Source organism: Spermophilus citellus (assembly GCF_964194105.1).
Source record: "Spermophilus citellus genome assembly, chromosome: 14".
Lineage (NCBI taxonomy): Eukaryota > Metazoa > Chordata > Mammalia > Rodentia > Sciuridae > Spermophilus > Spermophilus citellus.
In genome coordinates, this window is record NC_138194.1 from 28,053,800 (window position 1) to 28,125,888 (window position 72,089).

General features: G+C 37.2%; 1 pseudogene across 1 annotated transcript; it reads left to right on the forward strand.

Annotated features, from left to right (window-relative positions):
• Positions 1-24,037: 24,037 nt before the first annotated feature.
• Positions 24,038-24,861, forward strand: LOC308633241 (NADH dehydrogenase [ubiquinone] 1 beta subcomplex subunit 9-like; annotated as a pseudogene). Its single transcript has 2 exons — positions 24,038-24,132; positions 24,372-24,861. The product of its transcript is annotated as an NADH dehydrogenase [ubiquinone] 1 beta subcomplex subunit 9-like (transcript).
• Positions 24,862-72,089: the final 47,228 nt, after the last annotated feature.

Consider the following 72,089-nt stretch of genomic DNA (forward strand, 5'->3'; position numbering starts at 1 on the left):
AGATTAGAGTCAGGCTCTTCCTGTAATACAACACATTAGAATTAGATACTGAGTCTCGCTAACTTCTATAAACCAGCAACTCTCAAAGTAGGCTGCACACTGGAATCAACGGAAACTTAAAAAAAAAAAAAAAAAAAAGACCAAGGCTTGCTTTGGCTCTTGGAGATTCTGATTTAATTGGTTTGGTGCATTTCAATTTTAAAATTTCTTGAAGTGCTTCTAACTGTGACTATTAGATAGATGAAAATATTGATATTACAGAGCCACCTGAGAAGTCAGTTTTTATTTAGGTCCATACTTGATTTCATGAAACGTTTATTGAACATCTAATTATAAGCTATACACTATGCATTGTCTCCAAAGCTATACAAGGTACATTCCTTTTTCCTAGAGGATTTTATGATCTTATAGGATGGAAAAACATGTAGTCAAATAACTGTAATGGTCTGTTTACTGCGCAATAACATAAAATATAAAAAAGTATGATTCTTGCTGAAGGCAAAGCGATAGATTTCATGTGAAGGGGCAGGAGGTAAAAATAACAATGGCTGACATTTACTGAGCACTTACTCACTTACTATGGAAGAAGAAGGACCCAGGAAAGTGCTGATGCTGGTGGGAGGCCTTGAAGCAGCAGAGAATCCCATAGTAAATGTGGGTAGGAAATGGTGTAGGAGATGTATTTCTGGGTTACCTTTGGGGGAGATGGGTGGTAAGAGGTAAGAAAGCTGAGGGAGGTTTCATCTGTTTTCTCTGCAAAATAAGAGTGGAGCTATGACCTGACAGGGGCAGGGGTACTGGAAGAGGCAGGGAGTAGGCAGGGGTGGGCTCTAGAAGGGCAGTGAGTCCTGTTGCCCACTCTGGCATGCTGCTCATCACCTCCCCTGGGGAGAGCCATAAGACTAGGATTCATTCACAGCTGTGCACTCAGGAGCAGTAGTGGAGGCAGACAAGGAGCCCTGGGAGTGCTCAGGAGATTGTGGGTCCGGTACAGTGAAGCTGAGTATGGAGGAAAGAAGACCTGGAGAGACCTGGAAGAGGCTGTTAGGTTTGGAATCCAGGGAAGGAAAAACTGGGAAATAAGAAGGGATTTCGGAGATGGAATAGGCCAGGATGACTGCAAAATGCAAGGTGTGGCTAGGGTTGCTGTGGAAGGGGAGGAGGATAAAGATCACGCAGTAATGGAGCTCAGGGGTGGGGGGTGAATACTTCCTGGTGGAAGGAGAGGGGGGAGGACTGTGATCCTCTCTGTACAGTTCATAAGATGTTGTCCAGGGGTCCACTTAGGGTAAAGGCTTTCTGTCTGGTGGGAATGGATTTGAACCCATTATTCAGGATATAAAAGAATGGGAAGAAGAAAAGAACACAGAGCACATGCCATTGACCTACAAAACAGCAATGGTGAAACAGGAAAATCACTCACATTGCAAAGGATTCAGGGGTTAAAAAGTTCCTAGTGATTTCAGGAAAACTTGCAAATCCCTCTGGAGGCCCAAAGATGAATTCCTTCTCTTTTCTTTTAGGGTAAAAGATCTAGAATTAAGAAACTGCTGGAGACAACAACAAAATTGGCAAAAACAAACAAACCCAACAAGATAAAACAAAACAAAACAAAAAAACTGCTCAAGGTCAAGCAAGAGCAGTGGTCCCTTATCAACTGTGCAATTGATGGTAAGATTTGCAGATAAGTGTAATTAGCAATGCATTGATTCTAAAAACTTCCTGTTGGAACTAACTTTACTTGATCTCTAAGTGCTGAATTTTTAAAACCATCATTTTTACATCTTAGCAAAACATTTTCCTGTCAACTCAATATTGATACCTTGAGGCAAAGCCCCATTGACCTGGCATTAATTAAGGTTATGCTCAGCCTGGAAGGGTGACTCCCTAGGTTTCCCTCCCCTCCCCCAGATCCTGGAGCCTCCCTTTATCCTATTTTTGAGCAATATTACCAGGCTTTTAAAAAATTTCTTACATATATGATAATAGTGGAATGCATTATGTTCATAATTATCCATTCACAGCACAATTTTTCATAAAGTATGTTCATACCAAATTATGCCATTATACATGAGCTGTCTTATTGATTTTTTTTGGCATTACAATTCTTAATACACTTCTACACCACAATTTATCATATCTCTGTTTGTATATAAGGTATGTTGACACCAAATTCACATCTTCATACATGTATTTTGTATAATGATGACTGTCTCCTTCTACCATCCATGCTATTCCCCTTCTCTCTCCCTGTCCCTCCCACCCCTATTCCCTATCTAGAGGTAATCTTCCTCCCCTGCTCTCCCTCCCTACCCCACTTTGAATGACCAGGCTTTTTATCTGACAAACACAAGGATGACACCTTATGTCAAAAGGGTCAGTATCAACATACCTTATATACAAACAAACAGAGATATGAAAAATTGGGGTATATATGTGTATTAAGGATTGTAATGCAAAAAAACCCCCACAAAGTACATGTATAATGGCATAAATTGGTGTGAACATACTTTATATACAGAGATACGAAAAATTGTGCTCTAGATGTGTAATAAGGATTGTAATGCATTCCACTGTTGTCGTGTATCTAAAAAAAATAATAAAAATCAATTTAAAAGGGAGGGTCAGTATTTCACCCCGATGTTCTAGAGTTCCAGTATATAGTTCCTTTCTAGCTGATATACTGGAACTCTAGCTGGTATACTGGAACTCCAGAACATCACTGGCTTTCCCAGAATCTCCTTGGGGGCATGGGGAGAGCTGCCCATGGGCAGGAAAATGTGCATGCAGGAGTCTTTCCAGAATCTAACTCCTCCAGAGAAGTCCAAAGATTTCTAAAATACAGCATACAGGCCCTGCAAAACGTATCCCCACCGTAGAGACAGAACTGTGCATAGACCTTCAGGGACAGAAACTGGGTCTTCAAATCGCTGGATGCCAGCAGCAGGCTCAGAGCCTGAGCAGCCCTCGCCCACGGGCCAATGGGCTCTCAGGCTGGAGCTGGACTCTGGGCTTGCAGCGGAAGGCAGGCCTTCCTCTTCCCAAGTGGGCTCTGCCCGCATCCTGTCCCACTGACCCCACTGGCGGGCATAGGAAAAGGGGAAGTTTGGGCTCTCTTTTCTGGGCTGTCACTGGGGCCATTGCCAAAAGGTAGACCCCAAGACTGTTGAAGGGCACAGGATTCTACCCTGGCGGGAGGGAGTCTCCAGGTGCAGCTATTTATAGAGTGGCCCAACCGCCCCGTTCCTTACTCATATTGTTTGGCCCCGGTTGAAAGCATGAACAATCTCTTCCAGGCACTCCCTGTTTTCACTTCCCTCTGACCACAGGGCCCCTCCTCTGGCTGACCTGTGGGGTCAACATCCTTTCTAGCTGATCCACCCCACTTCCTCCCTTAGGCTGGGCTGGAAGCTGTTTTTTTAGCTTCAGGGGTGCCTGGAGAAATGTTCCTCCTGCCCCTCCATTATCCCATCAGGGTCTTGGGGTACTGGGGATTGGGAAGCAGAGAAATCGGTGAAAGTCTGAAACCATGGAAAGAAAGTGTCTGGGAAAGGTGGGCTTTGAAAAATGCCTTGGTGAGGGTGGAGAAAGAGCCACCAAAAATAGAGAAAGAGGGTGGATCTCTTTGTGTTCTGTGTTCTGGACAGAGCAACCCCAGAGGTTTCTGAGAGGGTGGTAGAAAGGCTCAGAGGAGAGTTGAGTCAAGTAACACAATTTGGGAAGGGCATGGGCCACACAGGGAAATAACTGGCTCTGTGGACTGGGGCAGTGCCCTCAACCACTCAGAACGTCTGTTTCTTTATCTGTAAAATGTGGGTAATAACTACTGGCAGCGTCCAGGTGATGGTATTAGGAGGAGATCTGGGTATTCCATTGCTTGCACTTGGTAATTCCACAGGGAGGGGTTGGCGGTAGGGGAGAGCAGGGCGGGGCTGTGTTCTACCAGCACAGCTCTACCTAATGCAGCCTGAACCTGTCCAGTAACCAGTTTAGTGAGCCCTCTTAATTCACCGGGACTTAAACGTGAACTGTTTTTGTTTTCCTCCAAGTATGCTTTAACTATGCTGTCTTAAACCTTCCTGTTTGGTGTCTCTTGACTTCTTTGGAAGATTGTATTACTTTCTAGCTACTTTTACTTGTTAAAATCGAATCCTGCCTTGAAACCAAAGGATGCAGTTCTGAAAAAGGCCCCCTCTTAGTTAAAGTCTTTAACCTTCTGTTCCTCTCCCTGGGGGCTTAATTGAGGACACTGTCGTGGAAGAGGATGGACATGCCTGCCTTGCTCTTGTCCCCTCTTTCCTTCTTCTTTCAGGTAGGCTCCTGAGGCTGTGTTGGGTGTGAATGTGTAGGGGAAGAAGATGGAAAGGGGATGTAGTTCTCTCTCATGCTTCTCTGCAGATCCTTCACTAGATTAAAAACACCTATGTGACAGGGACCTGCTCTCTGGTGGGCCCAGAAGAAACTTCAGAGGGGGGCCCATCACACTGCCTCCTTCCCTGATGTAGGAGATGGGCTATTGCTCTTTCTTCTGCCTCCACTGGTCCTCTGACTCCTGCACTGGGCAGAGCTCCATCTTTATGCTGAGGTACCCTCACCTAGAAGGCAGTTTTCTTCTTGGTGCACCAGCAAGAAGGCCAGGGCCTGGCCACCTTCCCTGGTATCCACTTGACCCCAGGGAAATTCATGCACCCTTGGAGGCAGTGTGAATGCCCCTTGATGCCCTCCATCTCTGCCTTGCCATTCCTTCTTGAATTCTCTTCCCCTCTGTTTAGGTAAGATGGTCAAGTCTGCTTCTTAGTCAGACACCAAAGGCAGGCATCAGGATTGAACTCTCCTTCACTGCATTCTCTGCAACCTCCGGCTTCCTTTAAAAAAGGTTTTTGATTTAAAATTATTTATCATGTAAGGTATAAGACATACAAAACTACACATCTGAAACACATACATCAGATACTAGACACCTTTCACCCAGCACTGAACCGTGAGAAACATAACATCTTCAACAATTGGATCCCTTAGATGTGTTCAGTGAATACTGCATCTGGATCCCGTGTTTATCATGACACTTTGTTTGACCATGAAAGAAACCCAACTCTTAACTGGTCTAATGAAAAGAGGGGGAAATACTGGCTGGTGGACTTTTGCTCCTCTGAGTTTCTCTTGGCATGTTGACTTCACCTCCCAGGTTGTGGATCTGCAGAGCAATGAATGAGTGGTCCCAGCTCCACACCAGACAGGATATGTGGCCCAGCTTTAGCCAGAAAAATTCCAGGAAAGTCCTCTGACTATCCTTGAACTAGTTATTGTGGCTCTGGGGATTGAGTATTACTACATTAGGCTGAACTTGGATTGTCAAGCGTAAGTATTTTATTTCTTTTTTTTTTGGGGGGGGGTTTGGCTTATTATTTAACAAATTCTCCTATTCCCTCCAAGTATTTTATTTCTTTACCTTCTTTTTATTTTTTTGGTATCAGGGATTGAACCCAGGAGTGCCTAACCACTGAGCCACTTCCCCAGCCCTTTTTATTTTTTTTTTAAATTATTATTTTGCAACAGGATCTCAATAAGTTGCTTAGGGCCTCAACTTGCAATCCTCCTGCCTCAACCTCCTGAGTCACTGGGATTACAGAAGCCAACATGTTCGGCCATAGGTATTTTATATGTAATAAAATAAAATCTATTTTATTAGAGTATGAGAGGAGGCTCAGTACTAATGAATAGTCATTGTATAGATCTACTCCATTCTTTAAAATGCTTCATTGTATTCCGTTTTAGGGTTGTATCATTGCTTATTTGGTCAATCGATTGATGGCTATTAAAGTTGTTGCTGTTAGTTGAGGAACAGGCTGAACAAATGTTAGCTGCAGGGTGGGCTGAACACTCAACCCTCACCCATCTGGTTCCTTATCGCTTGTTTGCCTCAAAGCTGAACACTCAACCCCACTCAAGGCTGAACACTCAACCCCCACCTGTCTGGTGCAAGGGAAACCCACATCTGGCCCCTGCCCAGTCTGCCTGAAGGCAGAAGATGTCACCCTTAGCAACCATTATATGATCCAATCAAGGTAGCTTGCAGACCCAGAGACCCCATTAGATTTGAGCTATAAAACTCTCTCCTGCCAGATCTCACTCTCTCTCTCTTTCTTCTCTCACTTTCGCTCTCTTGCGCTTTGCTCTCCCCTGCCACTTTGCCCTCTCTCTTTTTTTTTTCTCTCTCTCTTTTTTCTCTTCCTTTCCTGTTAATCAGACATCACCGCAATAAAGATCTCTTGGTCCTCCGAGTGTTGTGGTCACTTTCCTTTCAGTTGCCATTTTTTGCATTATGAACAATGCTTCCAAGAACATTCTTTCATTTTTGTGAGCATGTGTAGATATTCTTTATAAGATAAATTCCTAGAGATGAAATTGCTGCCAAATGGTACATATGTTTTAAAATTTGATATATATGATTAAACTGTCTTTGATTCCATTTCTATATGACACTGCTTGTTTTCCCGCACCCCACAACATCAGTGTATGGCTTGACTTGTGACTCATAGCAAGCTATCCTAAAACTTAGTGGTTTTAAACAATGATTTATTTGCATACCACTCCAAAGTTCAGCAATTTAGGCAGAGCTCAGCTGGGATGGTTCATCTGTGCTGAATACAGTGTTCCTGTTGATTGGAGGTCAATGGCTTTATTTCCATGTCTGGCAGCTGGTTGGTTGATGGAGACAACTGGGCCATTCATAAATATCAGCTAGTTTACTACTGGTGGCCAAAGGATTCCTAAGAACAGCAGGACAGCAGTCTTATTGCGTGAAGACTTTTCAAGCCTGTGTCTGGGTAACATTTGCTAATGCCCCTTTAGCAGAAGCAAGTCACATGGCCAAGCCCAGAATGTAGGGTGGAAAGGTAAACCACACCTTTTAATATCAAAGAAGCTGCGAAATATTGTGGTCATTTTTGCAATAGATCATAGCCATATTATAATTTCCTATTAATTTTGACCAATATTATTGGCAAAGATTTTTATTTTTATGATATATTCCTATCAATATCTCTAAGCTAATCTAGAGTTTCAATTCAGTCCCTATCAGAATTCCACCTATCTTTTTGGAGAAATGGACAACTTGATCCTGAAATTTGTATAAAAATGCAAAGTCCCCAAATAGCCAATATAATCTTTAAAAAAAATTACTACTCAGTTATTGTCTGCCACTTAAAACACAATATTAAAAAGAAAAACCAATTTGAAAGCACACACACACACACACACACACACACACACACACTCTCGTGCACAATGTTTAGGTGCTAGGGACTTGAACCTAGGACTTCACACCTGCTAGGCAAGTTCTCTACTGAGGAGCTATACCTTCAGTCCCTATATAGACATATTTTTGGTATTGTATTTGTTGGTTTTGGGATCAGAGTAATACTAATTTTATAAAATGAATTGGGAAGTCTTCTTCTTATGCTTTCTGAAAGAGATTGTGTAGAGATGATGTTAATTCCTTTTTTACTATTTGGGAGAATTTCCCTATGAAACTATGTACTTGGGTAGCTCTTTTGGGGAAGGTTTTAAAGTTATTAATTCAGTTTTTTTCAATAGTTATAGGGTTATTCAAATAATTTACTTCCTATTGGAAGATAGTTTGCTTCATATTGGATGATAGTTGGTGTTTGTCAAGGAAATGGTCTATTTCATCTAAATTGGCAAATTTTGTAGAATTGTCCATGGTTTTCACTCAATTTTTTTTTATATGTCTGCAAGATCTATAGTGATATCTCATTTCACTCCTGGTATTTTTTTTTAAAGTTTTGTGATGCTAGGGATGGAACTCAGGGTCTCACCTGTGTTAGTCAAGTGCTCTACCACTGAGCTACACTCCTGTTGCCTTGCTGTGGTAATTCATATCTTCTCTTTGTCAGTCTTGCTAGGAATTTGTAATTTTTATTGATTTTTTTTCAAAGAACCAACTTTTTGCTTCATTTATTTTCGTTATTGTTTTTCTCGTTTCAGTTTTTCATTTTGATTTCTTGAATCTCCTTTGTAGATAAGGTCCCATTTTTCTGACTGCTTTTAATAAATTTCCTTTTAATTATAATATGTCTTGGCCTGAATTTCCTTGAGTCTATCTCATTTTGGGTTTTCTCAGCTTCTTGAGCCTGTAGATTTATTTTCTCTTGACAAATTTGGAACATTTTCAATTCTTAACTCTTTGAGTAATTTTTTAGTCTTATGTTCTTTCTCCTCTTCTTCTGGGACTCTGATCACATAAACATTGGCTCATCTGTCAGGTCCTTGCATCTGTTTTATTTTATGAAGCCTATTTTCTTTTTATGGTTTTGATTGGGTAGTTTCTATTGCTCTATTTTTTGGTTCACTGATTCTTTCCTCTGTCCTCTCCATCTGTTGTTCTATCTACTAGACTGCGTTATTGTATTTATGAATTCAGAATTCCCTTTGGCAGGAGATTATAGCACACCTCTGCAGTTCCAGCACTCAGGAGATCAAGGCTGGAGGATTAATTGAGCCAAGGAATTCCACTCCAACAGAGCAAAAACCTGTCTCAAAAAACAGAAACAAAGCAAAACTCCTTGTTGGTGTTTCTTTATTTCCTCTATTTCTTTGTTGCAACTTCTGATTTATTTACTGAGGCTATATATATTTTCATTTGTTTCAGGATTTGTAATTATTCACTGAAATGTATTTATTATGATTCTTTAAAATCTTTGTGAGATAACTCTAACATCTCTGCCCTTACCATGTTCATATCCATTTATTACCTCTATGTGTTCAGTTTGAGATCTCCCTAGTTCTCAGTATCCTAAGCGATTTTTTCTTTTTAATTTGGAACCTGAACATTTTCATATTATATTAGGTGAGTCTGGATTTTATTTAAGCCTTCAATTTCAACTTACTTTCTCTGATGTGGCTTTCGAAGGATATAAGGTTCCCCCTTATTAGTGCCAGGTGGAAGTGTAAGCCCAGGTTCCCCATTTAGCCTCTGCTGACACTGAGCAGGGACACCTTATCACTTCCTGGTGGGGTTAGAGTTCTGGCTTCCAATGTGGTCTCCACTGACACCCCAGGGGTTGGGAAGATGACCTCATTATTGTTGGATATAGTGGTTTGCATATGAGATGTCCCCCCAAAAAATCTCATGTGTAGGTGATAAAGAAATGTTTAGAGGTGAAACAATTAGCTTAGGAGAGCTGTAATCTAATTAGTGGATTAATCCACTTGATGAATTAATAATTTTAATTAACTAGATGAGGCAGAGCTGGAAGAAGCAGGTCACTGGGGGGATGTGCCCTTAGGGATTGGACTTTCCCCCTCCCTCTCTCCCTCTCTGCTTCTGGCTGCCATGAGTTGAGCAGCTTCCCCCAACATGCCCTTTCCCTATGATGTTTCTTCTGTGGAGCCAGCTGAACATGGACTGAACTTCTAAAACAGTGAGACCAAAATAAACTTTTCCTCCTCTAAGCTGTTCTTGTCAGGTGTTTTGATCACGGTGACGTAAAGCTGACTAACACATTGGGGAATTGTGAAAGTCCTGGCTCTCCACTAGACCTCCTTAGACACACCCCTGTGGGAGAGGGACGCCTTGTTACTGCTGGGTGGGGCTTGTTATCTGACGGTAGAGTGGAAAGACTTGCCTTCTACTTTGGCCTTTCTGACCCCACTAGAGAGTTGGCATACCTCATTGTAGCCCTGAGAGAGTAGGAGTAGATTTCCCAGATGGGCTTTGCTTAGAGGTGTGGGGTTGGGCCAGTTGGTTTCTCTGTGGTGTTTGGCCAGAGTAGAGTTATTGTGGTCTGAAAGTATTGTCTTGCTAAGCTGCTCCTTCTTTGGTCCTTTGGTTAGAGAGAACAGACTTTTGTTGTTAGTCATTGTCATTATTTTCCTGTCTTGTTGACATTTCCATGTTGTTCTCTTTGACTAGAAGAAGTCTGTGATGTATTAGATAAAAAAGAAGACCCATGGAGGTTTCTGCCACATCATTTTCTGGGCTTCCATCTTCTCTCCACCCCTTAGAGTCTTACTTGCTTTAGGTAGAATGTCCGGGTTTTTGTCCTCAGGGGAAGATGGCTTATTTCACATGATATAATGTCACCCAGGTTCACTCATGTTGCCGTATGTGACAGGACTTCCACTCTTACTTCTTCAGGTTTTCCCTTCCAACATTTCTGAAACCTGTTCCTCTTTCCTGCAAGCTACCCTGTGGCAGGTGTCTCACATTCCTCCTGTGTATGGAGTCTGAGGAAAGAGGAGAGAGCTCAGCTGGAACTGCACATGGTCTTTGCCTTGTATTAAGGTTTCTCTAATCCTAGGGATGTACTTTGGGCTTCACATAATTTTCTAGTCCAGCGAGAAGCTTCAAAACATAAAAGTTGCTCTTTATTTCTTCAGATTTACTCAAGTCTTCGTAGTAGTAGCGATTTCTGCGACTTCCTACTACTCAAATATAATGGCTTTCAATATAACACTTAGGCATAACATTTTATGGAGTTAATCTAAATTTCTTTCCTGAGCTGCCAACTTTCATATCAAGCTGTGTATCTGATATTACACGTGCATATTCAGTTTTCGGTATATTAACTACTTGTTCTATTTGTATTTGTTTGGATAGTCTATTATGGTTTGATATTAAAGGTCTCCCAAAGGCTCATGCGTTAAAGAATTGGTCACTTGCCTGTCATGCTATTGGGAGGGGATGTAACCTTTAGGAGGTGGGGCTTAGTGGGAGGAAGTTAGGTCACTGGAAGGGTACATGTTCCTGAAGGGGATGATGGGATACTGGCCTCTTCTTCTCCTTCACTTCCTGGCAGCCATGATGCTCTGTGCCATCATAGGCCTAAAGCAACAAGGCTCAATGACCAAGGACTGAAACCATGAACCAGAACAATTGTCCTCCTTCTGGTTGTTTATCTCAGGTATTTTGTCACAACCATGGAAATATGACTAACACAAGTTCATTCTTTTTCTCATTTTTACTTTTTGATGCAGCCTCTTTTCATATGTGACTTTCTTTGGTAGTGGATGTCTTTTTGGTCTCTGTTTTTTTCACTAACTCATCTTTTCAATTTTGTGCCAATCACTATATCATAATCCTGATTGGTTTCTCTTTCTAGTAGCTCTTGATATCTGTTGGGCAAGATCCCCCATTTTGTTCTTTTTCAAAATTATTTTGGCCCCTTTACATTCCATATTAATTTTAGGATTGATGTGTCAAATTCCAAACAAAACTTGTTGGGATTAAAAATTTTCAACTTTATTGAAATGAATTCGAATCAGTTTTTTTTTATTTGTTCTTTTTAGTTATACACGACAGAAGAATATATTCTGACATATCGTACATACATGAAATACAACTTCCTGTTCCTCTGGTTGTACATGATATGGAGTTACACTGGTCATGTATTCATATATGAATGTAGAAAAGGAATATCTGATTCATTCTATTATCTTTTATGTTCCCATTCTTTCCTTCCCTTCATTCCCCTTTGCCCAATCCAAAATACTTCTATTCTTTCCTACCCCTCTTATTGTGAGTAAGTATCTACATATCAGAGAGAACATTTGGCCTTTGGTTTTTTGGAATTGGTTTATTTCACTTAGCATGATAGTCTCTAGTTCCATCCATTTACTGGCAAATGCCATAATTTCATTCTTCTTTATGGCTGAGTAAAATTCCATTGTGTTGAAGTAATATTCTATTCATCTGTTGAAGGGCACCTAGGTTGGTTCCATAGTTCAGCTATTGTGAATTGAGCTGCTATGAATATTGATGTGGCTGCATCATTATAGTATGCTAATTTTAAGTCCTTTGGGTATATAGTAAGGAGTGGGATAACTGGGTCAACTGATTATTCCATTCCAAGTTTTCTGAGGAATCTCCTTACTGCTTTCCAGAGTGGTTGCACCAATTTGCACACCCACCAGCAATGTATGAATGTACTATTTCTCCCACATCCTTGCCAAAATTTATTTACTAGTATTCTTGATAATTGCCTTTCTTGTTGGAGTGAGGTGAAATCTCAGTGTAGTTTTAATTTGCATTTCTCTAACTGCTAGAGATGTTGAACATTTTTTTCCTGAATTAGTTGACCATTTTTTAAAGAATTTTTAAAATATTTATTCATTTATTTAGTTTTTGGCAGATACAACATTTGTTTGTATGTGGTGCTGAGGATCGAACCCAGGCCGCATGCATGCCAGGCGAGCGCGCTACCGCTTGAGCCACATCCCCAGCCCTAGTTGACCATTTTTATTTCTTCTTTTGTGAGGTGCCTGTTTAGTTTCTTTGCCCATTTTTGATGGGGTTATTTGTTTTTGGGGTGTTAGTTTTTTTCAGTTTTTTATGTATCTTGGAGATTAATGCTGTATCTGAGGTGCAGGTGGCAAAGATTTTCTCCCATTCTGTGGGCTGTCTCTTCACATTCTCAATTGTGTCCTTTGCTGTGAAGAAGCTTTTTATTTTGATACTATCCCACTTGTTGAGTCTTGATTTTACTTCTTGTGCTTTAGGGGTCTTGTTAAAGAAGTCAGTTCCTAAGCCAACATGGTGAAGGTTTTGACCTACTTTTTCTTCTATTAGGCACAGGGTCTCTGTTCTAGTGTCTAAGTCCTTGATCCACTTTGAGTTTACTTTTGTGCAGGGTGAGAGATACGGATTTAATTTCATTTTGCTATATATGGATTTCCAGTTTTCTCAGCATCATTTGTTGAAGAGGCTATCTTTTCTCCAATGTATGTTTTGGGATACTTTGTCTAGTGTGAGATAACTGTATTTATGTGGGTTTGCCTCTGTAACTTCTATCTGTAACATTGGTCTACATGTCTGTTTTGGTGCCAATAGCATGCTGTTTTTTTTTACTTTGGCTCTGTAGTATAATTTAAAGTCTACTATTGTGATTCCTCCTGCTTCACTTTTCTTGCTAAGGATTGCTTTGGCTATTCCTATTTAAAAAAAATAAATTTCTTGACTGCTTTTTCTATTTCTAAAAGGACCATCACTGGAATTTTAATAGATATTGCATTAAATCTGTATAGTGCTTTTGGTAGTATGGCCATTTTGACAATGTTAATTCTGCATATCTAAGAACATGGGAGATCTTTCAATCTTCTAAGGTCTTCTTTAATTTACTTCTTTAGTGTTCTGCAGTTTTCATTTTAGAGGTCTTTCACCTCTTTTGTTATATTGAGTCCCATGTATTTTATTTTTTTTGAGGCTATCATGAATGGGGTAGTTTTCCTAATTTCTCTTTCATTTGATTCATCACTGATATATAGGAATGCAATTAATTTATGGGTGTTAATTTTATATCCTGCTATTTTGCTGAATTAATTTATGAGCTCTAGAAGTTTTCTTGTGGAGATTTCGGGGTCTTCTAAATATAGAATAATGTCATCAGCAAATAGTGATAGTTTTCTTTTCTTCTTTATATTCCTTTAATTTTTTTCTTCTGTTTAATTGCTTTGGCTAGAGTTTTAAGGACGACGTTGAATAGAAGTGGTGAAAGAGGGCATCCTCTTGTTTTTTCCCACTTTTTAGGGGAATGCTTTCAGTTTTTCTTCATTTAGTATGATGTTGGCCTTGGGTTTAGCATACATAGTTTTTACAATGTTGAGGTGTGTTCCCACTGTCCCTAGTTTTTCTAGTGTTTTGAACATGAATGGGTGCTGTATTTTGTCAAATGCTTTGAAATAAATTAAAAAATTTGTTTTTAGTTGTAGATGGATTCAATATCTTTATTTTATTTATTTATTTTTATATGGTGCTGAGGATCGAACCCAGTGTCTCACATGTGTGAGGCAAGCTCTCTACCACTGTGCCACAACCCCAGCCCTGAAATTAATTTTTATACAACAAATGTATTCACTTTAAGTTTTCAATTGGTTGAGGTTTGACTAACATATATCCATATTACCATTACCTAAATATCTGTCACACAAATTATTCCCTATCCCTCTTCCCTTTTAATCCCTTTCTTAGCCCTAGCTCTAGACAACCACTGATCTGGCTCTTTATTATGTATTTTGTGTGTGTGTGTGTGTGTGTGTGTGTGTGTGTGTGTGTGTGTGTATGTGTGTGTGTGATACCAGAGAGTGAGCCCAGGACCTTAAGCACACAGGTAAGTGCTCTATCTATAAGCTATTTCTCCAGCCCTTTTAAAAATTATTTTACTTTGAGATAGGGTCTCACTAAATTATGCAGGCTGGCCCTGAACTTGTGATTCTCCTGCCTCCACCTTTTGAGTAGGTGAGATTACAGGCATGTACCACCACATCTGGCTTGTGTTTTTCTTTTTCTAGCACTTTATACATATGGAATAACATTACTTTTTTTTGTAGTTGTGTATGGACAGAATGCCTTTATTTATTTTTATGTGATGCTGAGTATCAGACCCAGTGCCTCACACATGCTAAGCAAGCGCTTTGTCACTGAGCTACAGCCCCAGTCCTGGAATAACTTTAAATTTATTCTTTTATGTCTGGCTTCTTTTGCTCAACAATCTTCCATATTGATAAGTGTATCTTTTTTTCTTTTCATTTTATTGCAAAACAATGTTTCAGGGTATAGAAATATCACAATTTGTTTAGACATTCGTCATATGATGAACATCAAGGTTTGCAGATCTGACTAGTAAAAGAAAACTTGTTATAAACTTTTATGGCAAAATTGTTATGGGACATACACTTTCATCTGTTTCATCTGTTTCAGATTAATTATGTTAAAAGTGATATCGTATGATATTAAAAGTAAGTATATATATAACATGGTAAGTATATATATAACATTTTAAGAAACTGCCAAACTATTTTCTAAAGCATCGTACTATTGTACACTACCAATTAATGAGAGTTACAGTTGCTTCAAGTACTTGACAATAGTTGGTTCCATATCTTTAAGATTTAGTCTTTCTAAAGAACATGTGGTGGTATAATGGCAACAGCAACAACAATAACAATATAATAATAATAATAATTTGTATTTCTCTGATAACTAAAGATATTGAGCATTTTCTGTGTGATTATTTTCCATCTCTGATTTTTTAAAAATAAACTTTTTAGTTATAGATGGACACAATTCCCTTATTTTATTTATTTATGTGGTGCTTAGGTTTGAACCCAGGGCCTCACATATGCTAGGCAAGTGCTCTACCACTGAGCCATAGCCCCAACCCCCATGATTTTCCTTTTATGTGTCTATTCAAGTTTTCTTTTTGCTGCTTTTCAGGTGAGTTGTTTGTTTTCTTATTAATGAGCCAAGTGCATTTTTATATATTCTAAATACAATAATTTTGTCTAATATTTGTATTGTAAATATTTTTTGCCAATCTGTGACTTGTTTTTTTATTTCTTGATGGTATCAAAGAAAACAAGTTTTAGATTTTGATAATGTTTAATTTATGAATTTTTATAGTTTGGATTTTGTGTCCTAAGAAAGCTTTACCTAACCAAAGTTCAAAAATATTTTTTCCTATTTTTTATAGGAATTTTATAATTTTAGGTTTTATATTTTGGTTATAATCAATTTTGAATTAATTTTTGTGTGTGGGTTGAGGTTCACAGTTTTTTTCATATGAATGTACTGTAGGTCCTTTTCTTTTTCCATACTAATTGTATCATCAGTTTGTCAGTTTCTCAAAAAAAAAAAAAAAAGGCTTTAGGGTTTAACATTAAAAATGAGTCAAGCATAAAAATCAGTTTCAGAAGAATTAGCATTCTAAAGAGATATGAACTTCCAATCCATGAGCAACTCTCTCCATTTTTTAGGTCTTCTTTAACTTCTATAATCAGCATTTTTGTTTTTCAGTATTTAAATCTTGCCCATTTTTATTTATTCCTAAATGTGTTTCATATACTATTAAAAATTATAGTGTATTTTAAATTTTAACTTTTAATTATTTGGAGATGCAGCTACTTTTAAAAAATGATCTTGCATGCTGTGATTTTGCTAGCTCATTTAGTTCTAGTACTCTTTTTGTACGTGATTTGAGATTTTTCTTTGTAGACAATCATGTCATCTGTGAATCAAGAATACACCTTTTTCAATTCATAAGCTTTTTGTTTCTTTTTCTTGTCTTATTGCATGGGTTAGGGCCTTCTGTAGTGTTAAAAGGGAGAAACACCTGAATTTTTTTTCCTTTTATTGTGATATAACTCATTGACAAGTCACTTCCCAAGAGAATAAATATGCCTTTTTCTCCTTCTAAAATCTGCCTTGAGTACAGTCATATTTAGAGGCAATCAAACACTTTGGCTTGAGAGGAGGGTAGAGTAAATTTCAGTGGTTTGGGAGAAGAGAAGGTGAATGACTTAAGACTTATGATGGCTCTTCTTGTGGGAGTAGACCCCTGCTGATTATGGGTCCCTGATGGATAGACTACAAATATCTCTTTGGGATATTTTTGTTCAGAAGAGAATGGCCATTCCTTTAACTAAGAGGATGGGTCTGTAGGCTAGAACATAGCCAATCTAACGAGAAACTTTTTGAAGCAAGTGTGGTTTTGAGTAGATGGAGGGATCCAGGGGAGCATCTACCTTCCAAAGTCCTTGCCAGCATGTAATAAGATCAAGCAGGTCAGCCTTTGCTTTAGACAAAGGGAGGACAGCATCCAATGGCTATACTGTGTGTCAGAGATCTGATAATTCCAGTGGCTGTGGTTTGAGAGATGCCAGAGTCTTGGAGTCTTGAATCCACTTGGGAGAAGATATTAGTAGGATCTCTCTTTGGATTGCATAAGACCCTGAGGTTTTTAGATGATCAAGAAAAGTATAAGAGCTTGGTGCAGTGGTGCACGTCTGTAATCATGCCTGAAATCGAGTGCCCCCGAGTTCAATCGCCAGTCCCAAAAAAAAAAAAAAAAAAAAAAAAAAAATCAAAGAAAAATATAAAAGCATAAGAGAGAGCGCCTAGGATGTTGAAAATGTACTTTCCACCAATCACACCAATGTGAATTCAGATCAATTTTAATTCTATGCAATAGAATAAATGAAATGTACTTGAATTCCAAGGATTTATATTGATGACAAGTTGAGATAGGTTTTATTTTTATTTTTTGGTACTGGGGATTGAACCCAGGGGCGCTTAACCACTGAGCTACATCCCCAGTACTTTTTATTTTGAGACAGAGTCTTGCTAAGTTGTTTAGGGCCTCACTAAATTGCTGAAGCTAGCTTTGAACTTGTGATCCTCCTATCTTAGCCTCCCAAGCTGCTGGGAGTACAGGCATGTGCCACCGCTCCCAGCTACAAATTGAGATTATAGAGACTCATAAAGATTAAATAATCTAAAGTGTTTGAACTTTTTTTTTTTTTTTTTGGTACTGGGGATTGAACTCAGGGGCACTCGACCACTGAGCCACATACCCAGCTCTATTTTGTATTTTATTTAGATAGTCCTACTGAGTTGTTTAGCACTTTGCTTTTGCTGAGGTAGCTTTGAACTCGCAATCCTCCTGCCTCAGCCTCCCAAGTCACTGGAATTACAGGCATGGGCCACCATGCCTGGCTAAAAATGTTTGAACTTTAATTAAGCACAGAATCATTTATTTTTCTTTGTAAAGAAAACATGGATTTGTAAAGGGTACCATAAGCAATGGTGTACTTGTGCTGTACCATTCTCACAGGTATAGGAAATTACATGGATACAGAAACATGGGGTCTGGAGCAGGTAGTTCCTATGCTTGACTTCGATTAGCATGTTTGGAGTGAAATGGAACCTAAAGTATAACAGCAGCAGTGAGCTGTTGGTTAAGAGACTCAACACTCTTTATTATAACTTTCCTACAATGAGTTAAATTAAGGCAAATATCTGAGCATATTTCCACTCTTTTTCTTATCAGATTAAGATTCATGTTAGTGGGTATTTCTTAGAGTTATCAAGGGAATGGACTTATTGTTCATGTAGAGGGTGGCAGCTCCATTTACCAGGGAGAACCTATTTAAGAACCCCACAGTCTTGGGCTCTTTCCAAGGCATTGTAAAATTGCTTTACAGTGTCTGATTTACTTTAAAGCTTCTTGTTATTGCAGTTTAAAAACAAAATCTATCCTGCACACATCCTGTTTGAAATAGAATTTTCTCCTCTGTTAGGTAGAGATAAAGAATGCAAGAATGGGCACTTTATAGCATTGGTTGCAATTTGATATTAGATGAAAATTGGCTCCAGTGCTTTTAATGATGAGGTTATGGACAAACGGGGCACAAATTAAATATACATTTGAAAATGTAGTTTTGTTATATCTAGAATAATTTTTTGTGTTTTTTCATATTTTTTATTGGTGATTCTATTTGTATATCATGGTGGGATTTGTTGTTACACATTTGTAGATGCACACAACATCACAATATAATTTGGTCATATAATTCCCCAGTATTTGTCCTGAGTAAGTTCTACACATATTAATGGAAAAAACCCCTCATTTTTCCTTCTTTCCTCTCCCCCACTTTATTCATTTTCTTAATCTTCTTTTTTTCTTTTTTAGAAGTGTATATTTTTATGTATACAGTCAAGATACTAATTCAACATTAAGAGCATTTAGACGTTGAGTAGTTCTCTTTATGTTTTTTTCTTCCTTTTTTTGAAAACAGGGTCCTCACTGTGTTGCCCAGGATCAAATTCATAAGCTTGAGTGATCCTCCTGCTTCAGCTTCCCAAGTAGCTGGGACCACAGGCATGTGCTACTCTGAACAGTAGAGGTTGGAGATTGAGCATCTCTAATCCAAAAAATCCAAACTACCAAATGCTCCAAAAATCTAAAATATTTTGAGGGTTAACATGAAGTCACAAGTGGAAAATTTCACACACAAGTGGAAAATGCCACTCTTGTGACCTCATGTGACAGCTCATAGTTAAAACTCAGGTACATTAAAAATATCATACAAAATCGCATCCAGACTATATATATATATATATATATATATATATATATATATATATATATATATATGGTGTATATGAAACAGGAATGAATTTTGTTTTAGATTTAGGTCCCATCCCTAACTTGGCTCTTGATATATATGCAAATATTTCAAAATCTGCAAAAATCTCAAATTGCAAATATTTCTGGTCCTGAGCATTTCAGGAAGGGCTACTCAACTGTCCTGTTTTGTTTCAGAATTCAGCAGCACACTCCTTATGCTGCATGGTGTACTGGAGGATGGAACCTGTTCCTATCTATCACAGGGACATAAACATGTAGAGCAGCATATCCTTGCTGAGCAGCCCAGGTGACTGGAGGTAGTGGTGGTGGTGATGTGGGATTGTGGGTGAAGGGCTCTTGGGCAGCACACTATTTTTCCCTTTGCAATCCTACAGCAGATTTATGTCTTTTTTGTTTGTTTGTTTGTTTTTCTTCTATGACACGTAGATTCTATCAAGATATATGATTTTTATTGGTAATCAAGTCTGTTTTAAAAACTAAAAACAAACAAAAACAAAACAACAACAACAACAAAAAAACTAACTAGAGATTAAATAACTAAAATGGGGTAAAATTATTAAAAGACAGAAAGGAGCCATTGTTCACAAAGCACCTTTAGCTAACATTTAAAGTCAGTGAACCCTATGAAAAGCATAAATGTGGCTTTTAATTTATGTTAGCCTATACATAGAGTTTCTCCAAAATCCTTTTTAATTTTTTTAAAATTCCACTTACAAGTTTTAACATTAAATGTTCTATGGAGTAGAGAAGCTTTAGTGCTCTTTCTATGTGATGTTATCTTTGAATTCCCTTTATCTTATATTATTTACTCAAATGGTTCTGAATTCTAGGAAGTGCCAGGCTTTGCTAAGTATTTGTCCATCTCATGGTCTTCTAAGTATTCAAGTCTTTGATCCTCATAAGAATTAAATCTTCCCATAAAATCAAAAGCCATGGTGATTTTCCATATCAATGGCATGATGGAAATTTAATAGATTATTTATTTATTTATTTATTTATATTAGTTGCTCATGACAATACAAGGATCTTGACATATCATACATTTTAATAGATTTCTGTATTTTGGTATAAATGTCTATACTGACCAAGGCCCTCACCAATGTTATATGTGTTCCCCTCAAATCATGGAAAGAGGAAGGTAGAAGGGTCCCTGTACTGTGCATGGGGCTCTGGGGATCTGATGCACATCTTCATAGTTTCCAAGTCAGTTTGTAGCATAGGAGTCAGGCTTTCCAGTGGGAAGCCTCTGAAATAATGAGGTTCCAATGAGGTTCCTACGTGCTGGCTCAGGAGATCAACCTAGTTAACTGGTTAACACTGAGTGAGGAAGCACCTAAGGAATAGGATTTTGCTGGGAGTTTCAAGGAGTTTTTCCTTCCATCCCCTCTCCTCTCCTCCCCTTCTTTCTTTTTCCCTCCCCTGCTTTCCTATCCTCTTTTCTTTCTCAGTTATGATCTAACCCAGGGCCTCACATATGCTAGACAAGTGCTGTACTACTGAGCTGCACTCCAGCACACTCTAAGAGTTTTAATATCGATTGGCCTTGACTATGGGCCACTGAAGCGTGATGAGTACTAGATTTGCTTCTTTTCGCTGATATCTTTTCTTAGGTAACCCCTAGGAAAATGCCAATCTTGTTCAGAACACCAATATTCATCTCATTCTGGAAATAGGGTTCCTTCCTGAGAGTGACTTCTTTCACTTGCCCTCACCCATTTCTCCCTGATGCTTTCTGTGACTCCTCCTGAGCTCAACCGGTCTCTTGACTTCTCTGGGAGGTCTCTATGGCTTTGATCTGGAAGGTCTTTCCCTGCCCTGTGCATCTGTCTTTGCTGGCCATTACATTCACTGGTTAGGTGCTGGAGAAGCTTCTGGTTTTAAGTAAATACTGAAACTCATCTGACTCTGTGCTACCTCTGGTCTCAGGGCAGAGGCTTCCTGTCCCATGTGAGTTCTTTAAACCTATCAACCAGAATAGTGTCATCTGCTGCTTCAAAGCTAGTTTTCCTTACAGGAACTATGACTAGGTATTGAATGCTTCTATAGTCAGATAATTTATCCAGCAATCCTAGGAATTAAACCAGAGACTCTGCATCTAATAGAAGAAAAAGTAGGCCCAAATCTTTATCATGTGGGATTAGTCCCAACTTCCTTAATAAAACCCCTATGGCACAAAATTAAAACCAAGAATCAATAAATGGGATGGAATCAAACTAAAAAGTTTCTTCTCAGCAAAAGAAACAATCTGTGAGGTGAACAGAGAGCCTACATCCTGGGAGCAAATTTTTACCCCTCACACATCAGATAGAGCACTAATCTCTATGGTATATAAAGAACTCAAAAAGCTAAACACCGAAAAAACAAATAACCCAATCAACAAATGGGCCAAGAACCAGAACAGACACTTCTCAGAAAAGGATATACAATCAATAAACAAATAAATGAAAAAATGCTCATCATCTCTAGCAATCAGAGAAATGCAAATCAAAACTACACTAAGATATCATCTCACTCCAGTAAGAATGGCAGCTATTATGAAGATAAACAACAATAAGTGTTGGTGAGAATGTGGGGGAAAAGGTACACTCATGCGTTGCTGGTGGGACTGCAAATTGGTGCAGCCAATTTGGAAAGCAGTATGGAGATTCCTTGGAAAACTGGGAATGGAACCACCATTTGACCCAGCTATTCCTCTCCTCGGACTATACCCAAAGGACTTAAAAATAGCATACTACAGAGACACATCAATGTTTATAGCAGCACAATTCACGATAGCTAAACTGTGGAGCCAACCTAGATGCCCTTCAGTAGATGAATGGATAAAGAAAATGTGGCATATACACATGGAATTTTACTCAGCAATAAAAAAGAATAAAATCATGGCATTTGCAAGTAAACGGATGGTGTTGGAGAAGATAATGCTAAGTGAAGTTAGCCAATCCCCAAAAAACAAATGCTGAATGTTTTCTCTGATATAAGGAGGCTGACTCATAGTGGGGTAGGGAGGGGGAGCATAGGAGGATTAGATACATTCTAGATAGGGAAGAGGGGTGGGAGGGAAAGGGAGGGGATAGGGGATTAGCAAGGATGGTGGAATGTGATGGACATCATTAAACAAAGTATATGTATGAAGACTTGAAAAAAAATCTATCCAGCAAAATGAGTGTCACTCTCTTTTCTGATGACAGATTTCCTCCCTAGCTAGTCCTACAACCAATCATACTCATCATCTAGACTTTCTGACTCAGTTTCCTCATTAACCAAGCAATCTTCTTCTTTTACCCACCACCCAAGCTTTGGTCTTCTGCACTCTTATATGTTAAAATTTATAGTTTTAATTATGATTTTTGATTCTGATTCCATGTAATGGAAAATCAAACCCAAATTAGCTTAATCAGCAGCGATCTTATTGAATCACACAACTAAAGTGTTTAGAAATGATAGTTTTTTTGGTCATGATTAGATTTAGGGACTCAACAGTGTTCCCAGGATCAAATTTTTTCCATTGGTTTTGATTCCCTGGGGGTAGACCCATTTTTAGATTTCACCTGGAGGTAAGATGATTGAAATGGCTTCAGGACTTCGTGTCATGGGATCCAAGTTCAGGGAAAATGACTGCTTCTCTCCTGGAGGTTCCAGTAAAATGGTTCCTGTGTTTTACATACATAAAATGGTTCCTGTGGTCACATGCTGGTCATGCTGAACCAAGCACCAAACAGAGGAATGGTTCCTCTGGTCAGATTTTAGTCTTGCGGAAAAGAAAGTGGGCTGATAATTGAGGGAATCTTCCGGAAAGAAGTCAGGTATAATGGCCAGAATTAGAGCAAATACCCAGAAGCAAACAAACCCAAAACCAAAATAGGTATTACTTAAAGAATACAAATCCAGAAAGAGGAATTACATTTTAATAGTGAAGTTGAAAATGTGAAATTTGAATAGTAGTTTTAATAATGAAGTGGTTTTGTCTCCTTTTATTTTATTTCTTAATTTTTTTGGCACCAGGAATTGAACCCAGGGGCACTTCTCCACTGAGCTACATCCCCAGCTCTTTTTTTATATTTTATTTAGACAGAAGGCCTCACTGAGTTGCATAGGGCCTCCCTAAATTACAGAGGCTGGCTTTGAGCTTGCAATTCTCCTACCTTAGCCACCGTAGTCACTGGGGTTGTAGGTATGCACTACTGCACCCTGGCAATAGTGAAGTTTTACTAGTGCACTTTAAAAGTTACATGGTAAGTAGCTCTGCAGGGCCTGGACATCAATCATTTCAACTCTGGTGCACTTAAAGACTATGCTGTGCTGCCGTCCCCAGGGAGTGGTTTAGGACAAAAGTTTAGGACCTTTTCTTTCTTCAGTGTCTCATTAACCATCACTTTCAAGATGGTTGCCTGGGTTCCAGATTTGAAAAAGTCCATTTAGAATTAGAGAGGCCAACAGTTGGCTCTTCATGAACTTTGAGGCCCTTGCTAGGGTCATAGAGAAAAGAAGTAGTAGGGAGTAGGGTGGGTTGTGAAGGGGTAAGAGGACATACCTTTGTTTAACTGATCCAAGTTTTAGCCTGTCCTGTTACATCTAATGGCTCTTGTATTCTGAAATAAACTATCTGGGCTCTGTATCCTCAGATTCAACCAACTGTAGATTTAAAATATTTTTTTGGGGGGGGGGAGGAAAAGAAAACTGGTATCTGTAATTGAATCTGTAACAGATTATTTTATCTTGTTTTTATTCCCTAAACAATATATTATAGCAACCATTTATATAGTATTTATACTGTATTAGGCATTAAAGTGATCTAGAGATGATTTAAAGCACATGGGAGGATGTATGTAGGTTATGTAAAAATATGCCATTTTATATAAGAAACTTGAGTATCCTCAGATTTTGGTATTCATGAGGGCTGGGGAATTCTGGAACCAATTCTCTGGAAATACGGAGGGACAACTATAAATATATACAAAGGAATATTATTCAGTATTTAAAAGAGGAAAATTCTGACAGATACTACAACATGGATGTACCTTGAGGACCTTATGCTAAGTGAAACTGACCAGTCACAAAAGGGCAAATAATGTAAGATTTCACTTACATGTGACATGCTGTCATCATCATCACAGGACGATCTCTTTCTGACAGAGGATGTAACTGGGAGAGTGGAGGTGCTGGCATTGGTGGGGAGGAGGGAGGAGAGGTACATTTCCTTCTTACATCTCAGAGTAGAGGGAGGAAAAGGGAAAAGTGAATGGCATACTTAGAAGATAAGTTGGGTGACAGCCAAGGTATTTGAGGAGCATTAGTTCTGTGCATGAAGTAGCAAGGAGATTTCTGCTGAAACTGAGGGTAGCATGTGAGAAATGTGGGTATAGGAAATTTGCTCTGGAGGCAGCCCTTGTGGCCACTAAGGACAGCAGAGCCTCTTGGTCTTCTCAGTGCCCACGGCTATGTGAACCACCAGCAGAAGATGTTGTGGTTTTATAAACGGGCACTGTGCCACCTTGAGTTATGGTGTGTCCACAGAGACAAATACCAGTACTTTGCTTGTTTGATTAGAGTGGGGTTTGAAGAACACAGGAATGAAAAGGATATGATAAAGGGCACCCAGCCCTTTAGGGGGGCAGAAGAAGAATTCTGGCACAATCAGCACCCACAGCCGTGTATCTTCCCTGACTCACCTGGGGGCACCTCCTATGAGATTTAGGAGTGCTACAAGATTCTGGAAAGGTGCTTAGATCACTAGCATCCTTCTGAGAAGGCACTGTATCCTGATTTATTTTGCCAAGAGAGAGCAGTGGAAGAAATTATGAAGGGGAAGATGGGAGCAAGAGGTTAAGCACCTGCAGGAGGAAACCCCACTAAAGCTCCTAAAACTCAAGCTTTGCCTCCTACCAGGAAGGTAGGTGATCTGCCCTCACTATGGTAGCACATTGTGACCAGAACATGACATTGGCCCATGTAGAGAGAGAGAGGAGAGACAAAGACACCTCACTATGCATGCATGCAAATAAGTTATAGAACATGCACACCCTTGCCCTAATAATAATAATAACTAAATATAGTCTGGTACGACTGAGGTATTCTTCTGCTGAAGACTACTGTGATGCCAAGTGACTGTGCCATGTCTTTGTTACTTGTCATTTATGCCACATAAAGAAAATTAGTCAGATGTATAACAAATCTTTTACTGTTTTTTTTCCAGTATTGAGGATTGAACCCAGGATTGGACCAGTGAGTCCTTTTTATTTTGAGACAGCGTCTCACTAAGTTACCAACGCTGGCCACGAATTTGCTAATCTCCTGCCCCAACCTCCCAAGTGGCTGGGACTATGGGTGTGTGCCACTGCACCCAGCTGTGATAAGTCATATTGATAGCATGTTATCATTTAGGGAAAACTTGGTAGCACAAGTAGCTAGAAATTTTACTTTGAGTATTGAGTTAAAGGCTTAATTAGCTGTGGTGACTAGAAGAAATATACAAAGCTTAAAAGAAATACTGAGGACTTCAAAATACTTTTTTGATTTTCTAAGAATTCCACTAATGGGATTTAGTATATTTTAGTTTTATTGATTTTATTTTTTTTAAATACACGACAGCAGAATGTATTACAATTCTTATTACACATATAGAGCACAATTTTTCATATCTTTGTATATAGAGTATATTCACGCCAATTCATACCTTTATACATGTTCTTTGTTTTTTCTTTGCATTACAATTCTTATTACACATATAAACCACAATTTTTCATATCTCTGTTTATATATAAAGTATGTTGACACCCAAGTCGTGTCTTCATACATGTACTTTGGATAATGATGTCCATCACATTCCACCATCCTTGCTAATCCCCTGCCCACTCCCTGGCCCTCCCACTCCTCTTTCCTATCTAGACTTCATCTAATCCTCCCATGCAAAGGACAACTCTCCCTAATAAAGGACAGTCTACAAACAGGAAAAAAAAAAAAGAAAATTGCCGTGGAATGGCATGTAAACTCACACATACAGTGGAGCAGTAGGTCCAAGCTCCGGATAATTCACCTGGTGAGACTTATCAAAAACACAGATTCTTGGGCTCCTGAGTCAGAATCCCTATGTTAGATAATAAGCTTTCATTTGGCTTTATTGTAACCAGCCTGGTATCAGCCAGTATGCTTGAGGAGACACTCTGTGCTAGATAATCATGGAAGAATCAGACAAAAATATAAAATACCAACGGCAGCCGTATGGATCAACTGGAAGGCTGGTTGTTGATACAGTTCTTCTGAAATAAACCACAGTTGACCAGAGAGAACACTGAGCTGAAAATAATTTTTAATGACTTGCATAGAGTGGAAAAGTTGATTTCTTTGCAGCAAAGTGGTTGAAGTTACCATATTTGGAACTCTCCTTAGAAATGGGTTGGCTCATAAGAAGCACTGATGTTGGGGAGAATGTTGAGCTGGCTTTCTCCTATATAATGAGCAAAATTAAAATAGTGTCTTAATATTAATATTTATTCTACTAAGCAGTGATGAGTGAGGAGGTTTATGTGCCCTGCTTTCTTCTAACCACGCCAAAAAGAGAGGTCAGGATTTAAGGTTGGAGCTTCATTTAAAATTCCCTCCAGGTTGGAGAGGGTTCTGGAGCAAACCCTATTTAAGACACGTAATTTCATTTCTGTGTGGAAGGAACAAAGAGCCTAGCCTTCATCATTTTCCATGGATTTTAAGACCCCCTTGGAAGTCACATTCAAATACTTACAAATTAAGCCTTTTTTTTTTTTTTAAAAGAGGCCCCGGGAAGGGGGTGTTTCAATGGAATTGGGTGAGGTATAGTGTTAAACTTTATTCCTTTTCCTTTTGTTCTCTTGGATAGTGCTCTAATTCTTTTTATCTGAAAGCATTTTATCATCTGTTTTTGTGATGTCAAGCATGGATTGATAAAGCCTGGATTTTAGAATATACGTAATCTTAGCCTTCCTGAACATGGAGGGGCTTTTCATCTGGAGCTTTTAACTTGGAGCCTGCGGATGACCTTCTGAGAGCAAGTGATATCCCTCAAATTGGATGCCAAGTTTCTGTACATCTTTTTTTCTAGGGGAGAAGACTCAGTTGTTTCCTTAGATTTTTCTAAGGGGCCTTTAGTCTCAAAGTGATTAAAAAAAAAAAAAACTAGTACAATCTTGATGCCTAATCCCAGTTCTCTGCAGGAATTTGGCAGTGCTAATCAGTGGTCGCTGGATTACCAGGTGTTCCACATCTGAACAATAGAAGGTAATCAGAGACCATGGAAAGTGGACCTCCCCACTTTGGGTCTGAGGGCAGCTTGGGCCGGTTCTCTCTCTCTCTCTTGATAATGCCTCTGTTCCTTATTTTGAAACGTGGGCTGCTAAAGAGGTTGAGGAAAGGGACTGAACTGGGAGTGGCCCTCACAGATGTTGCAATGCAAAGAGGGGTCACGACTCAGATAACCCTCCACCCAAGTGCGTTGCATCAAGCCAAGCCTGGACTTCACCTTGAACACTGAGATGTGCCAAGCAATGGTCTTCAAGACTAATCTTTTCATGTTGGGTTATCTTGCAAACTGAAGGAGGCTATATAAAGGGATTGTCCTGATAGTGACATGATAATTGATTTTTTATGAGACTATATACTTTAAAAAATTACTTTAGAATACTGATTCCTGTTTCCTTAGAACACTTGAGCATGACTAGTTATGTCCAGGAAAGAGAAGAAGAGATCATTTTTGAGTATCTAATGTATGCACAGGATTATCTTAGATGATTTCTTCTGGTAATTTATTTCATCCACAATCGACTCTGTGAAGTAGTGTCATGCCTGTTTTGTAGATGAGAAGGTGAGTTCCAGAATTGCCTAATACCAATAAGCTTGTGAACAGCCTCTTATGACTCAAGACGAGGACTCTGACGCAGTTTCAAAGTGATTTCCACCTATCACATGTCCCCTAAGCTTGAGATGCAGTGGGGTTAAGACCATGAAGCTTCTCTGTTCATCTCCTCTGTTAATGCTTGTCTAATTATCCCCCCGACCCGCTGCCTGCTGTTCCTCTTGCCTTCACATCCTCAAGTGTCCCTAATCAAAAACAACAATAAAACCAACAAAACACCTCCCCCAACAAAACAAAACAAAATAAATCTTTTTAAAATTTTTTTTATTAGTTGCTCAAAACACTACAATGATCTTGACATATCATACATTTGATTCAAGTGGGGTATGAATTCTTTTTTTTTCCACATGTACAGATTGCAGTCTCACATTGGTTATACAGCCACGTTCATACATACAGCCATATTAGTGTCTATTGTATTCTGCTACCCTTCCTATTACAAAATAAATCTTAAGCCTACTTCTTCCTTTCTAAGTAGATGGACTATTTTTCTTTCCTTAAGACTGGCTGTAAAAAGTTGCTTTGACTTTGTCTTCAGGTTCTCATTTCCATTCCCTCCTCATCTTGGCTTCTCAAACACCATGGGAAATTCTGAATTGTCAACTTATCTTAACAGCCCGAGGACTGACTTGATCTGGGAAGAAAAGTGACTTTGAGAAGATTGTAGAAAGCTGGGAAGTGGTAAAAGGACAGAAGTGGTCATCACGGTCCAGATGGATCGGAGCACGAGGGGGCTGCCTCTGCGACAGGGGCTAGCCTTCTCAGGAGCACAGTTGAGTACACAAGAGAAAACTGTGAGTTCCCGAGAAAAGCCAAAGTGCATGATGAGATTCACATGTGACAGAGGCATCGCATCGTCGCTGCCAAACTTCTTGCAATCGATGAGATCCTCCACCCTGCTCTGTGTTATTTTCCTGACAAGTCTCAGAAGTTGTTAAACTCTTCCGATTGCTTGTCTAATTTTCTTTGGTCTTATGGATTTTATTCCCACCTGTGTGCAGACCAAAATGTAGTCACAGACCCAAAGAAACGTCTATCCAAATTTCTAGAACTCTTTTATTTTAGTTTTTTAAACAACTTTATATTTATTTATTTAGTTAGTTGTAGTTGGACACAATACTTTTATTTATTTGTATGTGGTGCTGAGGATCGAACCCAGGGCCTCACATGTGCTAGGTGAGTGCTCTACCACTGAACCACAACCCCAGGCCCCTCTAGAAATCTTTTTTGTGTATTCTCACCTCTGCTAATTTGCTGCATAAATTTCAGTCTTCTCAGCATCCCAAGGTCCAATCCCCCTTTCTCTAACTCAACACAACTGCTTGATTCTTCTTGCGTTCTCTTTTTATATGTTTTTGTAGTACTTCACACCAGGTGATATATTATTTATTTATTTTTTGATCTCTCCTTGGTAGGAAGGAGGGCAGCTACTATCATATACTAGGATTACTATAATACTTTCAGCTTGGAGCATAGGGTTGGGCCTACAATAGGCCCTCAATGAAAATAGACACATTCTGTATGATGATGTATTGGTCAACAATTGAACTGCATATATAACAATGGTCCCATAAGATTATGTTGTCTAGTGTTGCCAAAGCTATCCTGGTTTGTGTAAGCACATGCTGTAATGTTCATACAATGAATAAATTGCTTATGGATATAATTCTCAGAACATATACCCATCACTGAGTGGTGCATGATTCTGATTCCATTAAATGATTTATGAATGCATGAACAGAGAAAGTTGGCTGATAACTTTTCTGTTCCTCCTGCTCATTTTTATTCAGGTCATTGTGGGAGAAACTGAGTGTGGTACAACCTCAGAGAGATACCTCCATATTCTTTTCTCTGCACTCTCTTTTCTGAGATGTAATCTGCACATTAGAGATGCTTTGAAAGCCCAACATGATTAGCTTCCTCTTTTCTATTCCCAAGTCTATCTGTGTTCCTTGTCTGGAAAAGCAAGGAATAGAAAAAAATTTCCTCGTCTGGAAATAGCAAATCTGTGTTTTTACTTAGTTTTTATTTTTATTTTATTTTTATTTTTTTGATGTACTAGGGATTGAACTCAGGGAAATTCTACTACTGAGCTATGTCACCATGCCTTTTTATTTTATTTTGAGACGAGGATTTCAGTAAGTTGCCTGGGCTGGCCTCAGACAGGGGGAAACAGATATCGAATAGTACTAATTAGAAACATATCTTTATATTATCTATGTCAGTTAAAAGTTTTCATATAAACAAACCTAAGCCCAAAATCAGAAAATCTAACAGAGAGGTCTTATTTGTAATACTAATGGTAACAATATACAGAAATGAACTATACAGAAAATATACAGAGTTTATATGAAGATAATATTTGGGGGAATTAAAGAGGATTCAAACAAGTGAAAATACATCTTATTTTTGGAGAAGAAAATTATATCTTAAAAAAATTTAAACAGCTGTATTGAGGAATAATGGACATAAAATTAACTACAAACACTTAACACATACCATTTGATAAGAGTGAAAAACAAACACTGCTGTGAAACCATCACCACTATCCCAATGAAAATAGAAAACTCAGAAGTGTCTATATGCTTCTTTTCAATCCTTCCTTCTTCTCTTTCCCCCCACAAACTAACAGATTAGTTTGAAAAGATTTCTAGAGTATTATAGAACTGGAATCACACGGTATACACTACTCTTTGGTCTAGCTTATTTGAGATTCATACATTAGTGGTATGTATCAGTAGCTCATTTCTTTTTTATTCCCTGGTGTAGATAAACCACAGTTTGCTTATCCATTCATCTGTTGTTGGACAAATAGTCAAAATAGTTTTTGACTAAAAAAAAAAAAACACAGCTATAAGCATTTCAGTTCTAGTCTTTGTGTAGACATCTATTTTCTTTAGGTTAAGTACCTAGGAGTGGAGTGACTGGTTCCTAAGAGAGTTTATATGTAACTTTTTTTAAAAAACTGACAAACTATTTTTCAAAGTGGTTTCATGATTCATTTCCACAGCAGTAATGAGAGTTCTAGTTCCTTTCCATACTTAACAACACTTAATATGGTTACTTGTTTTAATTTTAGCTTTCTAGCCATTCTAATAGATATATTGTGATATCTCATCATGGTTTTAATTTTTATTTTTAATTATAAATTGACAAATATGTCTGTACACATTTATGGGATACAAAAGTGGTGTTATGATTACATCCAGCTAATTAACATATCTATCACATCAAATACTTATCATTTTTTTGTGATGAAAACATTTGAAATTTACTCAGTGATTTTGAAAAGCATAATACATAATTTACAATATCCATCATGCTGTGCAATATATTTTAAAGGAAAAGAAACCTTATTTGTTCTGTATATCTGAGGCTTTGTAGAGTTTGACTATCATCTCCTCAATCTCCCCATCCCCCCAACCCTTGATAAGTGCTATTGTACTCTCTGTGTCTTTTGAGTTCAATTGTTCTTGATTCCACTTCTATGTGAGAACATGTAGGTTTGTTTTTCTGTGCTTGGTTTATTTCACTTAATGTTGTTGAAAATGACAGTTTCTTATATAAAACTGAATAGCATTCCATTATGTGTGCATGTATATGTATGTGTGTATCCTATGTTATTGATTGATATGTTGATGGAAAATTTGATTGATTCTGTAACTTGTCTATTGTTAATAGTGCTGCAAGAAGTATGCGACTACAGGCATCTCTTTGACATACCAATTTCAAATCTTTTGGATAAATACCCATAAATGGAATTACTAAATAATAGGACAATTCCATTTTTGTTTTTTAAAGGAATCTCTGCACAGTCTTTTATAATAGCACTACTAATTTACATTCCCAGCAATCACATTTTTGATTGCATCTCCTTAGTAACTAATGATGTTGAGGATCTTTTCATATATATGTACCACATATATATTTTTTGGTAGAATGTCTGTTCAAATCTTTGCCTGTGTCAAAAGATTTCTTTTTGTTGACTTATGAACATTCTTCATATATTCTCTATATGAACTTTTTATCAGCTATATGCTTTGAAATCCTAGCCTATAGATCATCTTTTTATTCTTTTGACAATGTCGTTAAAGAACAGAAATGGTACATTTTGAAGAGGTGAAATTTATCATTTTGTTTCTTTCATGGATTATACTTTTGCTGTGGTATCTAATAAACCTTTGATTCAAGTCATGAAGATTTTCTCCTAAGCGTCTTCTAGAAATTTTGTAGTTTTAGGTGTATATGATGCATTTTGTGTTAATTTTTTACATATGATGTGAAGTAAAGATCAATTTTCAAGTCTTTGCATATGGACACCAAATTGTTCTGGTACCATTAGTTGAAAATACTCTTCTTTTTCTACTGCATTGTCTGTGTATTCATCAAGTCAGTTTTCTATATGTATGTAGGGTTATTCTGGATTCTTAATTCTGTTCCATTGACCTAATTGTTTATCTTTACAACAATACTATGTTTTTTTTTTTTTTTTTTTTTTTAACCAGGGATTCAACCATGGGTGCTGAAACACTGAGCCACATTCCCAGCCCTTTTAAAAAAATTTATTTAGGGACAGAGTCTCACTGAATTGCTTACGGCTTGCTAAATTGCTGAGGCTAGCTTTGATCTCTTGATCCTCTTGCCTCAGCCTCCTGTGCCACTGGGATTACAGGTGTGCGCCACCGCACCCAAATAGCATGCTGTTTTGACTAATAAAACTTTGTAATGTGTTTTGAAATTAGTATTGGTTTTCCAATTTTTTTTTTCTTCTTTGGGATTACAGAGATGCTCCTCAGCACCTGACTGGTCTTCTTTCTCAGATTCTCTAATGAGTAGAGGTCCTCTGTGTTTCTATATGAATTTTAGAGTCAACTTTTAAATATTTACAAAACAAGCCTTACAGGATTTAGGTTGGGATTGCATCAAATATATAGATCAATTTGGAGAAAATTGACACCTCAACAATATTCAATTTTCCAATATTTCCAAGATATATCTTTCCATTTATTTAGGTTTTTAATTTCTCTCAGCAAAATTTTATATATTCAGAGCATATATTCATATATTTTATCGGGTTTATCCCAATGTATTTCACGCTATCTGATGCTATTGAAAATGATGTTGTTTTATGAAATTTAAATTTCTTATTCTCCATTAATAGTATGTAGACATATAATCAATTTATATATATATATATATATATTTTGTAAACTGAAAATTTTGCCCAACTCACTTTTAGTTGTCTTAGCTATTTTGTAAATTCTGTCAGATTTTCTACATAGGTAATTATATAATTTGTAACAAACACAGTTGTAATTTTTTTTTTTTTTCAGTGCTGGGGATGGAACCTAGGTACCTGTGCATGCTAGGCAAACACCTTACCACTGATTTACATCTCCAATCCCTTTACATTTCTTTTCTTGCCTGATTGCAACAACTAGAACTGTAAGTATAATAGGGACTGGAAGTAGCCAGAGCTAGCATTCCTATCTTGTTCTGATCTTAGGGGAAAAGCACTCGTTCATCACTAAGGACAATGTTAGTTGTAGGGTTTTTTGTAAATGTCCTTTACAAAAAAAAGTATATAACCTTGTAATCTTAGTTTTTGAGAGTTCATATTTGGAATAGATGATATATTTTATTTAAAATACTTTTTGTCTGTTCCTCCCATGGTTTTTTTTTGACAAACTCTAGATAGGGCAGAGAGGTGGGAGGGGAAGGGAAGGGGCAGGGGATTAGCAAGGATGGTGGAATGTGATGGACATCATTATCCAAAGTACATGTATGAAGACATGAGGTGGTGTGAACATACTTTATATACAAACAGAGATATAAAAAGTTGTTCTCTATATGTGTAATAAGAATTGTAATCAGTCCACTGTCATGTATTTAAAAAAATAAAATTGATTAAATGTTAAAAACAGAAAGAAAATACTTTTTGTTATAGGTTGAGATGATCAAACAGTTTTTGTTTTTAGTTTCATAACATCATGAATTATATTAATTGATTTTCAAGTTTTAGGACAGTCTTGTTTACTTGGGATAAACCTCATTTGATCATGATGCCATTTCATATATTGTTGTATTTGATTTACTAAAATTTTGTTTAGAATATTTGCTTCTACATCCATGAGGGATACTGGTCTGTAGTTTTATTTATTTGTTTATTTTCAGTACTGGGAATTAAACCCAGGGGTGTTCTACCACTGAGTACCCCTGGTCTCCAGTTTGAATTGAGAATCCTGCTCTGCCTCACACACTGTAAAAACAAACAAATTTCTGTCTTTATTTACAAATTTCATCTATGTAGAAAATCTGACAGAATTTACAGAAAATCTAGGAGAACTAATAAATGAATTTGGTAAGATCTATGGATTATTTAAAATGCATTTTGTAATTTCCAAATAGTTGGAGAATTTTCCAAAGATCTTTCTGTTATTAAAAGTGATCTTGCTGGGCATGGTGGTGAATGCCTGTATTCCCAGTGGCTCCGGAGACTGAGACAGAAGGATCACAAGTTCAAAAACAGCCTCAGGAAATTAGTGAGACCTTATCTCAAAGTAAAAATTAAAAAGGGCTGGGGATGTAGCTCAGTAATTAAGCACACCTGGGTTTAATCCCTTTTTTTAAGAGTGATCTTAAAATCTTTGACTGAATAGAGAATTTATCTATTCCTTCTTCCTATTGTATCACTTTTGTTTTGTTTTAAAATATTTTTTTAGTTGTAATCAGACACAATACCTTTATTTTATTTATTTATTTTTATATGGTGCTGAGGATTGAACCCAGCTCCTCGAATGTGATAGGTGAGTGTTCTAACACTGAGCCACAACCCCAGCCCTCAGTTTTTGATTTATATATTTATAAACACTGTTAATTGGCATATATGCACTTACATTTTTATGTCTTCTTGATTATTATGAAATGGCATTATTTTGCCATGGTAGTATTTTTCCTCTGAAATTGACTTTGTCTGATACACATATAGCTTCTCTAGGTATGTATTTAGGCTAGTGTTAGCATAATCTGTATATTTCTACCTTTTATTCTTACTGTGCTTGTGACTTTATATTTAAAGTGAGTTTATTATAGACAGCATATATTTTGGTTTTGATTTTGTATTCAGTCTGATAGCCTCTGTATTTTAATTAGTATGTTGGACCATTTATACCTAATGTAATTATTAGTAAGTTTAGATAAATGATAAAGATAATTTTTTTGAGTCAGTATTGTGTTATATTGTCCAGGCTGGCTTTGAACTTAAGACCCTCCTACCTCAGCTTCCTGAGTAGGTGGGATTACAGGAATGCCACCACTGTGCCTGGCTTTTTTTTTTTTTTTTTTTTTTTTTTTTTTATCAATTTGACTTGTTCTTTTTTTCCCCCATGTAATTATCAAAGTGATTTTAAAACTTTAAACTTAGAGATTTTCTGGGGTCTTTCTGTCATTTTCTTTGCCAGATTATTTTTCTTTGTGTACACAATCCTGTTTATATTTGCAAACTATTTTTGTAGAAATAATTTGGGGATGAAATAGTTTTTTCTTTTCAATGCAGTATATGTTTCATCTTAAAGTCCCCTTTGGAAAATAGCACTTTGAGACCAACTTAATTCAATTTTAAGCAGTCAGATGATTCGAGCTTAAACTCCTTTAATATCAACAGGGCCTCCAGTTTATCCTTATTCTGGGGTGTGACTCCTTGAAGTGACACCCAATACATACTGGGTGTGGGGGACGTTCACTCTGGCCTGATCAGGTCTGAAGGCTAAAGATATTCCCTCTGGATCTATGAGCTCTTCAAAATTGTGCCTTAACTCTTTTAGTTTCTCAGTTTTTCTCTGGAATTGCCAACTTTTTCCAAGGCAGAAGTGCCCCAATACAAGGCTTAATTCTCTGGCCCTCCAAGTTTTTGGTTTCTAATCTGGAAATTCTTCATTATCTTATCATTCTGTTACTTTTTGTTTTGGGCTCTGGGGATTGAAACCAGAGGTGCTTTACCACTGAGATATATCCCTAGCCCTTTTCATTTTGCCACAGGATCTGTCTAAGTTGCCAGGCTAGCCTCAAACTTGTAATCCTCCTTCCCCAGCCTCCCCAGTAGCTGGAATTATAGGTGTACACTTAGCATTTCTGGTTAGATTAATTTTTAGGAATGACTGGAACAACATTAAATTTTACTTCAGGAGCACCTTAAATTTATAAAATTCTAGATTTCAAGTTATGACTTTTCTTTTGAAATTAAAAGTAAAAAAGCTTCTAAGTTAAGAGAATGCAGGTTTTTCTCAAAACAGAATGTCATGTTAAGACAAACTTTCGGGCTGGGGATGTGGCTCAAGCTGTAGCGTGCTTGCCTGGCATGCACGCGGCCCTGGGTTCGATCCTCAGCACCACGTACAAATAAAGATGTTGTGTCCGCCAAAAACTAAGAAATAAATATTAAAAAATTCTCTCTCTCTCTCTCTCTCTCTCTCTCTCTCATTAAAAAAAAGAATTGAAATGCAAATATAAATAAATATTAAAAAAAAGACAAACTTTCCGGAAATTCTAACAAAAAGCTAATAAAATGCTGCCTTACATAATTTAATTTCTTCAACTGGATATGTCTTTATGGAGTCATTACCACGTGCAATATAATGAATTAGGAGATGGGAAGACATATGATATTCATGGCTGCCAACAAATAGTGCACATCACTCAACGGAGTCGTGCATTTATGCTAGGTCTACAATTCCTTGAGACTCAAATTCCCTGGTGGGAATTTTGATGTTAGTGGGAGAGGAAACAAGAGCCCTTCAAGGAACAGAACTTCCTGTCAGGTTGCCTGTTGTGTTTGGCTCATGGATGGCCTTGTAGAAGTGGCCAAGAATGGGGACAGCTTATAAGGTACAGGGAATGTTTGCTTTGTACCCTGTGTGTGTGTGGGTGCCTGTGACCAGTGCACTGGCTATTTGGTGTCCACCATTAGGGGGCCTGTTTCACTGCAGTGATGCTCACTGCTTTGAGCATGTGGTCCCATTTGGTATCCTCACTGGTGAGACATGCTGCACCTTTCTTGGAGACATTTTTGACTAACATATCACAAGAAAAAACATGTGGTTCTGCCTTGTGTCTTCTGTTTGTCTTAAGCATTAAAAAAAAAAAGCAAAGTTACTTAAGGGAATATAGTAGTCAATTATTACTTTTCATTTCATTGTGGTGTCCGAATGTGTCGGTGGCAGATGTTGACCCCCACCTCCTTTTTAATAAACAGACACCAAATTTTTCTCTTACTGAAATCAATCTTACAAGAGAGAAACTAGAACTTCCTTACTATTATTTTTTGGTGTGTTTGAAATATTTTATCGAGCAGCACTATATATTAGAAACTGAAGGAGAGAGAATCATAAGCAAATGAGTAAATTACGTCTTATTAAGTGTTAAATTGAAAAACGAATGGTTGAAATATAAAAGTGATAAGGAGATCTGCTTTAAATTAAAAGTTAGAGAATAATAAATAGAGCAAATTAATATGCTTTCTTTCCTTGAAGACAAAAAAGTATTCATTGTAAACTTACTGGACTTGACTCCAAGCCATTTTATTTTCTTGACCACACTGTACTGCCTGCTGGGTTTTTTTTTTTTTTTTACTAATTAATTAATTTATTTTACAGTAGAATGCATTTTGACACATTGTACACAAATGGAGCACAACCTCTCATTCCTCTGGCTGTACATGGTGCAGAATCACTCCACTAGTATAATCATATAGGATAATAATGTCTGTCTTTTTCTATTGTCCTTCCCATCTCCACAACCCCACCCCTCCCTTGACTTTCTTCAGAACTTCCTTATTATATTAAACGAAAATGGGCCAACTTTGGTTTAGGCTAAGTAATGGATAACAATACTGTGGTATTTCATGTGAACAAACTTTCTGCTGTTCAATGCTTCTTTTTTTCCTGATTTAGAATTGCAACCATACACATAATTTTTTATTGACTGGCATATAATGAGGAATCTTTATGGGGTTCTTATGATTTGGTTTAAAGCAAAAGGAAATGGTATTTTAGACATTTTCCTTAAACATTCTTCTTCTGGGCAGGAAGGGGCAGTGTCAACTGAAAGTGTGGCCGTCAGGAGGGAAACCTGATGGTGTAACAGAATACCTACCTTCCGTACTTGGTCTTGCTAACTTAGGAATTAAACTAAAGCTCATAACATTGCAGGGAGAAAGCAGATCTAAACTGTAGATGGAGGTGCTTGGGTACTGACTGTGGGCAGAGGCCCTGTTACTGAGATGGGAGCTACAAGGACTGTCTTCTGCAAAAAGGAAAGACAGTCCCACTTATAGGGTAAGAGTTGTATCATAGTCGAGCCCTATTGCTTACTTACTGAGGGCCTTTTTATAAGTCTCTTCTCAAATTCCCCATTATAATGGAGATAATAACATGGAAAGTTCTATAACACCAAAATGATATAACTCATTGGAAATTTTCTTCAGGTTCTCAGAAATATTGTACAAATTTAAAAGCATGGTACTAAGATAATCTAAGTGAAAAAATGCACTTCTATTTTATTGAAAGGAATGCCCATATTTGTCAATAATATAAATTTAGGTCTATGAAAATAGCACAATCTCCAAGGAGCCCAGCTTGCGTATTATATTTGCATTTCTTTGCATTCTCTTTTCTGTGTTTTTTTCTCAGCTTTTTCTTTAATTGTTAAAGATATTTATTGTTAAAAATAAATAGCTATTGGTTATTGGTTATTTACAATGTGTAAGCCCTGTATAGTTCTTTGTGGGACACTCACACACACACACACACACACACACACACACACAAACACACACATACACACACGATGACCAAATACTGCTTTCATCCTCACAGAACTTCCACTATTTACATTATCTTGGAACTATGCGTTTTGGTTTCATTATTTCTCATCTGTGGATTTTAATAGAATGCTTCCTAAAATCATCCATTGTGTGATGAACAAAATTAATCATGGCTCGAGTGTTAACAGACATTTTCAATGTAACAGTTTTCACCAGATAATATAATGTGTTTCTTAGAAAGGAAGTTCAAAAGGACCAATTCTGTTAGTTTGCTGACCTTGACCTCCTGTGGCCAAAAATCCTGTTTCCCTATGTTTTTAAAGGAAATACGCTTGAGAAAAGCTCCCGATCCCAGATTCAGTGGTTTTCCTTAAAGCCTGTTTGGAGAGACAACAATGGAATTCTGGGAGAGATCTGACATAAGTAGGTTCATCTGATCTCTCTCAGGAGAGAGGAGTGTTTGTTTACTCTGCACAGAGCGGGGATATTCCTATGCATGTGCTATTATTAGATTCCTTTGAAGTAGAAAAGTCATATGTCATAGACCGCCTTGTGATTAAAAACTTGAGGGTTGTTTTTCTGTTAGGCACGAAGAGTCGATGGAAAAGGAGAAACACCTGTCTGTTGAAAATGAATTCTGAAGAGTTACTGAGCAGAGGTTTGAGAGGTTTAATTCTCTGTTTGGTGTTGATTTTTTTTTTTTTTTTTTTTTTTTTTTTTTTTTTACATCTAGGCAGCTTTACAAGTGTTTTCAGACAGATGGCCTTCAAAAGGAAAATACGACTGCATGTGGAACTGTGGAAATTTATTCAGAATTGTGTGGGATCTAGACACTGTGTTGAAATAGAAGTTACTTTGGAAAAATGAAGTGCCTGCCCTGAGGATATATATTGTGAAGAGCAAGTAAGATAAGTCATGTGAAATCACCTCTAGCACATAGCTTTTGATTCATTTCTTTAGCTCAAGCCCCCTTTTTAGAAGATCTTTTAAAACATAAAAACAGAAAACCAATGTATTTTTAAATGGTATGCAGTTTAATTGTTTTACTCCATAGCAATATATCTTTTTTTTTTCTTTTTTGGTGGTTCTGGGATTGAACCTAGGGCCTTGCACTTGCTGAGCAAGACTCGACCACTGAGAGAACCCCCAGCCTGGCAATATACTCTTGACTTTTTTTAATATCTAAATTTTACATTTCATTTTTTAGTGACCATCTAAAATCCCTTGTTTGAAAGTGAAATACGTATCCTGTATTGGTGGATATTTAAAGAAATTTCTGTTTGACTATTTTTATAAAAAGCTACCATGAGGGGTTGGGGATATAGCTCAGTTGGTAGAGTGCTTGCCTCACATGTACAAAGCCCAGGGTTCAATCCCCAGCACCACAAAAACAAAACAAAATAAACACACACACACACACACACACACACACAAAACTACAGTAAGCATCCAAGTTATCAATACTTGTATATGTTCTCAAACATCTCTCATTGAAGGTAAGGTATGAGAAAAGAGAGGAAAGTCATACAAGATGATATGCTGTTGAAGATGTAGGCTAATTGAGTTTATACTTATTAAGGGATAAAACTTTATATCACGCACTAAGAAAATAGACTATAAGGGTTCAGTCATTTAAAAATTGTAAAAAGGCCACTCCTGGAAGATGGAGTAGACATTTTTTCCTACTCTCCTTGATAATTACATCTAAAATGCTGGACATTTTATATAAAATAAATATTAGAAGACTCTGGAAGATGGAGAACTAAAGTACTGACTAGACACCTTGAAACCTGGATTTTTGGGTGGTCTCATGTATTCCAGGCTTATTAGAGAAACTGGCAGCTTAGAAATGCCAATGCGTGTAGAAAAACAAAGATAAGAAAGTTTGCTTTTTTTTAGCCAAAGGACCAAGAAAATGGCTCTCTAGCAGGAACACTAATGTTTGTGGTATTTCAGTCCAATACCATAAAAAAAGGTACTTGTTCCCAACTGCCCCACACCTTCCTGCCAGAAAAGGCCTAGAATTCTACCCTTGCCATTCTGTCCGGGGGTGCCCACATCCCACTGGTATGGGTATCAGTGAGGGTTGCAATGAGAGCTGGGAATTTTACCCTGCTCTGTATTGTGAGTGGACACCACATGGAATGTTACCACCTCTCTCTCCTGCTGGGTGAGGTCTGAGGAAGCAGAGGAGAGAGTCAGGACTTTCACCATGGTCATGTGGGAATCAGCCCACCCCTCCTCAGCGGCATGACTACATGGTCAACAAGAATGATGGACCCTTTTCCTTAGGTGTGGACAGAGCCTAAGGCAGAGACCTGACAGTAACAAGACGATACCTTCCTTCTTTTACCAATGTGATAGCATAAAAGGTCAGCTAGAACACAAGAATTAAATAAGATACAGATATATAATACTCAAAAAATTGTAAGTGTTGTACACTCACAGTTCAACTAATATCATTCATCAGAGCAAGAAACAGGATGATCTCAACTAGAATGGAAAAAGGGAAGTAAATAGGAGCCAACACTCAAATGATATAGATATTGAAATTATCTAATAAAGATTTTAAAGTATACATCATAAATGGATTTCTGTGAGCAATTACAAATACAGTCATAACAAAACAAAACAAAAAAATAGAGTCTTGGGCTAGTGTCCTGGCTCAATGGTAAGGCGCTTGCCTAGCATGTGTGAGGCATTGGGTTTAATTCTCAGTATCGCATATAAATAAATGAATAAAATAAAGATCCATCAACATCTAAAAAAAATAAAAAAAATAGTCTCAGCAAAGTGATTAAAAAATCTCAGAAAGGTATTAGATTATATAAAGAAGAATCAAATAGAAATTCTGGAGTGGAGTAGTATAATAACCAGAGTACAAAACTCAATGAAGGAGCTCAGCTGAGTGGAAAATACAGGTGAAAGAGTATGTGAGATTTTTTGGGAGGAGGGTACTGGAGATTGAACTCAGGGATAGTTAACCACTGAGCCACATCCCTAGCCTTTTTTAAAAAAAATATTTTATTTAGAGACAGGCTCTCATTTTTTTTAATTTTATTTTTTTTATTGGTTGTTCAAAACATTACAAAGCTCTTGACATATCATATTTCATACATTAGATTCAAGTGGGTTATGAACTCCCATTTTTACCCCAAATAAGATTGCAGAATCACATCGGTTACACATCCACATTTTTACATAATGCCCTATTAGTAATTGTTGTATTCTGCTACCTTTCCTATCCACTACTATCCCCCCTCCCCCCCCCATCTTCTCTCTCTACCCCATCTACTGTAATTCATTTCTCTCCTTGTTTTTTTTTTTTTCCCATTCCCCTCGTGAGGGGAATGAGACAGGCTCTCATTGAGTTGCTTAGGGCTTCACTATTGCTGAAGCTGTCTTTGAACTTGCAATCCTCCTGCCTCAGCCTTCTGAGCCGCTGGGATTACAGGCGTGTGCCACTGTGCCTGGCATATGCGAAATTTAAGACAGAAAAAAGATAATATTCAACCTGAACTACAAAGAGAAAACAGTTAAAAAATCAGGTACCTGTAGAACTATTAAATATCTAATGTTCATGCCATCAATATCCCCAAAGAAGAGAAGAAACTAGGTGGAGTTGAAAAGTTTTTGAAGGAATAGGACTGACAGTTCTTTGAATTTGACAAGAAACATAAACCTATAGATTCAAGGAACAGAGTAAACCACAAACAGGATAAACACAAACATTTCTGTGCCAAGACAATTCATAGCCAAACATTTGAGAGCTAAAGATAAAGATGTAAAAGCAGCCAGAGAGAAATGCTGCTTCACCTGTAACAAATAATGTGTCAGTGGTTTCTCATCAAAACTAAGACAGCCAAAAGGGAAGTGGCACGTTTTTCAAGTCTGTAAAGGAAAGATGGATCTGTGTATTTCAAAATTTTATATTTGGAGAAAATATCCTATAGGAATGAAGAGGAAATCAAGATGTTGTCAGTGTATGAGGATAAAATTGGTAACCTTTTCCCTAAACATACCCTAATCGCTAGAATCTAGAGATTAAAAGATGTTGTCCTACATGGATAAAAGTGACTTATCAGATGTGATTAAGTTCACAATCACAATCTTGAGATGGAGAGATTATCATTGACTATTTGGGTGGGACCAATGTGATCCCAAAGTTGTTTTTAGAAGGAAGGCAGCAGAGTCAGAGACAGAGAAGAGAATATGATGATAGAAACAAAGGAGAGGAAGAGGAGAAGAGAAGGAGAGAGAGAGAGAGAGAGAGAGAGAGAGAGAGAGACATACTAGATTTGAAGGTATTACCAATTGTTTTTAAGGAGGAGGGGGCAACAAACCCAAAAATATAGAAAAAATAAGGAAATAAATACTCCCTAGAACCTCTAGAAGGAATTATCAAGGCTATCTTTTTGGTGTTAGCCCTGTGAGGATAATTTTGAACTTCTGATCTCCATAATTATAAGATGATAAATATTTACTGTTTTAAGTCATTGAGTTTTTGGTAATTTCTTATAGCAGTAACAGAAAATTAATATGCTCAGATAAAGGAAAACCAAGAGAATTTGTCTCCAGCATATACACTTTAAAGAAATGGCTAAGGAAATTTATCTAAATAGAAAAACAAATTATAGAAAATAATTTTGGAACAGGAGATCTGAAGAAGGAACATGGTAAGCAAAAATATGGGTGCACATGATAGATTTCCTTCTCTCCAGTTTTTTAAATTATGTTTGGCAGCTGAAGCAAAAATTATAATGTGATATTTATTCTTAATGTATGAATAGGAAATATTTGTCAATTATAAGCAGAGGAGAATAAAAAGATGTGAGGGGAGATAAGGTTTCTATACTTCATCCGAACACTAAATTGTCAACACCAGTAGATTATGTTGTTATTGTATATAATTTAATACCTGAGGTATCCACTTAAAAAGCTATGCAGAATAACTCAGGAACACACAAACAAATTAGCTGGAATTCTTTAACAAATTCAAATAACACAAAAAAAACAAGAAAAAGATGATGGAAAAATAAAAAGTAATAAACAAACAGGAATCACAAAGTAAAATGGCCTACTAAGCCTTAACATATTGCTATTGCAGTAAAGATAAATAGTCTCAATTGACTACTTGGTGGAGACCCGTTGTCAGAGCATAAAAAAAATGGCCCAAGAATATGCTATCCATGAGAAACTCCTTTCAAATATAATAATAAAAAAGGGATTGAAACTAAAAGGATGGTGTAACAGTTAATTTTATATGCCAATTTAACTGGGTCATATGGTACTAAATATTGGGCCATGTACTAGTCTGGGGGTATCTGCGAGGGTATTTATATAGATGAGACGAACCTCTGAGTCAACAGGTTGAGTTAAAGTGATTGCCTTCCCTAATGTGGGTGGGCCTCATCCAATCAACTGAAGGTCTGAATAGGACATAAGGTTGAACAAAAGGGAACTATTTGATCTGGCTATTTGATCTGGGATATTGGTCTTTCTGGTTCTTCTACTCAGATTGAAACATTGGTTTTCAAACCTGCTGGCCTTGAGTCTGGAACTTATACAGTTGGCTCTCTTGGTTTTGAGGACTTCAAACTTGGACTGCAAGTATACATCTGTTGTCTGGGTTTCCAGATTGACAAATAAAGAACTTCTCAGGATTGTGTAAGACTTTTCAACTCAAATGCTATAAGTATTTATGTCTATTTCTTTCTCTGTACCTAGATAGATAGATCTTTCTTTATTATATATAAATATATCTCCTATTGGTCCTATTTCTCTGGGGAACTGTGACTAATACAGATGTGAAAAGATATACTATGCAAGCATTAATCAAAATAAAAACCACTATCATCAAGATCCAATAGGGTTTAATTGACATTTCTAAATTATTTCATCCAGAATAGCAAAATAAAAATTTATTTCAAATGTTTGTGGGATATTTCCAGAGAGTAAGTTTTACTGATTGTAGCCTCTGATACAAAATTTTAAACTAGAAATCCATATTAGAAACATAATAGGAAAATCTCCAAACACTTTAGAAACTGAATAATACACTTTTAAATAGTCTTTAAATCAAAAAGAAAATCCCAAGGGAAATAAAAAATACATTAAATAGAATGAAAATGAAAATATATCAAAATTTGATAAAAGTCACAGCATTATTGTCAGGTAAATTCATAGCATTAAGTGTTTACAATAGAAATGAATAAAGATATTAAATTGGTAACTAAGCTCCCATCTTAAGGTCCTAGGGAAAAAAGATAAGGAGAAAGCATGAAGTAATAAGCAAAAGTAAAAATTAGTGAAGTTGAAATTGAAAACAGCAAATTAATAAAGTCAATGGAAAAAAACAGAGTCCTTTGTAAAAGTCAATAACAGAAGAAAAACTCTATCAAGACTAACAGAGAGAGAAAAAGGGAGAACACAAATTACTGATATCAGAAATGAATTAGGAGATAGTACTACAGATCTTAAAGATATTTTAAAAAGTCAATATTTTGAGCAATTGTACATATGCAAATTTAACAACTTAGATAAAACGGGCTAGTTCTTGTGAAAGTACATATTACCACAATTCATCCAATATGAAATATCTTAACAGCACTGAAACACTTAAGAAAATTGAATCTGTAATATAAAAAGTCTTGAAAAAAATTCCCAGACCCAGATGTTTTCATTGGAGAATTTTACCAAATATATAAAAAAGAATTAATACACATTTCTCCTTCAGAAAACAGAGGGAAAACTTCCCAATTCATTTTATGAAATCAGCATTACCCTAATATCAAAACCAGACAAAGACAATATAAAAAAGAAAACTAATATCCCTCCTTAATATAAATGCAAAAATCTTTCACAAAATATGAGAAATTGGAATTCAGCAATATAAGACAGTATGAACAGTGGAGGTTATTCCAGGGACTCAGGACAACTCGTTGTTTAAAAATCAGTCACTGCATTAGTAGGTTAAATAACGAAAATCATGTGATAATATTGACTGAAACAAAAAAGTATTTGAAAAAAATCAAATGATAAAAAATCCAGAAAAACAGGAGTAGAGGGAAATCTTAATTTGATTAAAAAAAGCCTATATGGCTAATATTATTTTAATGGTAAAAGATTAAATGCTTTCACTCTAACGTGGGCCGTCTATCCTCACCACTGCTATTCAACAGAGTGGTGAAAGTTCTAGCCAGTGAAATAAAGAAAGGAAAGGAAAGAAAAGGTATATAGATCAGAAAGAAAACAAATAATTTTTTATTTGTCCATGACATGATCATGTAGAAAATCCCTAGAAATCAATGAGAAAAAAAAGTCCTCCTAGAACTGATAAGTGGGAAACATTACAAAATTTAAAAAAATATTAAAAATCAATTATATTTCTTGGTCATACAATACCCTTGAAGATTAAAAAAAAATGAGATATTTACTTGTAACTAACAAAACATGCATAGAACTTGTAAGCTAAAAACTATGAAATTGTGATTCAAAAAATCATAGAATATCTAAGTAAAAGGAGAGACATTCTATATTTCTGGATTGGAGGTCTTAACATAGTAAATTTATGTCAATTTTCCCCAAATTGATAAACAAGTTAAACACTATTCCTATCATACCTGTAGTAGGATGTAGTTATAAAATGATTATTCTAAAATCTACATGGAAAAGCAAAGAACTAAAATAGATTTACAAAAAGTTTGAAAATGAAGAATAAAATGTAAGGAATTTACTGTACCTGATTTTAAGTTAATATCCAGCAACAGTAATCAAGACTGCATGATATTGGCAGAAGAATAGACATAATGATCAATAGAACAGAATAAAGTACCTGGAAATACCCCATAGAAATCCAGTGAACTGAATTATGACAAAGGTGCTAAAACAATTCATGGAGAAAGTTTCAATGAAGAGTACTCATGTAGTTCTTTTTCTTAAGCAAAAAATGAACATGAACCTCATTAGGTAAAAATTAATGATAAATTTAATGTAAACTTAAGAACCAAATAGGGATCAAATATCAATGTATAACATTTTAAGAAGGTAACATGGGAGAACATCTTGGAACCCAGGGCTTGGGAAGAGTTATTGGAGTTTCAATCAATCAAAGAAAAACTGATAAATTTGACTTCATCAAAATAAAAACTGCTACTCTGCAAAACTAAGAGGGAGAAAAAAATAATCTAAAACCGAGGGAAAATATTTCAACTACATATATGATCAAGAACCCATATTTAGAATTTGTAAAGGATCCTCAAAACTCAACAGTGAAAACCAATCTAATTAGCAAATGGGCAAAAGAACATGCAGAGACATTCCACTAAATATATATGCAGATGACAAATAAGTACATGAAAAGATGTTCAATTTTGCTAGCTTTCAGGGATGAGATTTCACTACATATCAGAGTATCACACAAGGTAAAAAAAAAATGAAATTATCAAATGTTGGCCTAGATTTCAGAGGTATCTGTGTAATAGGACCCCAGACCCAGATCAAGGCACCATTCAAAACTCAGGAGGTTTCAAATAAAGATACAGATTTTCGGTTTCTTTTCATAGATTGGAAAATTCTCATAACACTGGGCAGGCTTAGTTACACTACTACAGCTCAGGAGTAAGTTCCCCGGTTGGAAAGGTCAGCCCTGTTCTAGTTGGAACAGTTATTGAATGCCTATATAAACTCACAATTACAATGGTGTTGGGAATAATAAGACACTAATACAGAGCAAAGGTATAGTTGGGGAGAAAAGAATACTATGCATAAAGCACTCAAACTCAATAAAATATCTAGACAAGTCAATTATTATGTGATATTTTATGGGTTTTGTATAATATGAGTGTTTAAGGAATAATTAATAATAATTGACAACAAACTTATTTGTATCATCAAACAACTATTCTTATAAAATGATGTGCCAGGTTATAGTAAGACTGTTCAGGAAGAGGCAAGGTTCAGTATACTTAATGGTGCTATTCATATTTTAAAAAAGCAAATTTCCCTTCTTATAGTTGAACTCTAACATAGAATATTACATATAATAAATATTTTAAAATTTCAACTTGGAATTAAGTACTGCTAGAGATTGAATGTCTGTATTTATCAGATTTCATTGTTAAAACATATCTGCACTGCGGTGTTTGGAGGTGGGACCTTTCCCTGGTTGGTTTAGATCATGAGGAATGGGATTGTGCTTTCATAAAGAGGCCCCAAACAGCTCCCACTCCCACTTCTGCCCAGGGAGGACACAACGAGAAGTTTCCATCTATGAACCAGAAGTAGGAGCCCCTTCTTAGATATCAAATCTTCTGCTTACTTAAACATTCCAGTCTCTAGAACCAGGAGAAATAAACCTTTTTTTTTTGTGATGTTACAAAGAAGTTTGTTGTCAATTATTATTAATTATTCCTTAAACACTCATATTATACAATACCCAATTTATAGTATTCTGTTATAGTGGCCTGAATAGTGGAAGATAGGTATACATCTAATTTTTATAAGGAATCTTTTTTTTAGTCATAAAATATTTCATAATGTTGTCATTTACTAAACTGTTTCTCAATTCCTAATTGACAGGTTGTTTCTAGTTTTTAGAATTAATTTTTTATACCATTGCAGTTAAAATTTAAGCATAGGGTAATTAGGTAGGTTTTATGAATGAAATATAAGATGGGTTGTTACTTGAAAATATATGAACACTTTATCTATTTTATAAAAATTTTAAGGGGAAAAAATCACGATTGTATCACTAGACAACACAAAAAGCAAATGATTAAATTTAGGAGCCAATTCAAACTCCCTTTCTAAAAATAACTAAAGTAAAATAGGAATAGAAGAAAATGACCTTAGACAGAGTACCAAATCTTAACCACTAGATAACCAGAGAAGGTAAAAATTACCATGGAAGAAAGAAACACAGGTGCCAGTTGCCTATGGTATGATAATATTCCTAAAAATAAAATAAATTCAACAGAAATGGCTAGACAATTAAGAAAATTAATAAGATGGATATTTGCAAGACAAATTGCAGGAGAAAGTATTACTTGGAGTAACCTGCAGGGCTAATGGGTACAAGGAGGTTGGGTGAAGCCATCAGAGATGAACAATAATAGTAGAGGCAAAGGAAGAAAAAAAAACAATAATACTTTCCTTTTTACTAGCACTAAATAATTAGCAATACTTTATGGGTTTTGTATAATATGAGTGTTTAAGGAATAATTAATAACAATTGACAACAAACTTTTTTTCTAACATCAAACAACTATGCTTCTAAAATGATGTGCCAGATTATAGTAAGATTGTTCAGGAAAAGGCAAGGAAATAAGAAAAGTTATATTCAAGATTTTGTGAAACTAGTTTTTAAAACATCAAAAAATAACTTAATAAGAGAATTATATATTCTTTTTTGGGGGGAGTGGGGGGTACCGGGGATTAAACTCAGGAGCACTGGGCCTCTAAGCCACACCACCAGCCCTATTTTGTATTTTATTTAGTGATAGGGTCTCACTGAATTGCTTAGTGCCTCGATTTTGCTGAGGCTGGCATTGAACTCATGATCCTTCTGCCTCAACCTCCCAAGCTGCTGGGATTACAGGCGTGTGCCACCACGCCAGGCGAGAATTGTATATTCTTAGTAAAAGACATAAGATTATATCAAAATGAGAGACATATTGAAGTTTTTTCTCTTGGGAAGAATAAATGGCATATAGAAGTTGCTCTTTCCCAAATCAATATGCAACTATAATGCAAATTTGATTAGGATCTCAATGAATAGTTTTAGGAGAATGGATTATTTGTATGTGGAAGAGTATAGTTTAAAAAAGAATAGTCAAGAAGGGGAATTTAGTCTTTAAGACATTGAGAAGTATAAGTATGAAGACAAAAATAGTTGGATAGCAGTACAGAAGTGGATAAATAGTACAGTGGTACATAATAAAGAATGCATAAGCACTCACTTTGGTATATATGGATTTATTACTAGGATAATGAAGGCAGAAAAATATAGTAGATGGGTTTAGCATTTAGATGGGGGAAAAATCTACACTGTTAGGGCAACTCTGCTAAAATAGCAAAATATTTTAGGTTTACAGTGGCTTATTGTAGGAAAGCTTCTTGATTATTCAAAGTCTGAAGAGATACTGGGGACTTTTCAGAGCAACTTCCTTCCAGGTGGTGACTCAGGCATCAAAACTGTTTCCATGTTGTTCCTAGGCAATTTGGAACAGTCAGTTTTGAGGTGTGCTACTCAAGGGGAGAAGGAAGCTAGAGTCACACATGGGTCTTCAGGATCAGGGTAGATGTGACAAAGACCTGTGTACTTTACTTCTGCCCATATCTCATTGGTTAGAATGGGTCACATACTTTTAACTTAATTCTAAAAGAGCTGGAAAATGGGGGAGGCTATAAATGGACATTCAATCAGCATTAAATGTTTAAATACTAGAAGTATTAATGTCAAATATAGAGTCACACTTTTATAAACTCAGTTTTGGGGTGATTTCTTAAGATTGTCTAGGAAAGAAAAAACAATAAAGGGGAAAATTAGATTGGATTACATAAGAGTCAGTATTAAACTGTGAAAGATGTGGAAATGCAAAGTTAAATGACAGGTGACAGCTTAAGAAATGATATTGGCCATATACATAAATGGTAAATATCATAATTCCTAATGTCCAGAGTTTGTATAAATAAAAATTGCAAATCAACCAATAGAAAAAAATAGAAAAGAATGTTAACAGTTCAAAAATACAGATGGTCAGTAATATATAAGGAAGTATTGCAGTATTGTGATAGCAGCATAAAAGTGTCAATTAAGTGTAGTTTCCTTCTCCTCCTCCTCCCCCCCCCCCTCCTTCTTTTTGGTGCTGGGGATGGAATCTTGGGCCTTGTGCATGCTGAAAAAATGGTCTATTGCTGAGCTAAGGGAGTCTGGCAAAATCATTTATGGGATGTCTACAGAGTTGAATACCATGAGTCATTAAAAGGGAAAAGGTGGATCTCTACCCCCTAACATGAACAGATGCCCTTGATATATAAGTGGAAAATAAGATACATAAATCTCTATGGACTGTGACTATTATTTTGGGGAAAAATTAATAAGTTAGATAACATAATACAATAAAAAAATAAAAACATGACGAAACCAGGAAGGATATAAACAGAACTTAACATTTTTTTTAGTATTTTTAAAAAAGTTTTAGGTGGACACAATATCTTTATTTTACATTTATGTGGTGCTAAGGATGGAACCCAGTGCCTCATGCATGATAGGCAAGTGCTCTACCACTGAGCTACAACCCCAGCCCAGAACTTAACATTTTATCTCTAAAATGGGGACATTCCTGTTATAGTTTTTATAGTTTCTTAAGTGATAACTTTTGTCGTTTTGTGTTCTCTGCCTTGTTTGAATAAAAAACTCGTCAATAATATTCACTCATTCATCATTTATACATCCACCTATCTACCTAACCGTCCATCCATCATCCATTTATTCATTCTCTAATAGGAGATAGACCTATTCTCAGGCATTGTGTTTATCATGAATATTGCAATTAATATTCAGGTTAGCTCAGCTGGGAGTAAGAAGGATGCCCATGTGTTTTTTCCTCCTTCTTGTCAACTATTTAAAAACCAACCAAAAAAACATAAAGTGTTTGGTTAGTGGCCTCCTGTACACACCATCTGGCTTGGCTTCCCTAGCCTCTGGCCTTTGTCTGCCCCGAAGATGACAGATTAGTGGGGGACATCCTTTAGAGTCGGAAATGGAGGTCAATAAAATTTGCACCAGGCTTTCCAATTTAGGATCATCCCAGTCAGGACATCCCAAAATAAAATTTGTTTCAAAAATAGATCTAGGAGGAGAAAAGTCAGAATTGAAAACAAACAATTAATCCTCTTATGTCACTGATTCTTTGAGAAAACTTATTAAAAAAAATCAGTTTCTTGCTCAGGTGCAATGATTTTACCAGTAGAAAAAAAGCAGAACAAAAATAGTGCAGTCAAAGAGCCCGGTGAGATAAAGGATACTATACAGCAAAACAGGAAGTTGTTTAATGGGAGGGAATAATTGACCTCCGAGTCAAGAGACAAGAGATCTTTGGATACAAAAGGTTTTACATTTCTGAAATGTTATATTGATAACTTTAATCACCAGATTTCAATTGCCACAGTGTGGATTCTTTTGTGCCAATCCACTGGCTTAGCTATCTGGTGAAGAGAGGGTCTTCACAACATTGAATGATAAATCATTTGAAAGGTTATTACATTGGAAAGAGAAACACATGTTTCTATTCTAGTGCATGTACTTCTGCAGATAGATATTTGTGTGTGTGCCTGTATGCCAGCACACGTGTGCATACACTTTTATAACTTTAGTTGGTTTCAATTGATTTTATGTGCAATTGGACAGATATCTCAATCTAAAATGAAAGTTTCCTGTGACAATCTTAAAAATACAACAGATTGCTGGGTGTGGTAGTGCATGCTTGTAATCCTAGTAACTCCAAAGTCTGAGGCAGGAGGATCACAAGTTGAAGGCTATCCTGGCAATTTAGGGTGACCTTGCCTCAAACTAACTAACTAACTAACTAACTAACTAACTAAATAAATAAGAAAAGAAAAGAAAAGAAAATTAAAATAAGGATTGGGAATGTCACTCAGTGTCCCCAGGACTGTCAAAACAAAACAAAACAAAAACAAAAACAAAAAAGAAAGAAAGAAAGAAAGAAAGAAAGAAAGAAAGAAAGAAAGAAAGAAAATAAAATAAAAAAAATTTGTATCTTAGAAATATACTTCCTGGGCTGGGGATGTGGCTCAAGCGGTAGCGCACTCGCCTGGCATGTGCGGGTCGCTGGGTTCCAACCTCAGCACCATATAAAAAAAATAAAATAAAGATGTTGTGTCCACCGAAAACTAAAAAAGTAAATATTAAAAAATTCTCCCTCTTAAAAAAAAGAAATATACTTCCTTTTCTTATGTTTTCCAAATTGCATGTTTAAAGTAGACAGTCTTAAAAGGGAGAAAAACATCTTCCTAATATTCCATATATTTGGTTCTGACTTCTAGTTTCAATCCAGGAAAACAATAATCTAGAGCAGGTTCTTCCTGAAGAATCTGGTTCTATTAAAACTTTTCATCTATCAAAATAAAAATAAAAATAAAAATAGACCTTTAAAGTCCTTACTGGGATAATTCAAGCAAAAGTTCTCCTTAAAATGAAGTAAAGGAGAATATATAGCAGACTGCTTGCTAGGAAGCGGTTTTATCTTCATTGCCATCTTACAAGGGAGGAAATGAATATTCAAGGAGATTCGGTGACTTCCTCAAGACCCAGCCACTAAGTGGAAGAGCCGGATCTTCCACCAGATAAACCCATGCCCCAAACACCAGCAAAAGGCTCTCTTTACGCAAAGTCCCCAAAGGGTATTTGTATCTTTTGACTTGCTCCCCTCTGTGATCTTGCCTGTCTGCAGAGAGACTGAGTACGATTCTAACTTACAAAGACGTGGAGATGATTACAGAATTGAGGATTTTGAAAGAGAAAAGGTTGTTTGTTTTGTCGATGTGTCCCCTAGAGGGGACCTCGTCAGCGCTCGCAAACACCCAGGCTGTTCCCGCTAACTGGCCTCGGAGAGAAGGATCTGGCCTCCCACCCCGTTTTGGGGGAGGTGGTGGAGGGGCGGGGGAGGGGGTGCTGCAGACAGAGCCTTGGTCGCTGGAGAAAGGGAAGGGGCATCCCGAGGATCCGCCCTGTCGGAGGAGGGAAAGCCGGACAGGAGGCAGCCGACACGTAGGACGCTTTGTAGGAACGCCGGCCCCAGCAGGCTTCCTGAGCTGCGATCCCACATCCCTTCCCTGCCCAGGCGATGCCGAGGAGTCTGACAACTTGGCCTGGGGCCAGGGGTTTGTAGCCAAAGGGCACTAAATCAAAGTGAAAAAGAGGTGACATTTTAAAAGCAAACGACATTTCTTGTTTGTTTGTTTTAGAGGGCAGAGAGAAATCAGTTATTGTAATGGCAAAAGGGTCGAAGATATAAAACAACACGGCCTAGAATATTTCAAAGTTATTTGTTTGGAAAAGCCCTTTCTTTAATGAGTGCATCCCATTCTTACTAAGCACTTTCCCAGTATTTCTCCAGATGAAGATGATGAGTGCATGAATTCTGGTTTTGTCTGAAAACTGAAGAGTCCATATGAGTGAAGCTCTGATGCCTTTAAATTAGAATACTCTAGTTCATAATTTCCAGAGGAATGTTCAAATGTTTTCTGCAATAAAAATTTTTGGTTCCCAGAATTTTCTATTTTCTTAATTCGAGATTGGTTTCTTATGTTCTTCATGAGCTTTTTTATGTGACATTCAAATATGAAAAAAAGTTTCTGAATTCTCATCTCCCACCTTCAGTTGTGAACAGCTTTATATTCCTAGAGAAAGATACTTGGGGAAGTTGGGACTGGACAATGTTATGGGGGTACAAATCTCGGGGTGAGTTTCCAGAGAATACAGGGAACAACCAGGCATTTGGTTGTTTTTGTGATTATAGCTTTATTTTACTTATTTTTTTTAATAATAAGATTTTAATGCACATATAGCTAAGAGTGTGATGCTTTGTTTGTTTTATTTTTGAGAATTTTAACATTTATTTTTTAGTTTTCGGCGGACACAACATCTTTGTTTGTATGTGGTGCTGAGGATCGAACCCGGGCCGCACGCTTGCCAGCCGAGCGCGCTACCGCTTGAGCCACATCCCCAGCCCTACTTTACTTATTTTTTACTTAGAAGTGTAAATATTTCAGGAATATAAAGACAGTATAAAGAATCTACTTGCTGCCCTGATTAAGAAATAAGGTGAATCACAATTTTATTTATAAGGGAAAAAATACCAAGCTACCAAAGCATGAATTGGAAAGCACTGCTAGGAGTAGAAAGAAGGCTGGCTCTATGGTTCCTTTAACTTTATTAGCAACCTTTAATGAGCTTCTGTTTGTGTCACTGAGGTTGCAGAGATGAAAGGTGCCCTTCCTGACCTCAGTGTGATTCCAGACTCATAAGAAACACATGCATTCTTGAACACACATGGCACATGCGCACACACATGGCACATGCACACACACATACAAGCTTTTACAGACTTCAGGAAGGGCTATGGCAGAAGGCTCTGGGAACTAAGGGATCCCCCCGCCGAAGAGCAGGAGGTGAGGATAGAGGTGAGTGGTCAGCAAATGTTTCTCAGGGAAAATGATCCTTGAGCTGTGTTTGGAAGAAGCAGTGTTAAGATAGGCATACCAGGGGATAGGGTGCACCAGACATCTGCAAAACACTGGGGTGGCATAGAGCACTGGTGAACGGGCTTCTGCCATGAATACGATTGGTTGTACCTGTAGGCTCTGCTGTTCAGGACTGGCAGGAACCACGGAGGGCCAGGGAGCCCCCAATCAGAGAGCTGAGGCTTTTGAGCAGGGAATTCATATGATCACGTTTGCATTTGAGAACAAGTACTCCACACAGAGACTAATGTTTCTGGAAGAATCTGATGACAGCTTCAGGGACTCTGCAAGCCCTTGGAGTTGTATGCATGATGAGGCATGTGAGTGGTGTGTATGTATGTGGGTGTGCGCCTTCCCCTGGGAAGATCCCACTCCGTTCTTCCATCTTACAGTGTTTCATAACTCAAAAAGAGAAAAGATCTGTACTAGGACAGAGAGCATGATCAGATGGGAAGGTTATTGCACTAGCTGAGATGACAAATCGTGAAGTCCTGGATTGAGAAATTGTCCTAGGGATGGAAGGCCAGTACAATTTCCGAGAATAAAGATTGGCTGTGAAGGATCAGAATCTAACTGGATGTGCAGAGAGAGGGAAGAGGGAGAAGTCAAGTGCAAGGCTTTCAAACTTTGATGTGCATATAAATCACCTGGTCATCTTTCAGATGTAGATTCTGACTAGAAGTTCTGGCCCGAAGCCAGCGATTCTGCCTTGACTTCAGGCTTCCCCATGGGTGATGGTGATGCTGGACTACACTCTGGAGAGTGACCTAGCACACTGTCCCTGCAGGATTCTCAACCTTGGCTAGCCGCCATCTCTTTCTTTAATAATTCTATGTTGGGGACAGGGCTTGGTTAGATATTTAGCAGCATCTTTGGCCTCTGGCCATAGGCAGACAGTAGCATTTCCCTGACAGTATAACCAAGATTTTCTCTGAGCTTTACCATTTTTACAGGTGTGGGTGAGGAAGCACTGCCCACTCGGTCACAGCTCTTCAAAGGATTGGAGGTGCATTAGGAACTGGCCTGACCCGGACTGATTATAATCTAATCTCTGGTTGGAGGAGGGGGAGGGCACCAAGGCAGCTTTCCGGAATCCTGATGTGCAACCCACGTTGGATTGGGAAGGACGACCTGGTTTGGTGGTGGAAGCACCAGAAGGCAGAGGGGAGCTGGTTGGGTGGGGAGTTGAAGTGAGAGTAAAAGATAAGACTTCAGATGTAAATGATATGAGCTCAGTGTGCCTGGGGGACATGTAAAAGGAGATGCTCATTTTCATTTTCTAGGCCTCTGGAAAGCCTTGTGACCTTGGGCCATGTTTTCAGGTTATTTTCTTCATCTGTCCATTCTGATACTATCTACTTTATATTAAGGGTTGAGGGAAAGGGAAAATAAATGATAATGTGGAAGGAAGTAACAATCATCTCACACTATTACACACACACACACACACACAAACACACTAGAGGGTTTTTAGAATTTTATTTGAAAAAAAACATATTTTGGAAGTTTTAAGGAAAAATAGGGCAAGATCTTATCATATCAGGGCAAGGAGTGATTTTCAGAAACAAACAAACAAAAGCCTAAATCATAACTGATAAATTCAGGCAAATTAAAAATAACAATTTTAGTACATCAAAAGGCACCATCAGTGAAGTTAAAAGCCAAACCAAAGATTGGAAGAAAACATTTGCACAGCATATAACTTAAACAACTTTATCTTAGAGAATATGCAATAAACTCCTAAAAGTCACTTAGAGAAAGACAAACAACCCTAGAGAAAATAGGCAGGAGATATAAATAGGTAAACTACAGGAGAGAAAACTGGAATGGCCAGTAAATTTCATATAAGATGCTTAACCTCCCCAGTTACAAGGCAAGTGCCAGGTGGAACTGCAGTGTGTGACATTCCTTACCACCAGACGGGCAAAAATTGGCAAGTCTGATAGTTTGAAGTGTTGCTGAAACTGTAAGACAGAGGAACTCATACCGTATAAATTAGTGTGACTACTCTATGAGCAACTTGATAATATTTAATGAAGTTAAAAATGCCCAATAACCTATGATACTATAATTTCATTCCTAATGAGGTATATATGTATAGAGATGATCCTTCCAGTGTTATTTCCAAAAGTGGAAGCTGAAATTGTCAAAATATCTATTTCTGGGAGAATGGACAAGTAAAATTGTTTTTTTTTTTTAAATAATGAAATATAATATGCTTTCATGAAGAAGTGTTCTATGTATTAACATGGATAAATATCAAATGTGATGTTGAATAAAATGATAAATTACAGAAACATAAAGAGTATCCTGTTTATGTAGGTAAGGTATAAAATACACAAAACAGTGTCATATTTTATTTATAACTGTATGCATTCATACTTAAAAAAGAAATATAAAATTAATGCATGAAAAGACTAAAGTCCATATTCAGGACATTGGTTGTCTGCTGGGGAGGGAAGAAATGAGATATGGAGGACTACATCAGGTGGAAAATTTAAATAATTTGCCCTCCTGTCCATAGCTAGAGGAGAGCAGGTGATAGACCCCACCCTAGCCTCTGGCCCAAGAACCAGAGCTCTTATGCTATCTCTTTGCTTTGTGGTTCATTCTGAATTTAAAACATTATCTCCCTTTGACTCAGTCCCTTTATGGTAATTTAATTGGAGAGATTCTTGACCAGGTGTCAATACTGATGAAAGAACCAGACTCCCAAGAGAAATATGGAGCACCTCAAAGGAAGTGGCCAAGGTTGGCTATGATGGAAGGACTAAGCAAGGAGGTGGGAATACAAGTGGAGTGTCCAAGGAATGCAAAGAAAAAAAGTGTTTGAAGAAAGAGGGGTTGGATACCATGTTTTTTGCTGCTCTGAAGTCAGTAAACTAAGAATTGTTAGTCACATGGTAGATAATCTTCAAAGATGGTCCTAAAGGGCTAAAAAGATACGATATCTATTCTTCACCCTAAGTAAAAATATCGAAGCTGACACTCCCCTCACTAAAAAAGAAAGAAAAAGGAAAAAAAAAGGCTAACAAGAGCATGAAATTGATTTAATTAAAGTTTTATGAGATGTGGGAGATTTCAGAAATAAAGATCCACAGTTTTTTGTTTTCTCACTGAGACAATGTTAACATCTGGTCAGGATAGGAGTGAATATTTTTACGAATTAAGAAATTTTCACATGGAAGGCCTTATTGTCTATGTATAGTAATTAGAATTGCAGTCTTTACTTTTTGTTTTAGGAAGAGAAGTGAGAAGCATTTTAATGGATTTTGAAATTATATATGTATATGTATATATGTGTGTATATATATATATATATATATATATATATATGGATTTTGAAAAAAACATATATATTATTAGTGGATTTTGAAATTATATATATATTATTTATATATATATATATATATATTTGAAATTATATATATCATATGTATATAATTTATATAAATATATATAAATGAGAGCCACAACAGTGTCCACATTTGTTTTTGGACATATTTGAAGTGTTTAAAGGAAATGTCCATAGATTATCAGGATTAAAAAATAATTATGTGTGTTGTCCAGGGAATATTGTCCATTTTCGTACTTAGTTCCATAAAGAATAGTTCGTCACGTGGAAATGTCATTAGACTAAAGGGTATAATCTAACGGTCATAGATGGAGGGGGAAACCCAGCAAAGCCTGTGTTCAGATTCTTCTCAGCCTGAGTACCCCTCAGGTATTGAGCAGGATCCCTCTGGAATGGGGGGTCTTTAAAGGAGAAGGGAAAAGGTTTTATGGTTTGCTTTGGGGGAGAAAGGTTCTAGTTTCCGGGTCCTGTCTCAGGAAGAGGAATTTAGGTTTCTTTGACTAGTTTCCAGGAGGAAAAGAGGCTGCAGACAGGAGGGCAGGAGAAGATCAGAGAGACCTTGTCCCTGAGGCTCTTCCTTTCATTGTGCTTCAACTTGAAGTAACTCAGTGTGCCAAGGTACCACACTTTGGGGTATTGTGTTCTGATCCCTGACACCCTCCCATCAACGCCTTCCTCCCATAGGAATGTACTGCTCCTTGAATCAGGACTGGCCTCCTCTGACCTGAACAACAGAACAGTCATGATAATGAAATTAAGACTTCCATTGCCAGGTCATAAAAAGCTTGGGGGCTTCTTTAGCTGTGACTTCTGGAGTGTTTGCTGTTGGTAAGCCTCTCTGGGAAGCCAGCTGCCATGTTGTGAGAAGCCCCAGTCACATGCAGAGGGCTCTGATGGACAGTCCCAACTAAGATTCCAGACCACAACTAGCATCAACTGCCAACTTGGTGGGTGAGCATCTTGGTCATCCAATCCTACGGATCCTTCATATGACTGCAGCTTTCTGAAGAACCCTGTGTGAGAGCCATCTGGATGAGGCAGACAACATGTGGGCCCAGGAGATCAGAGTACATTGCTATTTTGAGCCACTAAATTTTGTGGGTAGTTTGATGTAGCAATGGATGACAGAGAATATGGTAACATAGAGCTTGTTGACTAGAGATATCTCAGTGGATTGGTGGCAAGTAGGAGTGAGGAGAGGGAAGAGGTAAGGTGATAGGGAAAATCACTTTTAGCTCTTATATAGCAAGAGCTAAAGTAGAGGGGACTCGCCCTTCCAGGTGGGCTACCCCTCCCACCTGGGTGTCCGGAGAGCTTGTATACCACCAAAGCCAGGGTAGAGGGGACTCGCCCATCCATGCAGAAGACCAGTCCCACCTGTGTGTAGTGGGACGCTTGTATACCGCCTTAGCCAGGGTATGGAAGACTGTGCTCAATTCCTTTAAGAAACTGCGGGGATGGGAGTGAAGAAATTGGGTAATAACTGAAGTTGGATAAGGGGGAAAGAGACTTTTTTTTTTAAGTAGAGAATTCCATGTTTAGAATTCCCACATCTTCATAATATGTTTGATAGGATAGAGAAGGAGAAATAGGTGATATAGGTTTTCAATGTAATTAAGAAATGAAAAACATGGCCTTTGATGGGGGTATTTTACTGATAGCAACAGAGTAGACTGCATAATCTGGGTGTAGCAGCAAGTGGATTGTTCCTAGGCAGAAAGAGGATGAAAGCCCTCCTATCTGGTAGTTTCTGTTTTCTCACTGAGACAATGTTAGCATCTGATCAGAATAGGAGACTATATTTTTACGAATTAAGAAATTATCACATGGAAGGCCTTATCGTGTATGTTTAGTGATTAGAATTGCAGTCTTTACTTTTCATTTTAGGAAGAGAAGTGAGAACCATTTTAATGGATTTTGAAATTATATATATATATATATATATATATATATATATATATATATATATATATATATATTTTTTTTTTTTTTTTTTTAATGAAAGCCACAACAGTGTCCACATTTGTTTCTGGACATATTTGAAGTGTTGAAAGGAAATGTCCATGGATTATCAGGATTAAACAAAATTATGTGCGTTGTCAAACTCTGATGTGTGCAGTATTGGAATGCTACCACAAAGTCAGCTAAAAGTCATTAAATATGTCATAAGAATATGGTTTCCTTCCTTACTATGGGATTTGAATTGTATAATTTTGAATTGTATAATTTTTTGTTTGGTCATTTTTTTTAATATTTATTTTTCAGTTTTAGGTGGACACAATATCTTTATTTCATTTTTATGTGGTGCTGAGAATTGAACCCAATGCCTCACGCACACCAGGTGAGCACGCTACCACTTGAGCCACATCCCCAGCCCTTGTTTGATCATTTGTAATGGCTAGCCAGAGAATGAAAGTGTCTTAGTAAGAAAGTGTTCACAAAATCAAGTAGATCCATTTTTAAAAAGTAAGTCTGTTAAACATGCTTTATTTTTAAAAACAGGAACATTTAACAGATCAATTTTAGATTTCAATTAGTATTTATGGTGAGGGAGCATTTTTCTGTTTGCAGTTGCACAATATGTTCACTGGTTTCTGTTGCTCTAACAGGATAACTGAGATTGGGTAATTCATAAAGAAAAGAGATTTATTTGGGCTCACATGTTTTGGAGGCTGGGAAGCCCACAAGCATGGCATTGGCATTTCTTTGAATTCCTGTGAGGGCCTCCTGCTGCATTCTGGCATGGTGGAAAGCAGAATGGTAAGTAGAAATTTATGGAAGAGACAGAACCTAGCTGGTGGGCTCACACTCTCATGGTAACTAACTCAGTCATTGGAGAAGGAGAACTCACTCCTGTGAGAGAGGCATTAATCCCTTTTAACAACCTACTCACCTCTTAAAGCCCGCCTCCCCCCATCAAATTTCAACATGAGTTTTGGAGGAGACAAACCATAGCAGTCACCAAATAGTCTACACTGTGGTGGGTTGGGTCTGCATCAGAGCCTACAGCCTGATCCCCCAGTGGCACCCTGCTGTTGTGTTGTTTCATCCAGGGACATCCACATGGAGGGGTTGAGGAATCCGTCTGTACTTCAGTGTTCTAAACAATTTTTTATTGCTAGAAACTCTAAATCTTCTAAGGCTTGTTTTGTTTCCCTAGAGTTACTGTGTATTGGGAGATGGGAGAGGGTTTCTAGTTTTCACTTTCTGTGATTTTGTGAGCCACTCTGTAAAGTGAGGGAGCAGAACTCATCCCCAGTGTCTCTTTCTGTTGTGTGTCTCTGGTCTTGTATAAGTTAAATTCTACCTACCACCCATCTGTGAGTATTCTAAGCTGTTCACTTTGACAGTCACATTCATTGTAGTGCTTGCTGCAAGGGAGGCATATAACCAGATGTTTTGGCTAAAACAGGATGGTAAGGCATTTCTTGGGTTCTAAATAAAAGTATTAACGAGTCTCATTAACGATCACTGGCAGGCTGCTTACATGGATAATATCTCCTTCGTTCATTGTATTGGAAGGGCGAGGTGGAAAGGGAAAGAAAGAAACCTAATACTATTCCAATGGCGTAAACTGGAGATATGCAAATCCCTTAAGATGCAGATGGCACTTGACTGCCGTTTATAATGTTGTTCTTTCAAGTGAAACTATTACATTGCCTCTGATTTCTCTCCAAGTGTCAAACAGTCCTTAATACCATTCAAGATATTTACTTGCCACCCCTATTTAATTCCTGTAAATTTCTTTTTAGTGACATTTTTAAAGCTAGCATAAGTCATCTTGCTTTTTAAGAGTGCACTTTCAGGAACCCAAGATCTACTTTGCTTTTCTCTATAATTGTTTTTGGTCATCACTTAAATAGAAGAGAAAGGCTACTTCTTCCTTCCTTTCTATCTTTTGATTTCTTCCTTTTGATCTCCTCTTGTGTAGGTTTCTTTACTTGTATATCATTAAAAACTTTGAGGACTTCATCACTCACTCCAGATGCCAAGGTACCCAGAGCTATGCTTAACCTTTACTCTTTTTAAGTTGATTACTCAGGTATTTTGTTATGGTGACAGAAAGCTCACTTACACAGTCATATAAATAGAGTTATCCAATAGGAAATCTTTTGTGTCTAGCTTCTTTCACTTCAAAAAGGCACTTAGGATTTATCCATGTTTTTTGAATTAATAGTATTTTTGCTTCTTATTGCTGAATAGTATTCTGTCGTGTGGATATACCCCAGATTGTTTAACCTGTCACCTATTGAAATATGTCTGTGTTGTTTCCAGTTTGGGCATACTATGAATAAAGTTGTTAAAAACATTTGCATAGAGGTTTTTAGGTGAACATACACTTTCATTTCATTTAGCAAATACCTAAAAGTGAGATTTCTGGGTCATATGGCAAGCATATGTTTAACTTTATAAGAAATTGTTAAACTGTTTTCTCAAATGTCTATATAATTTGTATTCCCACTAAAAATGTATGAATGTCCCTGTTATGCATACAGTTTTCACAAATTAGCCTTTTAATTTTAGCAATTTTAGGTATGTGGTAAGGTATGTTTGTGGTTGTAACTCACCTTTTTAATGATTATGAATGTTGAATATCTTTTCAGATATTTTGCTAATTTTTAAAGGAAAATTACTTCTTACAGTTGAGCTTTAAGAGTTCTTTACATGTCTGCCTCAGTTTGTTTGCGCTATATAACAAAATACCACAGATGAGGTAATTAATAAGCAATAGAGATTTATCTCTCGGAGCTCTGGAGGCTGGAAGTCCAAGATCAAGGTTCTGGCAGGGTTGATGTCTGGTGAGGGCCCCATCTTTGCTTTCAAGATGGTACCCTATGGCTGATCCTCCAGGGGGATGGACACATATCTTCACATGGCAGAAGGGATGGAAGGGCAAGTGAGTGCTTCCTTCAACTTTGCAGTTTTTCCCATGCATGAGGCTGAAGTCCTTATGACTTAATTACCTTCCAAAGGCCATACCACTGTTGCATTGTCAGCTTTGCATGCTGTGACCAAAATACCAGACAGGAACAACTTAGAGGAGGGAGTTTCTTTTGACTTATGGTTGCAGAGGTCTAGTCTGTGGTGGGCTGGATCCATTGCTCTGGGCTCAACCCAAGGCAGAAGGGCTTGGTGGAGGAATGCTGCTTCATTCTTAACCAGGAAGCAGAAAGAGGAAAGGGAGAAGGGATTAAAAAGAAGATGAATCCTTCCAGAGCTCATCCCTAGTGACCCACCTTCCCCAGCCACACCCTACCTGTCTACAGGCAGCCTTAGCAGATAAAAACACCTGTTAAGCATTTTATAAGTATTAACTCATTTAATCCATACAATCAAACCATGAGGCATGGAAAATGGGTCAGGGACCGGTTGTTAAATACCATAAGAACAAAGCAATCAATGTAATCCAGAATCTGAAACATTCCACAGGTAAATGGTAATACTTTTCCAACAGAATAATGGCATGATTAAAGAAAAAGGAGAATTAAAGTTGCTTAAGAGACAGTAACCATGTCCAACATTTGGGCCTTATTTGTGTACTGATATGACACACCAATTGTAAAAATACCTCTTTATTTTATTTTTGTAATTTTAAGACAGGTTTTTACTTTAAGACTAAGCTGCTTAGGGACTAAGTTTCTGAGCCTGGCTTTGAACTTGAGATCTTCCTGCTTCAGCCTCCCGAGTTTCTGGGATTACAGGTGCATGCCACCATGCCCTGATAAAAAATATATATCTTTGAGACAATTGAAGATATTGGTTATGAACCAGATATGAGATGATGAAATGATGATAAGGAATTAATCTTGCTAGATGTTACAATATCATCCTGGTGGTCATGTTAAAATGCATAATTTGTCAGTGAGGGTGAAATGCCATACTACCAAGGATCCAGAAAAAAATATTTGGGACCAGCTCACACATACTGGACACTACCCTAATGGCCATCACACATAAATGGTAGCTCACTCTACTATTCTTTTACTTTTAACAATGTGTTTGAAAACTGAATTTCATAGAAGCAGAGAGTAGAACAGTGGTTACTAAGAGCTAGGAGGTGGGGAAAAATGGGGAGATGTTGGTTAAAGGATACAAACTTTCAGTTATAAGATGAATAAGTTCTGGGGATATGTTTAAGTCAGCTTTATGTCACTGTGACCAAAATACCCTACAGAAATAACTTAGAGGAGGAAAAGTTTACTTGGGTTCATGCTTTCAGAGGTTTGGTCCATGGTTGACTGTTTCCTTGGCTCTGGGCCTGAGGTAAGGAGGAACATCATGGTTAAATGGTCTGGTGGAAGAACACTGCTCAGCTCATGGCCGCCAAGACACAGGGAGAAAAAGGGGACGGGGATGGAAGGAAGAACCCTTCTAGAACGTGTCCCCAGACCCATCTCTTTCAGCCATATCCCACCTACCTACAGTTACCAGCCAGTCAGTCCACTCAAGCTAGGATGAACTGATTAGCTTCCTGCTCTCGGAATCTAATCATCTCACCTCTGAATGTTCCTGCATAAACACAGGAGCTTCGGGGGGACATCTCATATCCAAATTATAACAATTGAGACTGAAGTTTCAGCCTGAATTTTTTTTAATGAAAAGTAATAACTTTATGAGTCATCATATAAAATGAAAACTAATATCATGTGATGATACCACTGTATACCCACCAGAATGGTTGTATTGGAAAAAAGATAGTGATCATCAAAATCAGGCTGTAGAGCAATAAGAACTCATATACACCTCTGAGAAAATGTTTATTTGTATAACCACTCTGGAAAAGAATCAGTAAATAACTATTAAAGCTGAATATGTACATATGTATATTCACCAAAAGATATATATGAGATCCTTCATAGAGCAGTATTTGAAATATCGCCAAACTGGACGCTACCCTAATGGCCATCAATTGTAGAATACATAAAGACATTGTATTATACAGTGCCATAAGCAACAAGAATCAACAGTCTGCAATGACATGTTACAATATGGATGAGGGTCACTGCCGCAGTCTGGCTGGGCACAATCAGGAGCCACTTGTCAAAAGAAACTAACTTTATTTTTAGAACTACAAATGCCAAACAAAACAGCTCCTCAGGAAAAAACCCTCAGAGCCCAACTGCCACCACCGGCTTCCCCCAAGCCTCTCACCCCCACACAAACCTCACCACCTCCCACAATCCTCCTGCTCTTGAGGCTGATTGGCTGGGTCGTGTGGGCGGAGCCAAAGAAGTCCCCCAATGAGCAGCTTCGTGGAGGAGCCAATCAGCTAGATGTTGCTGGGGCAGCTGTGAGCCAATCATCAGCTGGCAGTCTGAAGGGCAGGGAAACAGCCCAATGAACATCACCGCAGAGGAGCCAATCAGCTAGATGTTGCTGGGGCTGCTGTGAGCCAATCATCAGCTGGCAGCTGGAAGTTTGCTGGCAGCTGGAAGTTTGCTGGGGCCCCTTTGGCTGTGGCTCTCAACAGGTCACAAATATGATCGTTTGAGTAAGCACCAGACACAATTGATAATACTCTATGATTCTATTTACATAAAGTGCAAAAACAGGCAAAACTAGACTGTCCTTAGAAATCAGGACAATGGTTGTGTATGATGGTGCACACCTGTAATCTCAGCAACTTGGGAGGCTGAGGCAGAAGGATTGCAAGTTCCAGGCCAACCTCAGCAACTTAGTGAGACACTCAAAAATAAAATTGAATTAAAAATAAAATGGACTGGGGATGTAGCTCAGAGAGCTACTGGGTTCAATCTCTAGTCCCCAGGTTTGGGGGAGAAATAAATCAATACAGTGGTTATCCACAGGGAAGATAAATGACAGTGAGGGGGCTCAAGGAGATTTTGGGGAATATAAAATTTACATTCTCTTCCTTGATTTGGGGAATGGTCAAGTGGGTTGCTAATTCTGTGAAAACTCATTCAGCTGTACAAATAAGTATCAACCTGACTTGTGAAAGGGACATCATCCTTCAAACCATATAGTATTCTAGTTACAAGTCCTTTATCAGATATGGGATACATAAATAGTTTTCTCCCAATTTGTGTCTTGTCTTTTTATTCTTTTAACATTGTCTTTTAAAAAGCACAAGTTCTAGTTTTCTAAAAGTTCAATTTATCAATTTTTCTTTTATAGGTCATGCTTTTAGAACATCTAAAAAAATTATCAAACTGAGGGTCTCACAGTTTTTTTCTCCTACATTTCTTCTAGAAGTTTTAAAGTTGGAGGTTTAGAATTAGGTCAATTATCTATTTTGAGCTTTATATAAAACATGAGATATGTGTCAAGGTTCTTTTTTTAACACATGGATGCCCAATTGTTTCAGAAACATTCGTTGAGAAGATAAAAACTTTCACCATTTAATTGCCTTTGTTTCTTTGCCAAAATGCAATTCATTGTATTTTTATGGGTCTATTTCTGGGTTCTTTATTCTGTTTCATTATAATTTCTGTTTACCTTTCTCACAATATCATATGATTTAAATAAATGTAACTTTATAATAGGTTTTGAAATCAGGTTTAATGAGTTCTTCAACTTTGCTTTTCTTTTCAAGATTTGTTTTGGCTTTTTCTAGTTCTTTTAAATATCCATATACATTTTAGAATTAGTTTGTATCTTCAAAAACTTTGCTGTGATTTTTGTTTGGACTGTACTGAATGTATACACCAATTGAAAAGACTGGAAATCTTAATAACATTGAGATATAGTTCTTTGTTTATTTAAACTTGTGGTATATCTCTTTGTTTACTTCAATTTCTTTCATTAGTATTTTGTGCTTTTCAGGATGCAAATGCTGCACATATTTTGTTGTATTTATACTTAAGCATTTAATTTTTGGTACTGTTGTGAATGATTCTCTTTTTGAAATTTCAAATTCCTACTGTTCATTCTGTGTATGAGAATACACTGATTTTTGTATATTAGCCACGTGTCCTATGACCTAGTTACACTCTCTTTTCAATTCTGAAAGATATTTTTGTAGATTTTTAAAAACTTTCTCCATAGACAATTGTGTCACTTGAAGTCAGAGACAACTGTATTTCTTCCTTTCCTATTTGTATGACTTTTACTTCTTTATCTTGCTTTATTGCAAAGGCCAAGGGCTTCTAGTGTGATTTTGAAGTGATACTGAATAGGAGTGGTGTTAGAAGATTTCTTGTTTTTGTTCCATTCTTATGAGAAAAGCACAGAGGTTTTTTTTTTTTTGTTGTTGTTTGTTTGTTTTTACTATTAAGGGTACTTGTAAGTTTTATATAGATATGTAGATGTGTTTAATAAGATTAAGATATTTTTTCTATTCCTACTTTCTACATTTCTGGGAGTTTTTAATCATGAATGGATATTAAATCTTGTTGAGTAATGTTTGTGACATCTTTTGAGATGATTATAAAGTTTTCTTCATCAGCCTTTTAATATCATGAATTATATTAATTGATTTTTTCAGCTGTTGAACCAGCCTTGCATTCTTGAGATGAATTCCACTTGATCAGATGTATAATCCTTTTTATATACTCCTGGATCCAAATTCCTGGTATTTTATTGAAGAAATTTACAACTGTGTTCTCAAAGGATATTGGTTTGCAATATTTTTTCTTGTAATGACTTTGTTGAGTTTTCATTTAGGTTAATCTCAGCCTTATAAAATGACTTGGAAAGTCTTTCCTATTCTTTCATTTTCTTGAGAAGATCATATAGTTTTGTTATTATTCTTTCCTAAAAACAGGTCGAATTCACCTATGGAACCATCTGGGCCTGGAGTGTTTTCTCTATTGGAAGATAGTATGCAGGTTTTCTATATCTTTTTTCAGTGAAACTTGGAAATTTATGCCTTTCAGGGGATTGCCCTGTTTCATCTAAGCTGTCAAATTTATGGGGATACAGTTGTTTATTCCAGTTTTCTATGATCCTTTTGATATCAGTGAGGCCAAGAGTAAAAGTCCCCCTTTGTATTTTCTGGTATTGGTATCTGTGTCCTCTAATTTCTCTTGGTGCATTTGACTAGAGGTTTTATCTATTGCATTGACCTTTTCAGAGAATCAGCTTTTGGTTTCATTGATTTTCTGTTTTTTTTCCTATTTTTAATTTCATTGATTTCTGTTCTTATCATTATTATTTCATTCCATCTGCTTGATTTGGGTTTAATTTACTTTTTAAGTTGGAAATTTTAAGATAGAAATTTAAAATTTAAGATGACAATTTTAATAACCCCCTGCCCCCTCCCTTTCCCTCCCACCCCTCTGCCCTATCTAGAGTTCATCTATTCCTCCCATGCTTCCCCCTCCCTATTCCACTATGAATCAGCCTCCTTATATCAAAGAACACATCCGTATTTGTTTTTTTGGGATTGGCTAACAAGTTATTAATAATAGTGGAATGTGATGATCATTATTATCCAAAGTACAGGTATAAAGACACAAATTGGTGTGAACATACTTTGTTTACAACCAGAGATATGAAAAATTGTGCTCTACATGTGTCATAAGAATTGTAATGCATTCAGCTGTCATGTATAAATAAATTTTTAAAAAGATGGAAATTTTAGGCAATTGGTTTTATATCTTTGCTCTTTCTTAAGCATTTGATACTCTAAATTTCTTTTGACTACTGTTTTAGCTTCATCTCACAAATTTTGATATGTTATGCTTTTGTTTTCATTCAGTTCAAAATATTTTCCGATTGGCCTGAGACTGTCTCTCAGACCCATGTGTTATTCAGAAGTGCATAATTGACCTTCTAAATATTTGGACATTGCCCCAAATTTGTTTATTGATTTTTAGTATATTTCCATTATGTTCTAAGGAACACACTTATTATATGATTTCTATTACTTTAAATGTTTTAAGGCCTATTTTATGGCTCCCAAATTGGTCCTTTTTGATGAATGTTTCATGTTCTTTAAAAAGAACATGTTCCAGTTTTGGTGGCGTGAGTGTATTCTACACATCAATTAGTCAGTTGGCCAACAGTTTTTTCAGGTCATCTATGTGCTTAGTGATTTTATGTCCATTTGCCTTATCAATTATAGAGAAAGAGCACTTGACTTCTGCAATTATTATTGTGAGTTTGTCTCTTTCTCCTTTTGAACCTATCAGGTTTTGCCTCTTTTATTTTAATGCTCTGTTAGGTGCTGACATATTTAGGATTGTTCTTAGAAAACTTTCTTAGAAAACTCACACTTTTGTTATTAGTTGTTTTCTTTGTTCTATAGTCTACTCTGCCTGCCTTGAAATCAAAGTTCCTCCAGCTGTATAGCATTTTTATATGTTATACATATATATGTAAGTATGGATGTTCATATTTTTACTCCTAACTTATTTATAGCTTAGTGTTTCAAGTAGGTTTGTTATAGACAACACATAGTTAGGTCTTGATTATTTTACCCGATAAAGCAACCATTTTCCTGAAGCTTGATTGTTTAGTCACATTTAAAGTGATAATTAATGAGGTTGGATTAAAATTGCCCATTTATCATCATGCTACTTTCTGTTTGCTCTATTTATTCTTTGTGTATTTTTCCCTTTTAAAAAATGCTCTCTTTGGGTTTATCCAAGCACTTTTAAATGGTTTATCCATTTAAACTTTTTTTATTGATATTATTTATCTCTTATGCACTTTTTAGTTGTGGCCCCAGGGTTCACATATACTTTTAAAATAATCAATTTTCATTTTTAAATGATCTGCACCTGCCCCCAAATAACAGTATACCATTCATATGTCATAAACAAATTTGTAGCAGTATGCTCTCAAATTTTCCCCACCATTCTTAGTGCCATTGTCATGTAGTTTACTTTTATATGAATGAACATTTTTTTTAGTATTTACTATTTTTAAACATTCCATTATTTTCAATTAAAATTTAAAAAGTAAATTAAAAAAATATTTTTTTTTAGTTGTCAATGGACCTTTATTTTACTTATTTATATGTGGTCTGAGAAACGAACCCAGTGCCTCACACATGCTAGGCAAGCACTCTACCACTGAGCCACAACCCCAGCCCCTTAAAAAGTAAGTTTTATTTTAACTTTATATTCACCCTTTCTAGCACTCTTCATGTCTTCGTGTAGATTGACGTTTTTGACCTCCATTATATTACTCTGACCTTTCCTGCCCAGCTGGACTGCTGTCAGTGAACTTGGACTCCTGCCCATACACTCCTGTCTGCAATCCCTGGGGGCTTCACATTCTCCTTCTGCCCTGACACTGGTCTTTCAGCAATTCATTAGAAATTCCTAGCGGGGTCTTCTTTCTGGTTTATATAACGTCCGAGGACGTCTGCCCCAGGTAAGCTAAGACTTGGGAACTGTTTCTCCCTGCAGTCACCTGTTTCTGAAGACTCTGGCTTCATTGTTTCCTCTTATGAACTCCGTTCTCTAGCAGATTCCAGAGAAGTCATGGCTTCACCATTTCTCCGGCCTTTTGCTTGTTGTAAGAGTGGGCATGACACATTTCTCTGCATTCTCATGCGGAATCTGGAAATATAGTGAGTTTAATTTCTATTTTTTTTGTATTATTGGGCTGAGATGTTACAATTTTGGAGTTCATAAATAGGAAAAGTTCATTAATAGGAAAAAAAATTGTCAGATAAAATGGCCTCTGTTTATTTCCTGAGGGGCATTGGTCCCAAGGAGGTCTTGCCAGACCTCACCTCCCCTGGCTGTGTTAGGGACTCCCATAAGTTTCTTATTTCCATATTGTTGTCCCCCAGACAGTACATCAGTGGGTGGGATTCAGTCCCACTGGTTTCTTCTCAGAACTTATCATCATTGTCTTGGGTATTGATTGTATATGTGACCAAGCTGTTTTACTTATACTTTCCTTCAGACCATGAATTCTGAGTTTAGTTTGAGAAACATATTTATATTTCTGATACTGGTATCCCAGGAAATTATTATCCTCACTCCCCCCCCCCCAGTACTGGGGATCAAGTCCAGGGCCTCACATATACTAGGCAAATGCTCTACCACTGAGTTATATCCCCAGCCCCATCACTCACCCCTCAGTTTAAACATTTTAATCTTCTACTCCTTCCTTCCCCTCTGTCTCTGTCAGCTTCCAGCCACTGTGACAAAATACCTGAAACAATCAACTTAAAAGGATGAAAGATTTATATTGGCTTTTGGTTTCAGAGGTTTCAGTTCATGGTTGCCTGATCCCATTGCTTTTGGGCCTGTGGTAAGGCAGAGCATCATAGTGGGAGCATGTGGTGGAACAAAATGACTCACCCCAGAGCAGCAGTGAAGCAAAGAGAGAGAGATGAAGGGGCTGGAGTCCTGATATCCCTGAAGAGCATGCCCAAGTGACTTAACTTCCTGCCACTAGCCCCCCCTCTTAAAAGTTCCACCACGTCACAGTAGTGCCACAGGCTGTCAATCAAGCCTTAAACACATGGGACATTGGAGGACCATTTAAGATCCAAACCATAACAATTTACTCAACTGAACAGAACTTACTTCTCCACACTTGACAAATCACTGTCCGCAGCTGATCCCAGTCCCCCAACTTAGCCATGACTTTTTAAGACCCCATTGAAGGCAGGTGCCTGGTTGTGTAGAAATGTCTCTTTGGTCCTAGCTGTCTTCCTTCCCTAGAAGTCTACACACCTGAGTAGCTGGGGAAGGCATCCCTACCTTACCTAAAGAGAGTGGGCTCCAGGTGTGAGAGGAGCAGGATGGAGTGACCAGGGTGTCAACCTTAGTAAGGTCAGGAGGAAGCTGCTTGGCTGACTGAGCATTGCCTCCTCTTTATTGCTGCCCATTTTAAATCAAAGATTTCTTAAAGATAATTTCCAAATCATAATCAGAAGAAAAGAGTAGTGAAAACATA